General features: G+C 40.8%; 1 protein-coding gene, 1 non-coding gene and 1 pseudogene across 3 annotated transcripts; all 3 read left to right on the top strand.

The window, feature by feature from the left end:
* Positions 1 to 242: 242 nt before the first annotated feature.
* Positions 243 to 345, top strand: LOC135275208 (small nucleolar RNA U13). The gene has a single exon (XR_010342905.1). It is a non-coding gene; the product is annotated as a small nucleolar RNA U13 (small nucleolar RNA).
* Positions 346 to 7,509: 7,164 nt separating this feature from the next.
* Positions 7,510 to 30,141, top strand: DRD1 (dopamine receptor D1). Of its 2 annotated transcripts, XR_001109639.2 has the most exons (3): positions 7,678 to 7,992; positions 8,110 to 10,362; positions 30,115 to 30,141. XR_001109639.2 is itself a non-coding variant. In XM_012466335.2 (2 exons), exon 2 carries the CDS (start codon positions 8,600 to 8,602, stop codon positions 9,938 to 9,940), a length of 1,341 nt encoding a protein of 446 aa, XP_012321758.1. In that variant the 5' UTR covers positions 7,510 to 7,992; positions 8,110 to 8,599; the 3' UTR covers positions 9,941 to 11,909. The 2 variants fall into 2 exon arrangements, 1 of the variants encoding a protein (XP_012321758.1); XM_012466335.2 differs by lacking the exon at positions 30,115 to 30,141 and having other exon boundaries at positions 7,510 to 7,992; positions 8,110 to 11,909.
* Positions 16,375 to 50,423, top strand: LOC105726790 (uncharacterized; annotated as a pseudogene).
* The last annotated feature ends 10,525 nt before the right edge of the window (positions 50,424 to 60,948 follow it).

Genomic DNA, 60,948 nt, shown 5'->3' with positions numbered 1-60,948 from the left:
AGAGAGTCCCCTTTGAGTGTTCAGAAGAGGACTAACCAGTATATAAGTGTGCAGAAGTGCAAGTGTGAAAATTATAAGGAATAATATGTCAGTGTCTGGCACTGACGCAGGGCCATGAACAGTATTTGCCACTATCAGTCAGATACACTGAAAAAGAATCTTGCTTCGGCTACACAAAAGAAATAACCCCAGATTAAATGCTGCTCTGGTTTGACCTAGCAAATCTTACGAGCAAGACCTGAATCCTTTTGTGGTTCATAAGCATGATGATTGGATTTTCATGCTCAAGTGTGAGATACGCTGCCTTAAACCTTGTTATGGTGTCAGCACATCACTCATCTGATGTGAGGGAAAAAAAGAGAAAAAAGGAACGAAAGAAAAAAGAGGGAATAATAGAAGAAAATAAAGAAAAAGGTGTGATCCCAGCACTTTGGGAGGCTGAGGCGGGTGGATCACGAGGTCAAGAGATCGAGACCATCCTGGTCAACATGGGGAAACCCCGTCTCTACTAATACAAAAAATTAGCTGGGCATGGTGGCGCGTGCTTGTAATCCCAGCTACTCAGGAGGCTGAGGCAGGAGAATTGCCTGAACCCAGGAGGCGGAGGTTGCGGTGAGCCGAGATCGCGCCACTGCACTCCAGCCTGGGTAACGAGCGAAACTCCGTCTCAAAAAAAAAAGAAAAAGGAAAAAAAAAAAGCAAGCAAGGAAGGATTAAACTGTTTCCAAATAACTTAAATATGTTCTGGAGCAAAGCTCAAGAATATCTGGAAGAATATAAAAAAGGCTAGAATCAACTAAATAAAATTTACAATGTATAATATCCAAAAACATTAGCAGGCATGAAAAGAATTAGACAAATATGACACATAAGGAAGAGAAAAATCAATTGAATGGACACAGAGGTTAGAATTAGCAAAGAAGGACATTAAGATAGTTATAATCATATTTCATATATTCAGAAAGTTAAGTAGATACACAGGAAATGTAAAAAAGACACAAAATGAATTTTCAGAGAAGAAAACTACAAAATCTGAGATGAAAAATACACAGAATGAGATTTGACAACACATTAGACCTTGCAGAAGAAAAATCTTGGTTGACTCAAAGATGTAACAATAGAAACTATCCAAAATGAAATACAGAGGGAAAAGAGAGTAAAGAGAAGAGAACCTGCATCAGTGAGTTGGAGGCCGACTGTAAGCAGTCCATACATTTAAAGAACCCAAAGAAGAGAAGAAAAGGGGAAAGATAAAAAAATATTTAGGCCAAGTGTGGCGGCTCATGCCTGTAATCCCAGCAATTTGGGAGGCCGAGGTGGGCAGATCACTTAAGGTCAGGAGTTCAAGACCAGCTTGGCCAACATGCCGAAACCCCATCTTTACTAAAAATACAAAAATTAGCTGGGCACGGTGGCAGGTACCTGTAATCCCAGCTACTCAGGAGGCTGAGGCAGGAGAATCACTTGAGCCCGGGAGGCTGAAGTTGTAGTGAGCAAAGATCATGCTGTTGTACTCTAGCCTGGGTGACAGAGTGAGACTCTGTCAAAAAAAAAAAAAAAAAAAAAAAAAAAAATTTGAGGAATAATGGCCACAGTTTTCCAAATTTGACAAAAACTATAAGCCTACAGATGAGAAAAACTCAACAAATCCCAAACGTGCTAAAGATTTGAAGAAAACTACTCTGAGGCTGATCTTGATCAAATTGCTCAAAACCAGTGATGAAGAAAAAAAAAATCTTAATAGCCAGAGGAAAGAAAGACATGTTATGTAGAGAGGGACAAATAGAAGGGTGATAGCAGATATTTTGTTAGAAACAATATAAATAAAAAAGATAGTAGATCAACATCTGAAACCACTAAAATGAAAATTCTGTCTATCTAGATTTCTATACCTAGCCAAAACGTCTTTCAAGAATGAACGCAAAATGGATACTTTTTAGAGATATAAAAGCTGAAGAAAATCAACCACCAGTAGCCCTGCACTTTAAGAAATGTTAAAGGTAGTCCTTTTAGCAGAAAGATGATCCCAGATGGAAATATGGATCTACATAAAAAAGGAAGAACATCAGAAATGGTACATGGCAAACATACAGAATTTATTTCTTATTACTTAAAGTTCTTCAAAAGATAATTGACCGTTTAAGAAGACATAGAAGAATACTACTGTAATGTTCTTAACTATACATAGAATGGTACAAATCACTTGAATGTAGGCTTTGAAAAATATTATATATGTATATTATAAAATATATATGTGCATATTTGTGTGCATGTGTGTGTATATATGTATACATATATATATATACAGAGAGAGAGATGATATAAACTCTAAAGCAACCATGAAAATAACAAAAAAAATAGAAAATTAGCCAATAAAAAAGATAAAATGGAACTATAGAAACTACTCAGTTAAGCCTATAAAAAGTCAGAAAAGAGGGGAAAAAAGAAAAGAGCAGGTGCAACGATAGAAAACACATTATGCCCATTACACTACATTAATTTTTATATTTTAAAGTGTTGATGTTTGAATCACATAACTATAGGAGAAGAAAATATGACATGGGATTAGGAATTTCAGAGAAGTTACATTTATTGTCTGAAGCAAACATTCTAGTTACTTAGCCAAGGTCAGCCAAACTTTTTCTCTTTTCACTAACATCATAAGCAATCATTTTGTGTATAAAGTCAGCTTTAGGCCAGGCGTGATGGCTCATACCTGTAATACCAGCACTTTGGGAGGCCGAGGTGGGTGGATCACAAGGTCAAGAGATGGAGACCATCCTGGCCAACATGGTGAAACCCCATCTCTACTAAAAAAACACAAAAATTAGCTGGATGTGGTGGTGCACACCTGTAGTTACAGCTACTCCGGAGGCTGAGGCAGGAGAATCGCTTGAACCAGGGAGCCAGAGGTTGAAGTGAGCTGAGATTGTGCCACTGCATTCCACCCTGGTGAGAGAATGAGACTCTGTCTCAAAAAAAAAAAAAAAAAAAAAGGGCAGCTTTAACAATCCTAAAGACTCTTAATTACATCATTTGGTATACTTGACAGTTCCGTTGTTTTATTTATTTTTTTATGAGATGAAACTCCCCTTTGATAGTGTGCCTTCTGTATTCCCTGACTTTTATATACTCCAAATAAAAATGTGTTGAAAAGCATCATCTTGACTTCCCCTCTTCACATTGCATAAATCACACACAGCAGAGCTTAAAAGACATGCTAATTTGGGAAACAAAGGTGCTTTTGTGTTCAGGTTTACATTCTCAACATGATCTAAACCTGATTGCATTTATATTTGTGTTCTTGATGTTTGTGGGAGATTTTTATAGAACAAAATGGAAGGCTTGTTTCACCTTAGCTTCAAGTAAGAAAATAGGAAAAACTCCAAACCTGTAGCAAAATTGTAAGTTCCTTTGAAAATCACACTCCGTGCAAAGTCAACACGGAGATTTAAGCTACGTTTTACTCCTTCATGTTTTCTCAGCAAATGATGTTCAAAAGCCAGTGACCTACATCTGTTAGGAAGGGATCTCAGGCATCGAGTCAGAGAATGATAAACTGGTCCAACACTCTGGTTTTCCTGGTGATCTGAAACAAAATCACCCCCTTGGTTATTCTCAGGTTCTCTCCTGCTCTACCTGTTGAGCAGTTTTTGCTTTGCTGGCTGGCTTTCTGTGCCATTTTTTGTATGTTATGATGTCTAGTGTGTTTTCTGCTACTGTAACAGAATACCACCGACTGGGTAAATTATAAACAACGTAAGTTTATTTGACTCAGAGTTCCTGGAGGCTGGGAAGTCCCAGATTGTGGGGTGACATCATAACTTGGCAGAAGAAGTGAGTAAACAAGAGGCAGGGAGGGAATGGAGGCTGAATTTATCCTTTTATCAGGAGCTCGATCCAGCAGTAACTAACCCACTTGGGAGATAACGAGATAACGGCATTAGTCCATTCAGGAGGGCAGAACCCTTTGGCCTAATCACCTCTTAAAGGTCCCAACTTAATCCTGTCACAATAGCAATTAAATTTCAAGGTGAGTTTTGGCAGAGACATTTGAACCATAGCATATAGGTAGGGAGGAGATTTAATATTCGACATTGAAAATGACAGCAATTTACTTGTGGTCAAGAAATAGCTCTCAACTACTACCAAAGTGATATATGTTGATTTGATCACCTGGTTTTGTCAGATAAATGGGTTGAGAGAAAAAGATAAAGGTCAGTATGGGCTAGTTTGAAAGAATTTAGGGGATTTTTCAAGCAAAACAAAAAAGAGTTCTTTCGAGCAGCTGGCAGGCTTGAGAGAAATGAGAATATGAATTATGTTATGAATGTTCCTTTGAACAAAGTTTTGATTAATATGTAAATGTCATGTCAGTATCTTTCCATTGTTAAACTGAAGTTTTCTTGACTGTGGTACCACCTGAAGCCCAGGTGTTTTGTTTTAATTACAAGAGTGGTGGCGTTGTTGTTGGCTCTGGGAAGACATGGGAATTGGGAGCACTTCTTTTTTTTTTTTTGAGTTGGAGTTTCATTTCTGTTGCCCAGGATGGAGTGCAGTGGTTCGATCTCTGCTCACTGCAACCTTTGCCTCCTGGGTCCAAGTGATTCTCCTGCCTCAACCTCCCCAGTGGCTGGGATTACAGCTGTGCGCCACCACGCCCAGCTAATTTTTTGTATTTTTAGTAGAGACGGGGTTTCACCATGTTGGCCAGGCTGGTCTCGAATTCCTGACCTTGTGATCCCCTGCCTCGGCCTCCCAAAGTGCTGGGATTACAGGCGTGAGCCACCTTACCCAGCTGGGGGTATTTTTGAAAGGCAGTCATTAGACAGAAAATTTACTCCTCAAACTGGCCTTATCCTCACCTCCAGGGTCTGCTACCTCGATCTTTGGGTGGCAGGGCTGTTAGTGTATTCTTTTGAGGTTACTGTCTCCAGTGCTGGAGAAGCACTTTCTCTCGCCATATGGAATATTCCTCCAGAGTCCTGCCTCCCCTAGTTCAATCCCACTGGCTCTTTATCCTGCAGGTCAGGATCCCATCCTTTCCTGCTTTCCAAGGTTAATGCTGAATTTCCCCTACCTATTTTATTTCTGGGTAGTTTCAGTGGAAAATTGCAGATGCCAGGGTAGAATGTCAGGAGTTAAGTGCTTAGGCTTCTTACGTGACAGCCTTGAACCAGAAACGTATCCTTTAATTCCTGTTTATTAGTAAAAGAGAAAGAAAGAAAATGAAACAAGGTCAAGAAGCTTGGAGAATGACTGCCTTGGGGGAAAGTGTTACATTAGGCATGACTTAGGGCTCTACAGAAATGCAGTTCTTGGGGAATGTGTGTGGCAACAATTGTGTCTCTGACCCCTAGTCTGTTGGACACTGTGTGTGACGGCAAGGCTATGGGTGGGAGAGGGCTGTGAGCACAGGCACAGTTGGGTCTGTGCCAGCTATATGGTCCTTTCATCTAAAGCCAAGGTGCAAAACCCGGGCACGGTGGCTCACACCTGTAATCCCAGCACTTTGGGAGGCCAAGGCAGGTGGATCACCTGAGGTCAGGAGTTTGAGACCAGCCTGGCCAACATGGTGAAACCCTGTCTCTACCAAAAATACAAAAATTAGCTGGGCGTGGTGGTGGGCACCTGTAATCCCAGCTACTTGGGAGGGTGAGGCAGGAGAAGCACTTGAACCCAGGAGGTGGAGGTTGCAGTAAGCCGAGATAGTGCCATTGCACTCCAGCCTGGGTGACAGACAGAGCGAGACTCTGTCTCTAAATACATAAATAACCAAGGTGCTGTTTGTACTGGCGAATTAGATGGAATTATTACTTTGGTTCAGGGTGTCTTACAGAGAAAATTCTTGCTTCTGATGTGGTGCATGGCTCTTGTGGAGCCTGGACTACTGGTTTTTTAATGAGTCCCAAGGAGGGGGACTGGGCATGGAGGGCTGACTGGGCCCTAGGTTTGGTGCCAAGCCCTCTGCAAACACCGTCTCAGTTAATGCTTTTGACAATCCTGTTATGTCGTCGCTGTTTCAAAGAGGAAGACCCCGAGCTCAGAGAGGAGAGGTGCACATGCAGCCGACGGTGCCATGGCAGGACCAGGAAGTCAGGCAGTGTGTCTCGGGGGCTCCATGCTTATTCTCCTCCCACCTTTCGGAAGGTACAGGAAGGCACCACATGTCGCCATTTATGCACAGTTAGTGCAATTGTGAGCTTGCCTGGGGCCACCGGGAGAGGCTGGGGGCTCCTTTTCCACCAGGCCCCGCTGCCTCTATCTGATTCTTTCTTGTATTTTAGCTCTGTAGGTAATTTTCCAGTTTGTGGGCTCCTGGACCATATGTGGTGAGTTAAAAGAACAGGCAGGCAGCAGCGCGAATCCTGCGTTAGTTGTGCGACTCTGAGCAGGCCCCACCACCTTTCTAAGCCTCGTTGCCACCCAGGGGAAGCGGGATGAGCCGGCCTGGGGGGAAGGATTGTTTTAAGGGAGGAACAATGTAAGGCGTGCACCGGGAACGCGGATGCTGCTGGGTCAATGCCTGCTCTGCCTTTCTCTTTGAGAGTAAGGCTTCCGTCCTGCCTGCTCTAGCGCCCCAGGTTTGGAACGCAGTGGGTGCACGGGAGGAAACGCTGGTTCACGAATGCAAGGCCAGCAAAGTCAAATTTTTCACCCTTGTCCGCTTTTCGTGGTACTTCAAGCGGAGGAGTCCTGAGTGAAGAAGATTCCGCTTCCCAGTTCTCAGGTTCTGTCAGTCAAGGACCAGGAAAAGCGAGTCCGGGCGCGGGTCCCTGGCGGTCTCTGGAACCCTTCTGAGAGGTTGGTACCTGAGACCGCAGCTGGAGCGCGGGAAGCCACAGTTGCCGGCAGAGGGCGCCCCGGGCTCACGGAGAGCGCGGCGCTCGGGCTTGGCGCTCGGGAGGCGCGGGGCACCGGCTGCAGTCCGGCGTTGACCGCAGCCAGGACGCGCCCGCCACCCCGGCGGAGAAGGAGTGAGTGCCCTCGGGACGCAGCGGTGCGCGCTGGCCTGGATCGCCGCTGCCCCGCGCCCTCCCCGCGAGCGGTGAGTACGGGCGCCGGTGGGCACTTCTCACCCTAGTTAGGGGGCACTTGGAGACCGCGCAGGTCGGACGCCGGCCGGCTGTTCTAGGAGTTGGTGTGCCAAGAGTGGAAGGGATCCCCTCGCTTAGGGCTTTGGGTCGGGCTAGGGGTTGACCCCAAGAGGCGCTGGATGTCGGGGCCGAGCTTTGCTTTCGAGAGACTCCAGCTTACTTGAGGCTCTGACAACGGATTTGTCTCGCGGGTCCTGCGCGTGGTGCGCGGGGCTCCGGGGACTGGTGAGGTAACCACGGAGGGCAAGCACTCACCAGGGCGTCCTCCGCCCACTGCGCCCGCAGAACCATCCAGGGGAACCACGTGCGGCTGTCGCCCGCAACTCTGCCTGTCAAGCGGGGACCGCCCCCAGGGCCGGGGAGGGGACGCGCGGGCGGAGTGGGCTGTGCCCCGCGGGAACCCCGCCAGCCGGTGCGCCCGCTGGTGCCAGCTCGGCTCGCTGCCTCGCATTGCCACAGGCTGCTGAGAAGTCGCGGGCAGTGCCTGCGGGCAGGCAGGGCCCTGCCCTGTAGGGCTGAAGGCAGCCCGAGGGGCGCCCAGGCTCTGGGCTCCCGAAAAGAAGCCAAGAAAAGAAGCTGCTCAGGTGACCAGTCCTGCGAGTGCTCTCTCCCAAGGAAGCTCCGAGCGCCCAGAAGCCCTTAGCCTGGGTCCAGTGCTCTTGGAACAATCTCTAGCTGTTCAAGGCAGTGGGGTGGCGCCGCCTCTCTGGGGGCCTGGCCTGGGGTCCTTTTCCCCAAACCCGCCCTGGCGATTTTTGCGCACCGGTAGCCGAACCCCTGCTGTATGTAGCTGGTTGGGCTCAGGCGCGCCTCCTCAACGTTTCGGAGCCGCTGCGCCAGGCGAAGTCCACATTCCAGGCTGCAGGGGCTTTAAGAGAGACGACTCCAAGGCAAGGTAGGTGGACCCTGACGGGCTTGCTCTGGGAATTATTAGGTTGGGCTTGACGTGAGTAAAGATGCGATCTGCTTAAGTCTTGGAGAAAGACCGTACGTTTTTCCTTTGCTTTTTAAGGCGTTTGGAGAGCTGCTGAGGAGCCAGGGGCTTGGAGGAGCGAGAAGACATGTATTTTCAGCTGTGTCTCAGAAGGGGAGAATTTCCCGTCACCACCAGAGAAGCAACAGCCCCGAAATGTGATTGCAACTGACTAGCAGAGCTGAGGCCCAGGAGTGACTGGATTGATGATTTAGAATATGCTAAAAAAAAAAAGCCAATGCTTTCTTTGGGGAATTCACGGGGTGGCTGGTGCCCAAGACAATTGACCTACAGCAAGGGAGTTAGAAGGCAGATGTAGAAATCAAGAGTGACCGTCCACGGGATTGACTTGGATTGCCACTCAAGCGGTCCTCTGATGGAATGTTCGTGAGGTCCTCTGCCAGGGAAGCAATCGGGGTGTGCAAGGGACTGCCTGGTGGGGAGGTCTCCTGGAAGTCTGACTGAGCCCTATTCCCTGCTTAGGAACTCAGGGGGTGGCAGAGCCCCTTATGTGCTTTCTCTCAGGAAGATGAGGACTCTGAACACCTCCACCATGGACGGGACTGGGCTGGTGGTGGAGAGGGACTTCTCTGTTCGCATCCTCACAGCCTGTTTCCTGTCGCTGCTCATCCTGTCCACGCTCCTGGGGAATACGCTGGTCTGTGCTGCTGTGATCAGGTTCCGACACCTGCGGTCCAAGGTGACCAACTTCTTTGTCATCTCCTTGGCTGTGTCAGATCTCTTGGTGGCCGTCTTGGTCATGCCCTGGAAAGCAGTGGCTGAGATTGCTGGCTTCTGGCCCTTCGGGTCCTTCTGTAACATCTGGGTGGCCTTTGACATCATGTGCTCCACCGCGTCCATCCTCAATCTCTGTGTGATCAGCGTGGACAGGTATTGGGCTATCTCCAGCCCTTTCCGGTATGAGAGAAAGATGACCCCCAAGGCAGCCTTCATCCTGATCAGTGTGGCATGGACCTTGTCTGTACTCATCTCCTTCATCCCAGTGCAGCTCAGCTGGCACAAGGCAAAACCCACAAGCCCCTCTGATGGGAATGCCACTTCCCTGGGTGAGACCATAGACAACTGTGATTCCAGCCTGAGCAGGACATATGCCATCTCATCCTCCGTAATAAGCTTTTACATCCCTGTGGCCATCATGATTGTCACCTACACCAGGATCTACAGGATTGCCCAGAAACAAATACGGCGCATTGCGGCCTTGGAGAGGGCAGCAGTCCATGCCAAGAATTGCCAGACCACCGCAGGTAATGGAAAGCCTGTCGAATGTTCTCAACCAGAAAGTTCTTTTAAGATGTCCTTCAAAAGAGAAACTAAAGTCTTGAAGACTCTGTCGGTGATCATGGGTGTGTTTGTGTGCTGTTGGCTACCTTTCTTCATCTTGAACTGCATTTTGCCCTTCTGTGGGTCTGGGGAGACGCAGCCCTTCTGCATTGATTCCATCACCTTTGATGTGTTTGTGTGGTTTGGGTGGGCTAATTCATCCTTGAACCCCATCATTTATGCCTTTAATGCTGATTTTCGGAAGGCATTTTCAACCCTCTTAGGATGCTACAGACTTTGCCCTGCGACGAATAATGCCATAGAGACGGTGAGTATCAATAACAATGGGGCTGCGATGTTTTCCAGCCATCATGAGCCACGAGGCTCCATCTCCAAGGAGTGCAATCTGGTTTACCTGATCCCACATGCTGTGGGCTCCTCTGAGGACCTGAAAAAGGAGGAGGCAGCTGGAATAGCCAGACCCTTGGAGAAGCTGTCCCCAGCCCTATCGGTCATATTGGACTATGACACTGACGTCTCTCTGGAGAAGATCCAACCCATTACACAAAATGGACAGCATCCAACCTGAAGTCTGGGATGAACCCTGCCACACATGCTCATCCCAAAAGCTAGAGGAGATTTCTCTGGGGCTTGCTGTTAAGAAACTAAGGTATGGTGAGACTCTGGCGTGTCAGGAGAGCCCTCTGCTGCTTTCCAACACACAACTAACTATATTTTCAAATACATTCCAGTGTTTTTTCTGTGTTGTTCATAGTCAGTCAAACGGGGACACTATGAACGTGGGGAGCCACAAGGGACATGCCTTTGGCTTCAAAATTGTTTTTTAGAAATTTATTCTTATCTTAGGACTTGCAAAATAGGGCAAAGAATCAACAGTGAACAGCTTCACTTAAAAATCAAATCTTTCCGGGAAGGAAATGAGATAGGTTGAGTTTGCTGTATACAAACAGGTGCTAACACTGTTCCGAGCAAAGGTTTCAGATTGTAAAGGTAGGTGCATGCCTTCATAAATTATTTCTAAAACATTAATTGAGGCTTACAGTAGGAATGAGAATTTTTCTTTCCAGAATCGAGAGATGTTTTGTTGATATTGGTTCTATTTATTTATTGTATTATATGGATATTTTTAATTTATTATATAATAAATCTATATTTATCATATTTAATAGGATAAATTAATGAGTTTTATCCAAGACCTTACAACCACATTTCTGGCCATTGAACTAGCACTTTATAAGCCAATGAAACAAACACACAGACTCTGTGAGATTCTAAATGTTCATGCATAACTTGTAGAAACACAGCAAAAACTGTTAGATAAGGGAATAAAGTTGAAATGATTCCTTCAAGTTCATGGACACAAATAAACGCAGGTGAGAATTGACAAATGCTATAAATGCTTTCTGTTTTTCCGAAAAGATTTTGAAAAATTTATTGTGTTAAAAACATTTTAAATGACAAAAGACTTTCCCAGGGGACTTTGCAGTTCTGTAAATATCTTAAATAAAAGCCAGCTAAAGAAGAACCCAGGATTAAATTTATGATCTTAGGTGTAATGAAAAGCATATGCTGCTTTGTATTTATGTAAAATAATTGGCCCTCTCCATCTTTTCTCATTTCATGTGTTAAGTAGTTTTTCTGAACCAAACAAATGGCTTTCCTGGAGAGAGATGTGTAGCGCAGACGGTGGGTTACAGCAGCCCCACTGGCGGACAAAACTCAACCCCTGCATTTCCATCTTACCAGGTCAAACCAAGCCACTCAGTGGGGCCACTTTTTGTAGTGCTTTAATCTGAACTTAGAGCTGATTTTAAAGGAAGTCTTTAAATGTCAGTGGTATACTAACCAACGAATAGTGCCTCATTCTCATCGTTGAGTCAGATACTTCTGTTGATGGGAGAAACAGAAGGACCTTTTCTCTGGGTGTGTTGAGCCCCCCAAAGCCATCAGCATCTCTTTTGGCAAATGCTAGTCCTTACTCTGTGCTTTGGAATCAAGCTCCTGTGTCATCACCTGGACTGTAAAAAGTATCATAAGCCTCCCTCGCCAGATGCTAACTTGTGGAGCATTTCAACAGAGTTTCTTTGAAATGTTTACAAAGTATTCTTCTTCATAAGCAATTAACTTAACATTTAGATGCAATCAGTGAACAGAAAAAAAATCTGAAAAATATCTCCTGCATCAGGTCTGTGTTATTTATGTATTGTGAATGTTTTCTTAATTTTATTGGCTGTATGCTTTCTTACATATAATAAACATATTTTGTGAACTCAAATCAACCCTGAATGAGCTGTGTTGCATTTGCTAAATGTGTTTTTCAAACTAGAACATTTCATATCTACAAGGAAAGAAACACAGGCATTTTCAAGTATATATTATTTTTTTTCTTTAATGGAATTTTCTTCTATTGCGTATGGCATGTGTTGCCTTTGAGTATTTAAAGTGAAAATGTTTTCTGATTTGGGCTATATACTCTTTTTCTTCTGTCTTAATAATTTTTTTGAGAAGAGGAATTACTTGAGGAATTATTTTACTTTTCATTTCACAGATTTTAAAACTTTCTAAAATCTCTGCTTTCTCTTTCAAAAAGCCTATTTTAAATAAAATAAAAATTTCAGAAAAGACCATGGCTTGCTGTTGGATTGTTGTAACCTCTCAGCTGATAGCAACCATTGTACATGTGATGTTTGTTTTAAAAGTAAAATATAACAATTTTTTTTTCTGGAGAGAATATACAGTTTGTGATGCTGGGCTTACCAAAATGTCTTATGAGGAACATCCATAGGTCCTGCCAAATCTACTTAGTTAATGTGCTAAGCAATTTTTTTTTCCTGTTCTGAGGAAAGAGAACAGCTGAACAGCAGGTGATACAAAAATTAAGGGTTAAGTTTATAATTTGGAACATCACACAACAGATGGTGTCTTTTTCAATTCCGTATTTGCCTTCTCCGGGCTTTGGCATATAATGAACGTATCTAGAATGAGCACCCATAAAGCAGGATGCCTTTCTCTCTGTTTCATAACTTTACGGATATCTTTATTCTTTGAAGTCTAATTTTGTTCTTAAATTAGAAGCTCAGCAGCACAAGCTACAATGCTCAGGCAGAATTGTCAAACCAATGAAACATGAGCCTTTACCATTTATCTCATTGGCAAAAGAGTGAAAATGAATAATATGTTGAGAAATTCTATTAAATAATTATAAAATTCAATACCCCTTCAATGAGACTGTAATTTGGGTTCCTGGCAGATTGGATTGATAAAGGGCATCTTATGAAATTTAATTTTACTCAAAGAATCTTTCAGATAATTTGATTTACAATTATAAAAGGGAAATTACAAGATGACTTTCATTTTATTTTTAGCTATATTGGTGAGCCTTAGTAATGTTAAATACATGTGAAACACTTTACCAAGATTAAAACAACATGAAAGAGGTGCTTTTTTCCCCTCTCTGTCCAAGAAGACATCTTTTCTAATCAACTAGATACACAGCTCTTATGGTAACTGACACAGCAGGAAGACTCGTGGAAGTGGGGACTGAGCACTGGGCTTCAATGGGTAGGGTAGGCTTTATTCAGGAGAGTCACTGGTTTCTCTTGGCATCTGAGCAAGTCACGCTTTCTGAGTCTTAGCTATCCTGATCCATTAAATGGGAGGAGCAAAACCTCTGCATTAACTTTTTCGGAGGGGGTGTTGCCCCCCAAAGAAAATTGATGCGTATTCTACCTCCAGTGACTTTCTGGACTCTGTTCTCTGGGGGCTCCATCATGATTTGTCTCTAAGCCTACACCAGCAGCATTTCAGCCACTCTTTCCCCCAGAGCCAGCCCACGGTTGGGGGCCTGGAATGCAAAAAAGCCTAGGCTTTGTTTCAGACAGAGAAGGGCTGACATTTCAGAGAGGAATTGCAGCTACCTGTGTGAGCATAGCCCTCTGTCTTTGCCTCTCAGCCTGTTTGCCCCTTTGTGAAATGGAAGTAAATATGCCGGTTCTTGGGAGGGTTGAAGTGAAGCTAATGTCTGTGAGAGCTCTGAGCACTGAGATGTTGTGCTCATTAATTCTTGGCAAGATCTCTATTTTGAAGGGGTTAATCACAATACTTGTCGCATTAATAATAATGGATTTGCTATATACTTGACTTGTTGCGTGTTTGCTTAAAGCAAATGGAAATGACTTTCAGAGCACAGGTGGTTTGGGATTTTCCCAGACAGTGTTGTCTTTTGCTGTGGTTATCTGGTATTCCAAAAGCAAGTGGCTTTTTACATCTGCATGGTTAAAAAAAATTGCATTAAGTTACCTCCAGATACTGATTGAATAAATCTGTCCATAACATCTTATTCTTAAAATATCTTTATCTTATAGAATTTGTTTCAGGAGTAATAAATGAGTTGATGGCCTGTCGGATGTTAAATTTAGGACCTACTGCTTTGCACGATTTGGTTACTTTGGTCAGGAGAAGGAATGAGCCCTCTGGGCTATGAGATTTAGTACTATATAGATTAGATGCATCTCTGCGGATATGTTTGAGACTCCCTGGATATAAATGATGACAAATCCACCTGTTTATTTTGCGGAGGATTGAGAGGATGGTGAGCATTCTAGCACAGACAAAACCTCTGAGGTTTTGTTACCAGGCCAATCTACGTTGCCTTCTGTCATGTTAAGTAACTTCTGTCTGATGCACAGAATTTAAAAAGCAGCATTTGGACTTTAGTCTGTTACATCATTCAAGATTTGGGAGTTGTCATTTAAATAGTATTAGAAGCTCAAGAATAATCTCTGATTTAAAAGGGTTTAACTTTCTAATCACTATGACGAAATATACAAAACCAGTTGGAATTTTTCTCGTGCTCATAGAATACAGACTCTACCAGCTTTCAAAATTGATAAATGTTTTCAGCCATTGAAAAGGATCTGTCCTGAGCTGTGTATTCAGAAGTGATACCACTTCTCATACTTCCACTGGGAGAAATGCTGGCAAAATGGCAGTGGTGGTGGGACCTAGGAAGGCTGAATTGTAGGGCAAGATGTTTCATTTCATTAAAAAAAAAATGGACAGGCTGCTTTACATCCCTTGAAAATAAGGTGGGGTGGGGTTGGTCTGTACAATAAGGGGGTTGGATGAGATGCTTTCTAAGATATTTTCTGGCTTGGAAACGTGAGATATGAGATCCATTATAGGCAAAAGATGACTCTGACAGGTTCCCCCTGATGGGTTTCTCAAGTCCCCATTCTCTTTGCTTTCAGAAAGCTAACAGAGGAATATTTATAAAATGCAAATTTGATAGGTATGCCATTGCTTAACATTCTTCGATGGCTCCCAATTACTTTCAGTGAAAAAATCAATTTCATTCAGAGCCTTTCATGATCCTGCCTCTGGTGGCCTCTGCAGCCTCATCTATTGCTGTGGTCTCAGCAGCACCACCTTGAAGGCATTGTGAGCTTCGTCCAGTTTGTGGAGTCCTTTCTTGTTTTTATGCCTCTGTGCGTGCTGTTCCCTGACCTGGGACACCTTTCCCTGTTGCCGCTGTCTGTCCACTCCTACTCAGTCAGGCACCGTTGTCAGAGCTCTTCCTTGGTGCCTCCTTCCCACCTCTACTTCCTTATTTATTCCCAAGGCTTACCAGGTTGTCATGAAGTGATCTTACTTCCTTATTGTTTTCCCTAAATTATGTACATATGAGAGCAAAAGCTATTTTATTTTTTCTCTCCTCTCTTTGTATATTCCTAGCCTCTGACACACTGCATGGCTTATAGGAGTTGCTTATTAAATCTTTGTTAAATGAATGAAAGAATGAACAAGTCAAAATAAGAAATGCTGGAGTCACAATTTCAGTAAAGTTTATTTTTGGGTGCCTGATGTATTTGTGTAAGTCTGCTAGGCTTTCTCTAAAGTCTTTGGGTAAAACTTCCACATGATTTCTGAGGCTTGCAGTTCCCTAGAGTGACATGGTTGTATAGAGGTAATTGTGTGTACATATATATGTGTATATATATGTATATGTACTTAGGCACATATACTTATATGCATACACAGACATATATGCATACACGTACATATGTGTGTATATGGGTACATACATAATTCAATAAAATTTGAAGTTAATATCCTTTTAGGAGCACTTTTATGATTCAGACCCTGTGCTGGATGCTAGGGACACAGAAATGGATTAGACACTATTCTAGTCTTAGAGGAGAAAGACATACACAAATAAACCATCATCGAAAAATGTTTTGGAAGTATGATGTAAGGAGAAGGAGAATTTTTTTTTCCAGGTAATGAAAATAATTCAATTTTATTGAGCCTTGATAACCACACGCCCTGTATTGTGTCAAGCACTATGCAGTCCTTATCTCATTCTATTCTTATACTCATCCTACCAGGTGGGCACAATTATCATCACTGCTATCTTACAGATTGTAATTAATATTGAGAGAGGGCATGTAATGTATTCGAAGTCACATAGCTGGTAAATGATGGGTCCAGGTTTGAATTTAGGCTCTCTGACTTCAAAGCCTATTCTTTTAATGAAGAATCTGTTCTGTTTACCAGGAAATAGCCCTAACCAAACAAGGACTTCCTAAGAGGGTTCCAAATACCTCGAATACTGTGCATTAAAAAATTCTTATTATTGACATTTTTCAGGGATATACAAAAAGTAGAGAGAATGGTTTCATAAACTCCTGTGTACTCATCCCATTACCCGGCTGTGAACATTAGCAACACTGAGGTTGATGGTCTTTGAAAGAGTTAAGTGAGCAATGACAACAGGAGGCTTGTATCTTTGGGTAGAATGTAAGACAACGTTTAAGACATTAAAATTTCAAAAGCGTGACCTGTGGAGTTCAAAGATAACAAAACAGGGAGATGCTTACTCAAGGGCTGAAACCTTCCTGTGTGTGCAGATCAGTTGAATCAGCACACCTTTATTTATTCCAGCAAACATTTACCTACACTTGCCTGGTGCTTTGGGAGAGGGACATGAGACGACAAGGCGGGATGGGGAAGGCAGGAGAGTTGCTGGCAGAGCATGGGAACCGAACACAGGGCTGGGAAGGAAGTGGCACTGGAGGTGGGCTTGAAGGACGGACAGACCTTTGACAGGTGGAAGGAGACAGGGAGTCAGGAGAGCTGGAACTCCAGTGCCTGAAAATGTGGGACTGGGAAGTGGGCGCCAGATCAATTTTCTGGATATAGGTCGTGAAGTGGAGATGAATTTAAATTAGAAGGTTTGGTCCAAATGGGGACTTACAGGCTGCCAAATTAATAGCTGTGGGATGATCTCTACCCTCTACAGAAGCCCCTTCTCGGTCACCTGAATAACTAACCAGATCATCTCCTGATAGCTCCTGGGTGTGAGCATGCCCTTTCCTTCTGCACACCCTCTCCAGCTGTGCTCACCTGCCCACGGCTCTCAAAGGCACGCTGGTGGCACCTCTTTGCTTTTCTTCTAATTGGGATGCCCTTCCTCCTTGTCATCCTCATCTCTTTGAGACTCATCTCAAATGTGGACCTCAGAGCTGGAATCCTTCCCCCCAGACCATAGCCCCCTGCAGGACGTCCATCTTGTCCTGTGTGCTGTTTGGTTCCCGTTTTCTCCAGTGACTGAGGCAGCCCTTGGGGGGCTGTGTGTCCTTTTCAACACTGTATTTCCAGCACCCAGCATGGCCTGGCATGCAAGAAGCACCCAAATTAACATTTTAATTGATTAGATGAATACGTAAATTGATTACTTTATAAAAGCTTTAGGGTAGGTTCTTGTACACATACCTTAATTTTTGTTGTGGGATTGACTCTGCTCAGTTTATAAGGGCTGATCTTTTCTGCTAAACTAGGTTTCTCCATCACTGACACAATCACAGGAAAAATAATTGAAATCGTATTTAAATGGCAAACTAGGGCTCTCTCTCATGTGAATGTGCCTGGATAGCAATCAACCCTTTTACCCAGGAGAGAGAGGAAATGTCAACCAAATGTCACAAATATGCTCCCAGATTATCTAGCCACATGCACGCTGTTTTGAGATTGAGTTTTTAGGACAGATGTATTTAGCATTACAAACATGTTGACCGTAATTAAGATAATGGTCAGTCCCATTTGTAAGATGCTTCTTTAATGTACACTGCTGTTTACTGTTAAATGGGGGGCAGGGGAGATGGGTGCTCCACGCTAATTCTGCCAAAACAGCTGCAGGTTTTTACTTGCTACAAAACAGTATGTTCCTGACTGGCGAAGGAGAGGATTAAAGAGGATATGGTCTGGGGCAATAAAGTGAGGTTCTAGTTTGTTTAAAAAGCCTGGTCATAGTACCTTCAAGGTAAAAGCAAATCGGCATGCCATTTTTAGAAAGCATTCATCGAAACTAATAATATTGCTTGCTCTTAGGGCCATGACATTTAAAATGTCACACTTGGAAGAGGTTCCATTGAATAGCATAACTTCTGGGTTAGGACAAGGGACAGACACTTTCCTGCCCTATTCATAGCAGTATGAATGGATATGGCCAAGTGGAAGGGGGATTTGGCTGGGACAACTAGGCTTTAAGGCATGCACACAACTTGACCCAGCAATCCCACTTCCATAAATCTGCCTTACATGCCTCCTCACCTGTGGGCTCAGAGACGTGTGTGTAAAGGGTGCATGCTGCAGCCTTGCTGTAAAAACCAACTCAAGACAACTTAAGTGTCCAGCAGGAGGGGAATAAATAGCTAAAATGTACAATGTTCCTAGAATGTGGTAGTTTAAAAGAAAGAACTTTCAGAACGTATTACAAAGTGAAAAAACAAGTTGTCAAACAATATAGTTCCTTTTTTGTTGTTGTTGTTTTTTCTATAGAGATGGGGTTTCTCCATGTTAGTCAGACTGGTCTTGAACTCCCAGCCTCAGGTGATCCGCCCACCTTGGTCTCCCAAAGTGCTGGGATTACAGGCATGAGCCCCTGCACCCAGCAAGTTCCTTTTATTTAAAAAAGTGTAAGAAGTACACATTTCTTAATGTAATTACATAGAAAAAGATGTATAAAAGTGCCTACCCGCCTGAATAATTGAAACAAACAAATAAATAAATGTGGGCGCATAGGCAGAGCTCCCAAGCAGAAGAATTCCAAATAACTTAGGTAAGTAAGTCGCAGTCCTCAAGTGTAAGCTGCACCCTGTGACTGTGCACCTCTGTGATACCTCTTGGGAGAAGAGTGAGCTTTGGGGAGAACCAAGGAGGGGAGGCCTTAACATTTTACTTTGTATATTTCTTGCTTTTTACAAGACTCTTGTGTTTATGCATATCATAGGTTTAATCAAAATAAAATTATCAGAGAAGCGTGCTGGACTGGGTGTTAGGCAGGAAGAGCTCCAGCTGTGGTTGCCTTGCTGGCGAGGTTGGGACACGGGCGCTGAGGCACGACCTTGAAGGAAGGTACAGTCTTGAGCACCTTGTGTTTCTGAGCTCACCTGTGCACATCCCTGGCTTGATCATCAGTGCCTGGTTTGGCTGAGTCTGGCTGCGTTGGGGCCTGGCTTGTAGAGGCTCAGCTGACCAGTGCAGATCAGAGGGTCACAGGACCTGCCCTGCCCCCAGTCCTTCCCCTTTCCCCTGGGACATGACTTTCACCACTATGTGGGGGTCTTACACAAAGGGACCCTTTTACTGAGCTTCCTCAGAGCCCATATTTGGAATAACGTTGATGAAATGCATCTCATTTAGAAAATAATGCACTGTGTGGCCCTCTTATAGGTTAAATCATTTTCTCTGTTCAGCTTTTGGGAAATGATGGAACACAGCCACAAGGGAGTTCTTGGGGACTCCAGGTTGGGGGTCATCAGTGAGAGCAGGTCTGAAGTCCTCAAAGTTGTCACAAAGTGGCCCTTCTCAGGGGCTGCCTTGTTTTGGGACTTTCATAGACCTCACCTACTCTTACTTTTGGTGTCCCAGTGCAAATCAGATCAAACATATTAAAATGCTTCCACCTTCCAAATCCTTTTTTGCAGCACATATATACGTGCTGCAAAAAAGGATTTTTTTGGTGAAAAAAGTAGTTTGTGAAATTGTTCTTGATTTTCATTTTGCAGTCATTTTGTCACATTTTGGAGCCAATGCATTTCCCCGCTCAGGTCAGTTTTGGATATTTTATTAATAGTAAAAGCTCAGAGCCCTGGAGACTTCTAGTACCCTGGCTCTGAACAAACCACAGCAAGAATTTTCTCCAAGTTTCGAGAGCAAAGATGTCAGATGCTGTTGGACGTAGAAGGAGTGACCATTGCCATTTTCCTTATTGAGTTGTTTCTGTTTTCTAGCTCTGTTGCTATTGCTCAAATACATAAGAGCCTCTTCTAAAAAGCAGTATACAGTGTGACATAAACAGCTTCTGATTATTTTGAAATTGAAAAACACTCCAGCGTTTGTTCTTAGGTTGAACCTTTTGAGAGGTTTTCAAATTCTATTTTTCTCATCATTGTCATAGATATTAAATGTTTTAGTGATACTTTTATGTTAAATGTTCCCACAGGCTCCTAATTATAGATGCTTCCAGAGAATAGCAATGAAGTTTCAAGTTCTAAATCCTAGGTTTGAGGATAAAATCATTTAGGGCAGTATTGAGGGAAAAGACAGACTCCCTCATCTAATCTTTTATTCTAAAAGGAGGAAGAAATTTAAGTGTGAAGCATCAGATTGTATAACCTGTAAAAGATTAGAAGAATTAGTCAAAGGCAGAGGGGTCTCAGAGGCGAGATACGTAATCAGGAAGCATTGCTAAGATGTAGCCAGTTGTAGACAGAGACTGGTAAATGAGGTTCAGTGATTTCAAACACAAGTTTGTATAGGAGAAGGTCTTTGGGGACCTCTTTTTAGAGCATCAGTTCGTGACTGGCTGACTGCTTTGGCGAGACTAAGATGGCATGTCATGAGACCTTTGCTTATACTCCCTCTACATTCACAGGAATGAGCAGTAAAGAGTCAACAGTCAGCTTGATTTTTCTTGTTTTTCTCCCTGACAGTTATTAAACTACTGATGTGCATTTAAAAGAGATTCCAAATTCAACAGAGGAGGTGGGCATGCGGGGAGGGGGAGAGGGCATGGAGGAGAATAGAGGAACTGGCAGAGGAGACAGCTTGGGGTTTGTCAAGAAATAAGGACTACCAGTTCACGTTTTTTAAAAGCAAGTTTTGGCTGGGTGTGGCAACTCACGTCTGTAATGCCAGCAGTTTGGGAGGCTGAGGCAGGTGGGTCATCTGAGGCCAGGAGTTCAAGACCAGCCTGGCCAACATGGTGAAACCCTGTCTCTACAAAAATACAAAAGAAAAAATTAGCTGGGCGTGATGGCAGGCGCTTGTAATCCCAGCTACTCTAGAGGCTGAGGCAGGAAAATTGCTTGAATCTGGGAGGTGGAGGTTGCACTGGACTCCAGTCCGGGTGACAGAGCAAGACTCTGTCTCTAAATAAATAAATAAATAAATACATGCAAGTTTTTATTATAGAATAGATTCAGATTTACAGAAAAACTTCGAAGATAGTATAGAGAATTCCCGTATACACCACACCCAGTTTCCTTTATTAGTAACACCACACATTAATACTGTCTCAATTAGTGAACTAATGTTGATATATTATTAATTAAAATCCGTATCTTGTTTAATTTCTTTAGTTTTTCCCTGTCTTTTTTTTCCATTCTATGATCCCATTCAGGACAGAACATTACATTTATCATCACACATTCTCAGGATCCTCTTGGCTGTGACAATTTCTCAGATTTTTCTTATTTGAATGACTTTGACAGTTTTGAGGAGTAGTGGTCATTTGTAGATTGTCCGTCAATCAGGATTTGTCTGCTTTTCTCATAATTAGACTGAAGCTATGGGGTTTTGGAAGGAAGATCACAGAGCAAGCCATTTTTATCACATCATATCAAGGATATGTACTATAAACATGACTTATTACCTTGATCACCTTGAAGTAGTATTTATCAGGTTTCTCTACCGTAAAGTTACCCCCTTTTTCCATATGATATTCTTTTGAAGAACGTCATTGCGTGCAGTTTGCACTTAGGGATGGGGTTATCTATGTGAATTATTTGGAATTCTTCTGCATGGGAGATGTGTCTATTCTTCCATGGTTGTTTATGCAGTCAATTATTTATTTATGTTTATGGCTCATGTAACCTATGTTTGACCATTTTATTCTGTTGCTCACATCTTTCCACCTTTGGCCAGGGAGCTCTGTCAGCTGGCTCCTGGATCCTTTTGACATACCCCTATCATTGTGTTTTTTTTTTTTTCTGCACTTCCTTACTTTCTGGCTCTGTAATATGTTCCAGGCTCATTTAGGATATTTCCTGCCCCAGCCCTAGAATCAGTCCTCTCTCCAGGGAGCCCCGGTTCCTTTTATTGAAGAATGGTATTAGAAACCAAGATCTGGGTACTTAGGTGAGCTCATTGCTACTGGAGTGTCATTACTTCCAGGTCTTCTTAGCTTACAGAGAAAATAAAATATATGCATGTACTAGCCCATGTGCATACACATAAATATTTTTATGTGTAAGCATTTGTATCTATAGTAAGCTAAACCTGAGTTTTTGCTGATGTCTCCAACTTGAATCCATTACCACATGGGTCATTCTAGCTTCCTTCCCTTGTTTATCAGTAACTCTCATTCTAACAGTGAGGAATCTGGTTCCTACCACCTTCCATCCATTTCCCAAATTTTATTTTATTATTATTATTTTCTAATTTCAGCTTTTATTTTAGATACAGGGGGCACATGTGCAGGACTGATACTTGGGTATGTTGGACCCAGGTAGTGAGAATAGTACCTAATGGGTAGTTTTTCAACCCATGTTCCTCTCCCTCCCTTCCCTTTCTCGTAGTCTTCAGTGTCAAACGTTTATACACTGTTGATGGGAAGCTATTTGGACATTTCTCAAAGAGCTTAAAACAGAGCTACTATTCAACCCAGCAACCCCACAACTGAATATATGCCCAAATGAATGTAGATCATTGTACAAAAAGGACACATGCACTCATATGTTCCTCACTGCACTATTTGCAATAGCAAAGACATGGGATCAAACAAGGTGCTCATCAGTGGTGGACTGGGTAAAAAAATGTAGCACATATATACCATGAAATACTATGCAGCCATGAAAAAGAATAAAATCATGTCCTTTGCTGCAACATGGATGGAGTTGGAGGCCATAATCCACAGCAAATTGATGCAAGAACAGAAAACCAAATACTGCATATTCTCACTTATAAGTGGGAGCTAAACATTAAGTCCACATGGACATTTACTGAATTTTCATTGTTCAATTCCATTACACATGTATAGTGGCTTCAGAATGTAGCTTATATCTCTGTGGGAATCAGTTTTATCAAGTGAGTAGGTACAATGTTTATGTGCAGTTCCTTGAGGCCTTCAGTCTTACAGACGCCACCATTTCCAAAGTTACTTACGTCAGTCCTTTTTTCCTCTATCTCCTTCAGTGAGGTTGTTTCATACATTTGTAATACAGTTTGATTATTTTGTCATAGTCTACATTCCATCCTGGGATCTCCTGAACTCCCAAATAATTTAAAAAATCCGTACATTAAGGTACACTGTTTATGCTGCAAAGTTCTGTGGTATTAGAGAAATACATAATGCTATGTATCCAGCATTATACTATCACGTAGAGTGGTTTCACTGCCCTAAAATATCTCCTGAGCTTTTTTTTTTTTTACCTATTCAACCTTCCTTCTGTTAAGCCTCTGGCAACTGCTGATATGTTTACCCTTCGTGTAGTTTTGCCTTTTCCAGAATGTCATAAACATGAATTCATAGAATATGTATTGCCTTTAGACTGCTTCTTTCACTTAGCAATGTGCATTTAAAATTCATCCATGTCTCTGTGTAGCTTTCTCTTTCTCATTTCTTTTTATTGCTCAGTATTATTCCATTGTACAGATGGATAGTGAATGGTATTCCATTGCATGATGGACAGTTTATCCATTCACCTATTAAATAAAGTATGCCTTGGTTGCCTCCGGTTATTGGTGATTACTTAAAAAGCTGCTATAAATATTTGCATGCAGGCTTTTGTGTGGACATAACTTTTAAAATCAGTTGGGTAAATATGTAGGACTGCTTGCAGTTTCTGGGTCGTATGGGTCTTCTGTTCAGTTTTGTAAAAATCCACCAAATTATCTTCCAAAATGGCTAACCATTTTGCGTTCCCACTGGCAATGAGTAAGAATTCTTGCTTCTCCACATCCTCACCAGCAAATTGTACTGGCATTTTGAAAATGGCCATTTCAGTAGGTTGTAGTAGTATGTAATTTTTGTTTTAACTTGAAGTTCCTTAATGACAAGTGATGTTGAGCATTTTTTCTTAGGCTTATTGGTCATCTGCCTTTCGTCTCTGGTGAGGTGTCTTTTCATATCTTTTGCTCAACACTGGGTTGTTTTTTTGCTTATTGTTGAGTGTTCTTTGTATATTTTGGATGCAGGCTTTTTTTTTTAAATTAAATATACCTTTTACAAACATTTTTTCCCAATCTGTGGCTTGTTTTTTAATTCTCTTAATAGTGAAAGCAGAAGTTCGAAATTTTAATAAAATACAACATATTAATATTTTTTTCATGGATTGTGCTTTTGCTGTTGTATCTGGAAATATGTCATGAAACCCAATGGTATAGAGATTTTCTCCTAAGTATTTTATTTTATTTTTTGAGATAGGGTCTCTGTACTCCCAACCTGGAGTGCAGTGGCATGATCATAGCTTACTGAGGCCTTAAACTCCTAGGCTTAAGTGATCCTCCTGCCTTAGCCTCCTGAGTATCTGGGACTACAGGTGCACACCACTATGCTCAGTTAATTTTTAAAATTTTATTTTTGGTAGAGATGAGGTCTCATTATGTTGCCCAGGCTGGTCTTGAACTCCTGAGCTCAAGCAATCCTCCTGCCTCAGTCTCCCAAAGTTCTGAGATTACAGGCATGAGCCACCACATCAGGCCCTCTTCTAGATATTTTAAAGCTTTACATGTCACACTACTCTGTGATCAACTTTGAGTTAATTTTTGTGTAAGGTATGAGGTCTGCATCTAGGTTCATTGCTTTAAATCTAGACATCCAATTATTCCAGTATCATTGTTGAAAAGATAAAAAGCAACTTGCTTTAGGTCATTCAAAGATCAGTTGACTACATGTATGTGGGTCTATTTTTGTGCTCTTTATTCGGATCCATTAATTTATGCTCGCCCTTTCACCAATATCACACTGTCTTATTTATTGTATCTTACAGTAAGTCTTGAAATTAGGTAATGTGAGTCTTTGACTTTGCTCTTTTTCAAAATTGTTTTGGCTATCATAGGTCCCTTGTATTTCTATATAAACTTTAGAATCAGTTTGTTGACATCTATAAAATTGCTGGCTGGGATTTTGATTCTAATTGCATTGAATCTATAGATCAAGTTAGAAAGAATTGGCATTTTCACAATATTGAGTCTTTAAGTTCCTGAGCACAGAATCTCCCCATTTATTTATATCTTGCATTTCTTTCATCATTGCTCTGTAGTTTTGTACATACAGGTTCTGTGCATATTTTGTTATATCCATAACTATTTCATTTTATTGTGCTATATGACATTTTTCAAAAAATAAATTGCATTGTTCATTGCTAGTATATGGGAAAGTAATTGACTTTAGTATATTGATCTCGTATCCTACAATCTTGCTATAACCACTTTAGTTGCAGGAGTTTTCTTTTTCTGTAGATTCTTTGAGTTAAAAAAAATTTTTCTTTTTTAGATGAAGTTTTGCTCTTGTTGCTCAGGCTGGAGTACAATGGCACGATCTTGGCTCACTGCAACCTCTGTCCCCCAAGTTCAAGCAATTTTCCTGCCTCAGCTTCTCAAGTAGCTGAGATTACAGGCATGGGCCACCATGACCAGCTAATTTTGTATTTTTAGTAGAGATGGGGTTTCTCCATGTTGGGCAGGCTGGTCTTGAACTCCTGATCTCAGGTGATCCACCCACCTCAGCCTCCCAAAGTGCTGGGATTACAGGTGTGAGCCACTGCGCCTGGCCTCTTTGAGGTTTTTAAAATAGACAATCACATAATCTGTGAAAATAATATTTTTATTTCTTTCCAATCTGTATACTTCGTATTTGCTTTTCTTGTCTTACTGCATTAACTAGGATTTCTATTATGATATTGACTAGGAACGGTTGAAGAAAAAAATCTTTTTCTTGTTCCTTGTCTTAGGAGAAAGCATCTGGTTTGTCAACATTGAATATGACATTAGCTATGGAATTCTGTAAATATTCTTATTTTTATCAAGTTGAGGAGGTTCACCTCTATTCCTAGTTTGCTAAGAGTTTTAAAATCAAGATTGGCTGCTAGATTTTTGTCAAATGTCTTTACTACAGCAACTAATATTATACAATTTTTCTTCTTTAGCCTGTTTATGTGGTGTATTACACTGATTGATTTTTTAAAATTACATCTACTTGGGAGGCTGAGGCAGGAGAATCGCTTGAACCTGGGAGGTGGATGCTGCAGTGAGCCGAGACGGCGCCATTGCACTCCAGCCTAGGTGACAGAGACTCCATCTCAAAAAAACAAAAATATTTATTTTTATTTTAGATTCAGGGGGTACACGTGTAGGTTTGTTACAAGGATATATTGCATGATGCTGAAGTTTGGGCTTCTATTGATCCCATCGCCCAGATAGCAAACATAGTACTCAAAAGAAAGTTTTTCAGCCCTTGCCCTTCTCCTTATCATCCTTTTTTTGGAGTCCTCAGTGTCTGTTGTTTCCGTCTTTATGTTTATGTGAACTCAAGTGGGATTTAGTTTCTATGTATAAGCGAAAACATGTGATATTTGGTTTTCTGTTTCTGCAGTAGTTCCGTAGGATAACAACTTCCAGGTGCATTCATGTTGCTGCAAAGGACATGATTTCATTCTTTTTTATGGTTGTGTAGTATTCCATGGTGTATATGTACCATGTTTTCTTCCTCTAATCCACTGCTGATAGGCATCTAGGTTGATTCCATGCCTTTGCTGTTTTGAACAGTGCTACAGTGAACATATGAGTGTATTAGAATGACTTATTGACTTACCTTCTCAGTAGAATTACTTATTTTTCTTTGGTTATATACACAGTAATGAGATTTCTGGGTCAAATAGTAGTTCTACTTTTAGTTCTTTGAGAAATCTCCAAACTGCTTTTCACAGGGGCTGAGCTAATTTACATTTCCCCCAACAGAGTGTAAGTATTCTCGTTTCTCCACAACCTCGCCAACATCTATTATTTTTTGGATTTTTATAACAGCCATTCTGACTGGTGTGAGAGAGTATCTCATTGAGGTTTTGATTTGCATCTCTGATGATTAGTGATGTTGAGCATTTTTTCATATGTTTTTTGGCTGCTTGTATGTCTTCTTTTGAGAAGTGTCCGTTCATGTCCTTTGCCCACTTTTAATGGGGTTGTTATTTTCTTGTTGATTCATTTAAGTTCTTTACAGATTTTGAATATTAGTTCTTTGTTGAATGCGTAGTTTGCAAAAATTTTCTCCCATTCTGTAGGCTTTCTGTTTGCTCTGTTGAGGGTTTCTTTTGCTGTGCAGAAGTTCTTCAGTTTAAACTTTTGATTGTGTTGCATTTACTCTTGGGGTCTTTATCATAAATTCTTTGAAAAATAAACAATGAAGAAAGGACACCCTACCAATAAACGGTGCTGGGAAAACTGGCTAACCATATGCAGAAGAATAAAACTGAAATCCTATTTCTCACCATATACCAAAAGTAACTCAAGATGGATTAAAGACGTAAATATGACTTCAGATCTTTGATTGATTTTTGAATGTTGAAATAGTCTTGCATATCTGGAATAAATCCAATATGGTCATCATATAAAATTCTTTCTAAATGCTGCTGGATTTGATTTGATAATGTTTTGTTGAGGATTCTTGTGCATGTGTTCATGAGAGACTTTGGTCTACAGTGTTTCTTTTTTTTGAAATGTCTTGTTCTGGTTTTGGTACTGGACTTTGGTACATATTAATAGAATGAGTTGGAAATTGTTCCCTCTGCTTCTATTTCCTAGACGAGACCATTGGGAGTTGATATTATTTCTTCCTTAAATCCTTAAATGTTTGGTAGAATTCACTGTGAAACTCTCTAAACCTGGTGTTTTCTTTTTTTGGAAGGTTGACAGCAACATTATTGATCTGATTTTTAAATAGATATAGGGATATTCAGGTCATCTTTTTTTGCGTGAGTTTGGTAGTTTGTATCTTTTAAGGGGCTGCCTTTCATTTCATCTAGGTTATCAAAACTTTGGTCACAGAGTTGCTCATAGTGTTCTTTTCTTATCCTCTTAATGTCCATGGAATCAGTTGTAAAGTCCGTTTGCCCTCTCATTTCTGATATTTTAATTTGTGTCTTCTCTCCTTTTTTCTTAATTTGTCAAATTTTCAATCAATTTTATTGACCCTTTCAAAGAACCAGCTTGTTGATTTTATTGTTTTTTCTGTTTTCAGTTTCATTGATTTACGCTCTAGCTTTTAAAATTATTACTTTTCTTTCGTTTGCTTTAGGCTTAGGTTACGCTTGCTTTTGTGGTTTCCTAAGGTGGACGCTGAGCTTATTGATTTGGGATCTTTTTCTTATATACATTTAATGTTATAAATTTACCTTGAAGAACAGTTTTTATTGTATCACACATATTTTGACAATCATATTTTTATTTAGTTTGAAACATTTGTTAACTTTGAGATGTCTTCTTTGACCCATGTGACATTCAGAAATGTGTTGTTTAACTTACAAATAGGGGTTATCTTTCTGTTACAGATTTTTAGTTTAATTTTGTTGTGGTCTGAGAACATACTTTGCATGCTTTTATCTGTTTAAATGTGTTAAGGTGTATCCTACGGCCCAGAATGTGGTCTATCTTGGTGAACGTTCTGTGTGAGCTTAAAAAGAATGTATATTCTTGTTTGATAAAATATTCTGTACATTTTATACACAAAAATAGGCTAAGTGGCATAAACATACTCAGAACCAAATCTGTCTCAGTGCAGTGTTTCATGTTACCTTGCACCAGTAAATCAGGCTTTGCCCAGGAAACTTCTCTTAGGTTATTTGTAAACGTCTCACCAATCTTATGACTTAGGGTACTATCAACAAATTCAGGCTTACAGGAGTAAAATTACCTGTCCAAGGTCTTTCTGCCAGTAAATGCCACCTCTCAGGACTGACAGCAACATTCCTGCTCTTTCCACAAATACCATTACAAGAAGTACCTCAAGTTCTAAAATGATTGATTAATTGGAGTTTTATGGAGGAAGCACTAGTCTTCCTTTTCAATCTAGCTAAATTAATCAGCGTAGGAGGCAGCAAGACTTATACAGGTGAATAGAAAAGTCATCTTTAACATGAACAATAGGAATGTAGGAGGAACTAGGCAAGAATGGATTAGTAATGAAGTATGGGCTAAAGAATGTGAAGTCAAGGGCAATTAGGAAAGAAGTGTTAGTTTCACAGAAAATTAAGTAGTTTGAAGAGCGGGGAAGACAGCTGAAGTTTATTGGTGGTTTTATGTGTCAGGCACTGTGCTGGGCACTTTTGCATTCATTTCCTCATTTAATGCCCAGAACAAGCCTATGAAAATGTCCCCACAGCTCATGGATTCTCCCTCCCATCCCCAGCCCACAATGTAGTGATGCTTCTCAGGGAAGAAGAGGAGGATCCCAGAAAATAAAATGGTGGGAAATTTGGAAAGAAATAACTGAGGATCTTGAACTGAGGGAAACTTGCTGATACCAGTCTTTAGGGAAATATGAGGCAAGAGAATGGGCATTCGGCCGCCAACCATCATGGGTCAGGGAGTCAGTGGGCCCTGGGATGGGGAGGGTAGGACTTCCCCTAGACTGGACTGCAGTGCATGGAGGCCAAGCTGAGGTTCTGATGGTGGGATGATCTCTTTGGCTTGTTAGACACCATTGGACCCAACACTCTGACCAACCCTCCTCTTTGTATAAGCTCTCCAAAATGTAGGGGAGGACTAGTTCTAAGCAGAACTAGTGAGAACTAAATTTGTTCTAATATAGACTCTTTGGATTATAAATGATGCATAGAACTATGTGTGTGTGTGGCATGTGTTGAGAGAGTTGGGTCCCTGGAGAGCTCCACTATGGAGGTAGAGGTTTGGTGCAGCAACCACAACTAAGCAAAACACTTGAGAAGAGGAGATTGTGTATACCCTATTCCCCTTGCCCTCTTCCTCATGCATCTGGAGAAAATAGTACCTATATCATTTGGCCATGGGGATGTATGTCCCAGGTAGACATGGCCTTTATGTTGTGCATCCCTAGAGATACAGTGGTGTGTCCCTATCAGTCACAAAAACTCATTAGCCCAAGTTGCCTAAGGCAACAGTTGAGCCAAGCAGCGCTTTTTGTATTCTGATCTTTTGATAGTGGCTATACGACCTGCTTCCTTAGACTGAATAGACACCCAGCAGGTACTTGGGATGACCTATACCTCGAGTACAGATGGGAAGACAGACCTGCTCCTCCTGATAGGTAGTGTCTTGGTCAGTTTGGGCTGCTGCAATAAAATATCATAGACTGTGTATCTCATAAACAGTAGAAACTTATTTCTCACAGTTCTGGAGGCTAGGAAGCCCAAGATCAAGCAGACTCAGTGTCTGTTGAGGGCCCATTTCCTGGTTCATAGATGGTGTTTTCTCCCTGTTTCCTCACAGCTGTGTCCTCATGCCTGAAGGAGAAAGCAGCTCTCTGGAACTTCTTTTATAAGGGCACTAATCTCATGGACTCTCATAATCTAATCACCCCAAATATCCCACCACCTGATGCCATCACATTGGTGATTAGGTTTAAACATGCAAGTTTTTGGAGAAGACAAAATATTCAGACCATAGCAGGTAAGATGGGATATTGAAATTGTTTCACTTGAATATTTAGAAAATATGTATCTTAAGCTACCAAAGTTGGATATATCAGCTGTCCAAATAACAAGGCCCTTTGCCTTGGATGCAAATCAGGAAACGTCTCATGAGTAATTCTTTTCCTGTTGGAGGGTGGTGGTGGGCACAGAGGGTAAATGCTAAATATATTCTGGGTGCCAGCGTTGAAGGATGTACATTTGTGGCTGAGACCCGTCAGATAGTCTTTTTATGTTGCTATAGCACCTAGCACATAATTCAGTCAGCAGTTCAGCTTGGAATTATTTTAAAGATTTTTGGCAGTTTTTTTCCAGGAAGGACAAGGAGTATAATCTCTGTAAGTATGTGATGATATGTGGATGAATGGGAGAATAGGTAGAGAGATGGATGGGCATGTGGGTGGATGGAAGGATGGGTATGTGGGGATTTGAAGGTGGATGAAGGGATGGATGGGTGACGGTGTGGGTGGATGGGAGGTTGGGTATGTGGGTGAATGGAAGGATGAAGGGATGGATTTGTGAATGTATGGAAGGATGGATGGATGGGTGGGTGGGTGAATGAAGAGATGGATGTGTGGGTGTCTGGGTGAATGGAAGGATGGTTGGATGGGTGTGTGGGTGGATGGAAGGGTGAATGGATAGATGGGTGGGTGGATGAAGGGATGGTCATGGGTGGGTGTGTGGGTGGATGAAAGGATAGATGGATAGAAGATAGTGTCATTAATATTTCTGAGACTGAGTGTAAGTAGCAGAACAAGACACAACCAGACTATTGTGTGTGTCTGGTTGCCAGAAACCTGTTTATATTGTCCTGTGTTGGTATCACTTCTATCTTGTGGGTTTATCCTTGTGGGGTATTACTTGCTTGGATTATGAAACTTGAAAATATTAGTATAGCACCTATCAGCTGGAGGTGAGGGAGTACAGACCACAGGCCTGCGCTTTGCCTGACCAGGGCTAAATTCAGCTCTTCCAGTCACTTTTCCAGCTACTGTTGCCTTGTTGCTCTGAGCTGCAGTTTCCTCATCTACCAGAAGAGAATGAGACCCACTATCTCAAAGAGTGGGTGTAAGAATTGAAAAAGACAGTAGTAATAATTATGGTTAATATTTAAAGAGAGAGGACTCTTCCTGTGTACCAGGAATTAGTTTATGCTCTCTGTATATCCCAACTCACAACAAAACAATGAGGAAGCTACTGTTACAGCCCTCATTGTTCAGAGGAGAAACTGAGGCATGGAGAGGTTAGGAGAGTTGACTAAGGCCTCCAGTCAATAGCACATATCTGGGCTTCAAACCCAGACAGGCTGTTTCCAGGGTGTGTGAATTTAGCCCTTTAGCTATGCATCTCTTGACTGTATAGAGTGCTTGGCATGTGGTGGGCCTTCAGTAAAGGGGCAGTTCCTTTCCTCTAGGTTCATTTGTTGTCCTGATCTGGCAATGGTGGCCTGTCCCCTGTGGCCAGAGCTGATAGGAGACTGGAGAGATAGCTGGTGAATTCACTCTTGGCCAGTCACACAAAGTCCTTCAACAAAGACTTTTCTTTTGATGCTTTAATCCTAGTTGTTTTATTTATTTTATTTAATTTTATTTGTTTTTTAAATTGTACTTTAGGTTCTGGGGTACATGTGCAGATCATGCAGGATTGTTGCATAGGTACACACATGGCAATGTGGTTTGCTGTCTCCATCCCCCCATCACCTACATCTGGGATTTCTCCCCATGTTATCCCTCCCTCACCTCCCCACTCCCCTGCTGTCCCTCCCTTGGCCCCCCTAACAGACCCCAGTGTGTGATGCTCCCCTCCCTGTGTCCATGTGTTCTCACTGTTCAACACCTGCCTATGAATGAGAACAGGTGGTGTTTGATTTTCTGTTCTTGTGTCAGTTGGTGAGAATCATGGTTTCCAGATTCATCCATGTCCCTACAAAGGACGTGAACTCATAGTTTTTTATGGCTGTATAGTATTCCATAGTATATATGTGCCACATTTTCCTTGTCCAGTCTATCATCGATGGGCATTTGGGTTGGTTCCAGGTCTTTGCTATTGTAAACTGTGCTGCTATGAACATACGTGTGCATGTGTCTTTATAAAAGAATGATTTATAATCCTTTGGGCATATACCCAGTAATGGGATTGCTGGGTCAAATGGAATTTCTATTTCTAGGTCCTTGAGGAAACGCCACACTGTCTTCCACAATGGTTGAACTAGTTTACACTCCCACCAACAGTGTAAAAGTGTTCCTATTTCTCCACATCCTCTCCAGCATCTGTTGTCTCCAGATTTTTTAATGATCACTATTCTAACTGGCATGAGGTGGTATCTCAATGTAGTTTTGATTTGCATTTCTCTAATAATCAGTGATGATGAGCATTTTTTCATATGTTTGTTGGCCTCATATATGTCTTCTTTTGAAAAATGTCTGTTTATATCCTTCTCCCACTTTTGGATGGATTTGTTTGTTTTCTTCTTGTAAATCTGTTTTAGTTCTTTGTAGATTCTGGATATTAGCCCTTTGTCAGATGCTGGATTGCAAACATTTTTTCCCATTCTGTTGGTTGCCAATTCACTCTAATGATTGTTTCTGTTGCTGTACAGAAACTGTGGAGTTTAAGTAGGTCCCATTTGTCTATTTTGGCTTTTGTTGCCAATGCGTTTGGTGTTTTAGTCATGAAGTCCTTGCCTACGCCTATGTCCTGAATGGTATTACTTAGGTTTTCTTTTAGAGTTTTTATGGTGTTAGATCTTATGTTTAAGTCTTTAATCCATCTGGAGTTAATTTTAGAGTAAGGTGTCAGGAAGGGGTCCAGTTTCATCTTTCTGCACATGGCTGGCCAGTTTTCCCTAAACCATTTATTAAACAGGGAATCCTTTCCCCATTGCTTGTGGTTGTGAGGTTTGCCAAAGATCAGATGGTTGTAGATGTGTGGCATTGCCTTCAAGGCCTCTGTTCTGTTCTATTGGTCTATATATTTTTTGGTACCAGTACCATGCTGTTTTGAATACTGTAGCTTTGTAGTATAGTTTGAAATCAGGTAGCGTGATGCCTCTGGCTTTGTTCTTTTTGCTTAGGATTGTCTTGGCTATGCAGGCTCTCTTTTGGTTCCATATGAAGCTTAAGGTGTTTTTTTCCAGTTCGGTGAAGAAGCTCATTGGTAGCTTGATGAGGATAGTGTTGAATCTATAAATTACTTTGGGCAGTATGGCCATTTTCATGATATTGATTCTTCCTAACCATGAACATGGAATGTTTCTCCATTTGTTTGTGTCCTCTCTTATCTCCTTGAGCAGTGGTTTTTAGTTCTCCTTGAAGAGATCTTTTACATTCTTTGTTAGTTGTATTCCAAAGTATTTTATTCTCTTTGTAGCAATTGTGAATGGCAGTTCACTCATGATTTTGCTCTCTGTTAGTCTGTTATTGGTGTATAGAAATGCTTGTGATTTCTGCACATCGATTTTGTATCCTGAGACTTTGCCGAAGTTGCTTATCAGTTTAAGGAGATTTTGGGCTGAGACGATGGGGTCTTCTAAATATAACATGTCGTCTGCAAATAGAGACAATTTGAATTCCTCCTTTCCTAATTGAATACCTTTTTTTTTCTCGCCTAATTGCTCTGGCTAGAACTTCCAATACTATATTGAATAGGAGTGGTGAGAGAGGACATCCTTGTCTAGTGCTGGATTTCAAAGGGAATGCTTCCAGTTTTTGCCCATTCAGTATGATATAGGCAGTACATTTGTCATAAATTGCTTTTATTATTTTGAGATACATTCCATCGATACCTGGTTTATTGAGAGTTTTTAGCATAAAGGGCTGTTGAATTTTGTTGAAGACCTTCTCTGCATCTATTGAGACAATCATGTAGTTTTTGTATTTGGTTCTGTTTAATGTGGTGGATTATGTCTACAGACTTGCGTTATGTTGAATCAGTCTTGCATCCCCGGGATAAAGCCTACTTGATTGTAATGGATAAGCTTTTAATGTGCTGTTGCAGTCGGTTTGCTAGTATTTTATTGAAGATTTTTGCATCTATGTTCATCATGGATATTGGCCTGAAGTTTTCTTTTTTTGTTGAGTCTCTGCTGGGTTTTGGTATCAGGATGATGTTGGTCTCATAAAATGATTTGGGAAGGATTCCCTCTTTATGTATTGTTTAGAATAGTTTCAAACTATTCCAAAGAGGTACCATCTCCTCTTTGTACATCTGGTAGAATTCAGCTGTGAATCCATCTGGATCTGGACTTTTTTTGGTTGGTAGGCTATTAATTGCTGCCTCAAAAGTGAAAGACATGGATTTCAAGACCCTTAAGAATAAAATGAAAGTTGTTTACCTCAGCCCAGGGTTTGTTAAAGAACAAGAAGCAAATCTATTCCCAAATGTGTTTTAAGATAGTTCTTTGAACTCCTTTGCAATTTTGGTGCATAGATATTTTAGAATACAATAATAAGAAAAGTGTTTTTTCAAAAGAACGCCAAGGGCTACATTCCCTACTATTCTTCTTATTTGTTCTATGCAAAAGGGTGAGATAATGAGGTAGTGGTCAACTTGAGATTCTTTTCTGCTGTAATTTAGGTTGATGTATTAACATGAGCAGATTACTCAGCCATTTGGAGTCAAAAATAGAAGGTGCATATCAACCCAGACAGGTGCAAAGCTCCCACAGTGAAGTGAGCAGTGTATCCCTATGATTAGAACCATTGTTTCAGGAGGCTGGGTACAAATCTTGCTCCTACTCCTTGCTGTGTGAACCCAGGTTAGTTATTTCCCCTCTCTAAGCCTCAGCTCATGCACCTGAAAAATGTCAATGGTTTTGTAGAGAGTGGCTGTGATGATTAAATAACATAACATTACATTACTGTAAATCTGAAGTGCTGGACAAATGTGAAGGATAGTACTCATTTTTGGAGCATGGGGTCCCAGCCACACAGACTGGATTCGAGTCTCAGCTCAGGTACTTCCTTGCTGAGCCTTGGTTTTCTCTTCTTCAAAATTAGGATAGTAATACTGACATAATAGGATTTTTTTTTGATTCAATGAGATGAATACATTAATGTATTCCCTAATGCACATTAATGTGCATTCTCACTAAATTTTAGCAATTATGATCTGATGATGACCTCTGGCTCAGAAGCAATGCCACAAAGGTTAGGACACAGATAGAAATAAAGAAATGGCTTAAGCCATTGACTAATTGCAGTTAAGTGTTCTTTTCATTTCCTCTTGTGTGCATGTGGATGTGTTTACATTTTCTGTGTGTGTGTATGTGTGTGCTATAGCATGGTTAAGGACAGATTTCCATGGTGAGGACTGGGATGAGTCACAGAATCAAAATCTGTTTAGTCTTTACAACAGTTGAAAGCGTGATGGAGCACATTATCCTTCTGGAGGCCACACCCCACCCCTGGCTGACTCTGGCCTAATTCTCTGCAATACAATTATCATAAGCACTTACTGGGCGCTTCAGCCGGTCACCTAGAAAGAGTGGCGTTCATTGTTGGTTGGAGGGATATAGTTTTCATGTAATGGGGCACTTCCCTAATGTAGGATGTGCTGTCCACACCTGCAGTTCCCACTGGGCAAAATGTTGGCTTGCAGAAGAATGTGGAAGTGCTTTATGCTCCCTTTCTTTCTTCCATTCAAGAGGAAGTCATTTGAATATTCTTTCATGGGCCATGTGCACATCGCATCTCTCCTGGAATATTGTACACCTTCCTCACATGTTGGCTAAACCCTAGTCTCATTCCATTCATTTGTCTTTCACATTACAGTCACATTTGTAGTTTACAGAACCCATCTGATCATGTCACTCCCCGGCCAAAAACCTTTCCCTGGGTCCCCATCACCCTCAGGATAGAGTCCTGGCTGCTTTACATGTTTAAGGGACTTTTTCCTGAATTGGCCTCCACTTGTCTCTTCAGGCCATGTTCCTGCATTCCCTGCTGTACTTCAACCAGGCAGAAAATTAAAAAGGAAATTAACTAAACTATACTTTAGACAAAATGGTCCTAACAAATACATATAGAACATTTCATCCAATATCAGCATGCCTGTAATCCCAGCACTTTGGGAGGCCAAGGTGGGCGAATCACATGAAGTCAAGAGTTCAAGACCATCATGGCTTTTTATTTTTTTTAAATGGAGTCTCACTCTGTCACACGGGCTGGAGTGCAGCGGTACAATCTTGGTAATTATCTGTGTACAAATTTGCTTATCCCATTAGCTCATGTGCAACTCATGAGGAAAACTGATTTCTCTCTGGTGCACAGATGGTGCCCAATACATATTTTTTAGACACAGTTCAGTTTAGTGTTTAAGAATTCAACTTTGGAGTCAGTTTGACTCTTGGATACCACTTTATTGATCTATAACTTAGGTCGAGTAACCAAGATGACAAAGTCTTAGTTTCTCTCTCTGTAGGAAGAGGCAATGGTGCTTAACTCATAGGAATGTTATAAGAATTAGATGAAAGAACGCAGCAAAGGGCTTGGTAGAGAGACTGACATGTATTAAGAACTTAACAGATGTTAGCTTCGATTATTGATAAATGTTTGTTGGACCCATGCAATAGCATAGTCTATGAAAAATAGAATCATAAAAGGGACACTGAGTAATGGTTTTTGATTCTGGAAACCACCTGAGACACAGGATTAAAGATGGTCTTTAGCTGAGAATGTGTTAATGATGGTGATGGGAATTGTTGGGAAACTTTGTTGTCTGATAATATGATAGAGTACATTTAGCTGCAAGTAAGAGACACCCGAACCCAAATGGGCATAACCAATTTGAGGAAGGTTAATTGGCTTATTTGCCGTACAGTGAAGAGGTTGTATGGGCTTCAGCATTGGTTTGATTCAGATGTGCAACAGTATCATCAAGGATCTGGGTCTTCTCTGTGTGTTTCCTCTCTGCCATGCTAGCCTCATCTCAAGACCCTTTCCTGTTGCAGTTTTAAGAGGGCACTCAAAATCTTCTGGTATTTGATGACCATGGCAAGGGGGAGGGACAAGGTTGCTCCTAGAAACTCCCTCAGAAGAGCGAAACCTTGCTTTTCTAAAATCATTGGCTAACATCTTTTACAATCTCATTGGCTCTGAACTAATCACATACCATCAATGCACAAATGGATTATGGTCTGGGAATGAGGTTATGCAAGTTGGCTTGGCCCGAGCCATTGGCCCCATCCCCAGAACCAAGACATGTTTTCTGTAGAGGTGGGGAAAGAAAACCCAAGTATTGAGAGGAGGAACAGGATGCAAGGAATTAAAAACTATTTTCTGAGTTTCTGGAAGAATTGGCAACTCTCACTGTTCCTGTGAATATTTCACAGAATGGAAGACATATCTCTGTACTTTTATTTCCTTTTCATCTAGGTGTTTTAAAAACTGCATTCTTACATCTTTTATTCTCTAGTCACCAATGAAAGAATTATAATAATTATGTTTTCAGGCTGGATGCAGTGTCTCACACTTGTAATCCCAGCAGTTTGGGAGGCTGAGGTGGACAGATCACCTGAAGTCAGGAGTTTGAGACCAGCCTGGCCAACATGGTAAAACCCTGTCTCTACTAAAAATACAAAAAAATTAGCTGGTTGTGGTCACATATGCTTGTAATTGCAGCTACTCAGGAGGCTGAGGCAGGAGACTCACTTGAACCTGGGAGGCGGAGGTTGTAATGAGCCAAGATTTTGCCATTGCAAAATCTGTTGCCTGGGCAATAGATTAAGACTCTGTCTAAAAAAAAATTATATTTTCATTTTTTGGTGTGACTACTATTTGCACTGCTAGATGTTGTCCATATTTTAGCTTTCATTCTCTGAAGATATTCTTTTTAATAACTCTGAGATAAGTGTTACTAAATCCTCTTTATAGATTGGAGAAGCAAACAGGAGCTCAGAGAGGTCAGTGAAGGTTTTTCAAATTCACACAGAAATTAGTCGCAGACCCAGGATTTGATTCAGGTCTGTCTGATTCTAAAGCCCACATTTGATCCAAGACTCCATGCTGCCTTCTTATTCTAGAAGCAAGGCAGACTTCCATTTGAAAATGGATGTCCACACTTCATAATCTCTTCTTTTCTTCCTGGAAATCACCCAAAGCAATAAGGAAAACAGAAAACAAAAATTCAAACTCCTTTTTTTAGTGAAGCTGGGAGACAGACTGAAAAAAAATCTGGTAAGAGCTGCCAAGAGCACCCAGGATCTGTGCAAGAGAAAAGAGCCAACAGCAGAGGAGAGAGCTCAGTAAAGCATTGGACTAAAATAATTATTAAAATTTCTTGAAGCTGGGGGAACCACTATGAAGGGGAAAAGCCATATGATTTAATTTAAAAAGAGAGTGAAGAAGTAGAGTACACTGAGAGGTGGAAGAAGTCCCCCTGAGCATGGTTAGGTTCAGAGAAGTGAGGAGGCTGGATGTATCAGTCAGCTTCTACCATATAACAAACACACCCAAACTCAAACATTTGTTCTTGCTCATGTGTCTTCAAGGTGGCTGGGGCTAATGTATCTAGGCTGTTCTAAGTTAGGTTTGACCCCAGTTTGATGGTTGAGTGCTAGTCTTTTCCATATGTATCTCAACCTCCTTAAATCAATGGCTACCTGAGGCATGTTCTTCTCATAATGAAAGGCAAGAGTCAAGAGGATAAACTCAAATGCATGAACACATTTCATGCTTTTGATCACGGCATACTCCCTAATGGTTCCTTAGCCAAGTGTCATGCCTTTGATCATGGAATACTCACTAATAGCTCATTAGCCAAAGCAAGTTGCATGGTCAAGTCCAAAATCAAGGGATAGACAAGTACAATTCATCCACCAGAAGGGGTGGCAAAGATGTAGATATATGATGTCACTACAGGGAGAAAAGAAGGGAGAATAGGAATTTAATCCTCCATACCAGGTTACTTGTAGAAGCATGTTAGACAATCCGTGTTTAAGAGAAGCAGCTTAACTTTGTAAGTGAGGAGAAGAGAGCCTCTGAGTTGTGAAAGCTGACTTGATTATAATTCCATCCTGGCCTCTCTCCATCTACAGCAAATACATGGCTTGTGAAATTCTGATGCACTTAACAATAAGTGATAAAAAATAAACTAGTGGCGCATTTTAAAGAAGATACTATGAAAGGAGGAAGGGAACAGCAGAATTTATGAATTAAAATGTTCAGTAGTAAAATGGCCTTGGAACAGATTAGAATTGTCAACAAACACTCTACTATGAATTAAACATCATAATGGAGCAATAATCCCTAAAAATAACCGTTATGCAATACCTCAGAGATGAGATTGCAGGGCAGCAGAAGATAAAATGTGATCTGGCAAAACTCAGAGAAGAAGGGGAGGAGAAAAGAGAACCATGATAAAAATCAAGACAAAATTTAAAAGAGCGTTAAGTGTTAATAAACACTACAAAAAGACAATAAATGACACAGAAAATAGAAATGAGAAGCATGAACAAAACAAAATGTAAATAGAAAGAGTTAAAGGGGAATAGATTGTGATAAATTTAGGGCACAGGCAAAGGACATTAAATATATGCATTCCCAAAGAAGAAAACAAAACACAAAAAAGAACAAATATTAAAGGTATAAATCAAGATAACATTCCTAAAATAAAATCACACTTGAATCTACGCACTGCCAAGGACACATTGTGTGCCAAGAAAGGTGACTCTGAATGGCCAATGCTGAGACATTTCCTGGAAAAATTAGTGGACTGTGAATATAAAGATTCCTAGTATTAGACCTTATATAGGACTTTATTTCCTTTGTTCCCAGCTGACTTCAGATTTCTCCAGAACAACATTCAACTCCAGACTACAGTACAACAACACTTAATATTTAGGAAAGAGAGCATGAATCAATGATTTTGTACCCAGTCACAAAGTTCTTTAAATAGAAAGCCTAAAAAAATACAATTTTAAAAACACAAGAGCTCAGAGAATGTGTTCTCATGAACCTTCCTTGAGGAAAATAAAAATGACAAACTTTAACCAACGAACCATTTTTTTGAGAAATGGTATACAAGGACTGGCAGTGAGCATTATACATATCTGATAGAAGAACGAAGACTACTATTAATGTGAGTGTTCAATTGGCAGGATGGAAGGTGAATGTTATATATTGCAAAACATTATAGAAATGATAGACGTTACTCAAACTGGGGGAAGAAAAGGTATAAAGAAATAGATGGAGAAGAAAATATATTGAAGATTTCACATAATGGGTCAGAGTAAAAAATATTTAAAATTGACTAAGCAGTAGCAATACTAATAATCATAGCCAGGTTTTGCTATATACCCACCAACCTCAGAAAGTTAGTGGTTTACAAGAACATCACAACATCATTGTTGATGTGTCCTTTGATTGAAGTTTGGGCTGATCAGAAATGATATTGTCAGGTAGCCCTGCCTGAGGCTGTGGGCCATCTGGGCTTGGCTCCAGGCCATGGTCTGGGTTTAGATATCCACCTGTATTAGCTCTGGACCCAAGTGAAAGCACAGCAGATACCCAGAGGGAATCTTCTCATAGCACACCACAAGCCAACCAGTAAAGCACATTTCATGCCTCTGCTCATGCTGCATCTGCAAAAATTCCACTGGCTGAAGCAAGTCACATGTCTAAGCCCATCACCAATGGGGTGGAAATAATATATTGCTCTAAAGTGAGGAATTTAAGACAATAATCCAATCTACCATGATATACTTAAAGTACAAATATAAATATTACAAAATATAATATTAAAGAAAATTTGCTAATAAAGAACTAATAAATATGTAAAAACATAGAGGACCAAGAAAATAGAGGACTGTTCCCTGGTAGCTGTGAATTTGTTATGTTACATGCTGAGGGTTGCAGATGGAATTGAGGTTGCTAATCTGTCAATCTTAAGTAGGAGGTTACCCTGGATTATCTGTGGGCCTGATGCCATCACAAAAGTTTCTTAAAGAGGCAGAGGGAAGATTTGACTCTAGAAGAGGTCAGAGTGACGCAATCCGAGGAGGACTCAACCCACCATTGCTGCCTTTGAAGAAGGAAAAAGGGACTATAAGTGAAGAAATGTAGACAGCCTCTGGAAGCTGGAAAAAAACAAGAAAACAGATTCTGCCCTAGAAGCTCCAGAAGGAATACAGCCATGTCAGCATTTTGGTTTTAGCCTAGTGAGACACATTTCAGACTTCTGATCTCTGGAAAAGTAAGATAGTACGTGTTGTTTTAAGCCATTAAATCTGTGATAATTCGTTACAGAAGCAATAGGACATTTATACACTTACCTATGAATGAAATTCAACATAAATTCAGGATGGATCACCAATGTAAACTAATACTATGATACTTAAAAGACACACGTATGAAATTCAGGGATTCAGTAAGATGAGATGGACAGAGTGTAATTCTCAATGAAGAACTAAATAAAGGTATCAGCTCTGATTAAAGTAAAAACTACAAGAATTACCGAAAGAAAAAAGATACATAACAGATATATAGTAATATTAAGAACTTTAATTCAACTTTCTTAATCAATTACAAACCAAGTAGATCTAAACAGGATAATCAATCAGTAATGTAGATATAGTTAGCATAAAGGAAACTTTTTACCTTGGAAATAAAGAATAAGTTTCTTTTTAAAACATGTACCTATGAAAGAAGTGCAAAATTTGACCACATATTAGTTCACAAAGAAAGTCCCAATACATTTCCAAAGGTAGATATGGTACAGGAAAATTTCCTAATTTTAATGTAGTAAAATTAGGAATTAAAGATAAAATCAGAAAAAACCTTCATATCTTCGAAGTAAACAAAGAAACAAAACTCTTTTAAGTCAGGGCAAAGAAAAAATTTCAACCAAAATTAGATCATATGAAGGAATTGATAAATAATTTCTATATATCAGAACTTATAAATCATGTTAAGGGGGAAATTCACGGCTTAAAAGACTTATATTAACAAGGAAGAAGGGCTAAACACAAATGAAGCAACCCTCCTAAGACGTTACAACAGAAATTTTTAAAAAAGAAAATGGAGCAAAATTAAGATCACAAAAGTCGGGGGAGGCAAGATATTACTATAGATTCCATAGAGATTAAAAGGTAGTAAAAGAATACTAGGAACAATTGTATGTACATACATTTGGCAATTTATATAAAAGAAATTTGTTGAAAGACACAAACTACCAAAAGTCACCAAAGAAGAAGTAGGTAAACTGAACTGACCTACATCTATTTTAAAAATTGAATTTGTAGTTTCAATCCTTTCAAGAAAGAAATTTTCAGGTCCAGATGATCTCACTGGCGAGTCCTACAAAGCATTTACAAAAGAAATAATGCCAATTTTATGTAACTTCTTCCAGAAAAGAAAAGAGGAAGGAACACTTCCCAACCCGCTTTATGAGTTTTACATCATCCATATTCCAAAACCAGACAAAAATAATACAGGGAAAGAAAACTATGGGCCAATATCATTTATAAGCATTGATGTAAAAGTTCTCAAGAAAACATCAAAAATGGAACTCAGCAACATATGAAATGAATAATATACCATGAGTAAGTGGGGTTTATTGCTGTGATGAAAGACTGGGTCAATAGTTCAACCCGATCAATGGAATTCACCATATCAACTGAGTAACAACAACAACAGCGACAAAAAACATGATTATTCAATTAACGCGGAAAAACCATTTGACAAAATTCAGCATTGTTTGTGATAAAAACTCTTAGTGAGGTAGGAATAGAAGGGAACTTCCTTATCCTGATAATGGGAAGCTAACATCATACTTAATGACTGAATACTTTCCTCTAAGATTAGGAATAAGGTAAGAATGTCCATTCTCCTTCTCTCCTTTAATAGTGGATTAAAGTAAGATAGAGAAATAAAAACATACAGATTAGAAAAGAAGAAATAAAACCTGCTGGAATTATGTAAGTGAACTTAGCAAATTTGCAGTTCAAAGTCAGTGCAAAAACATTTATATTTTTATATACTAGCAATGAGCAATGATAATGCAAAATTCAAAAAGACAGAAAAAAATGGAGAGACATGTCCTGCTCATGGATTGGAACCTTTAATAGAGTTAATTATGACAGATCTGTATATTGATCTGTGAATTTAACGCTAGTTCAATCAATATTGCAACAGGATTTTTTATAGATATAAAAATGCTTATTATAAAATGTATATGACAAGAAAAAGAATCTAGAATAGCCAGAAGAACAATTCTGACAAAGAAGAATGAAGTTGCATTTTAAGATTAACTGTAAAACTATAATAAATAGTATAGTATTGGTGAAAGCATACTTGCACAGATCAATGGAACAGAGTAGAACTTTCAGAAACAGTGTTCAGAATAGAGATTTAAAAACCAATCAATATGGCCAATTAATATTTGATAAAAATGCAAAAGCAATTCAATGGTGGATAGTTATTCAGCAAATGGCATCAGAACCATTGAGTATTCATTTGCAGTAAAATGAAGCTTGATCTAAACCTCATACCTTATTCACAAATTATCTCAAAATATATTACAGATATAAATATAAAATATAAAACTTTAACAACTTTCAAAGAAAACATAGGAGAAAATCTATATGACCTTAGGTTGAGCAAATAATTTTTAGATATGACATCAAAAGCATGATCTATGAAACAAAATAATAAGTTGATCTTAATCAAAATTTAAAATGTTTTGAAATACACTGTTATGAGAATAAGAAAATAAGCCATAGACTGGGGGAAAACATTTTCAAGACATATATTTGACAAACAACTTGTATCCAGAATATACAAAGGACATTCTAAACTTAATGGAAGGAAACAAATAACTCCATAAAAACATGGACAAAACATTTGAAACACACTTTTTTTTAACACACATATAGACATGGCAATAAGCACATGAAAAGATGTTCAACATCATTAGCCATTAAGAAAATGTAAATTAAAACTGTAACGAGATACACTGACATGCCCACTGGAGTTACTAAAGTTAAAAACAGAAAAAATCTGACAATACCAAACACTGGCAAGTATGTGGAGTAACTGGTTCTCTCCTGCATTCCTGGTGGGATAAAATGGTACAGCCACAGAAAAATAGTTTGTCAGTTTCTTATAAAGTAAAACATACACTATCAATAAAACCAAGCAATTCACTCCCAGGGTATTTACCCTAGATAGAAATACTGTGTTCACACAAAACTCTTTACACAGATGTTTATAGCGGCTCTACTCATAATCACCTCAAACTGGAAACCACTCAAATGATCTTTAACAGGTGAATAGATAAACAAATTGGTACAGCTATCAAATAGAATATTATTCCACCATTAAAAGGGACAGACTATTGATTCAGGCAACAACATAGACAAATCTCAAAGGCATTAGACTGAGTAAAAGCAGCCAGTCTCAAAATGTTACATAACTTATTATTTCCATTTATATGGCATTCTGAAGAAGCAAAACCGTAGGAACAGAGAATAGATCAGTGGTTGTCAGGGGTTAGGAATTGGGAAATGGAATGATTACAAAGAACTTACAATGGGACAAACGTATGTGCCTCCTGATATAATGCACTGAGAAGGACAGAACATTGCTTCTATGGTATTTCTGACCAAAAATGCATGGCGTGAATCTAGTCATGGCCAAATACAATTGAGGGATGTTACACAAAATGAATAGCCTATATAATTCAAAAATATCAGGGTTAAGAAAGAAAAAGACTAATAAATTGCTCCAGATTAAAAGAGACTAGAGGAACTTGACAACTAAATGTATGTGTGATGCTGTATTGGATTCTGAACCAGAAAAAATATTTTTCTAGAAAAGATATTATTGGGAAAACTAATAAAATTGGATAAGGTCTATGGATAAGATGGTAGTGTTGTATCTGTTAATTTCCTGATTTTGATCATTGTATTGTGGTTATATAAGGTGATGTCCTTGTTTTTAGGAAATACATACTAACGAATTCAGGGTTAAAAAATATTTCTACAATTTACTCTCAAGCACTTCAGAAAAAAATATGTATACCTCCAGGGAATCTAAGTATATAGCAATTTGTGTACTTTTAAAATATTTTTTTTTTGAAAATCTGTAATTCTTCAAAACAAAATGTTAAGTAATAAACAACTGATAATTCCAATTTTGTTTAAATTTATCTGGAGCAAAAGAAAAGGAACATATTTTTACAATTTCTTTTATATAGTGAGAATAATTTTAATAAAACCTGATAAAGATAGAGATGAACAAAAAAGTACAGACCACTATCACTTATGAATATCAACAGAAAATTCTAAAAATCACATCTGTAATCCCAGCACTTTGGGAGGCCAAGGCAGGTGGATCAGTTGAGGTCAGGAGTTTGAGACCAGCCTGGCCAACATGCTGAAACACCGTCTCTACTAAAAATACAAAAATTAGCCAGGCATTGTGGCGTGTGCCTGTAGTCCCAGCTACTCAGGAGGCTGAGACAGGAGAATAGCTTGAACCTGGGAGGCAGAAGTTTCAGTGAGCCAAGATCATGCCACTTCACTCCAGCTGGGTGACAGAGTGAGACTCCATCTCAAAAGAAAAAGAAAGAAAGAAAAAGTGCAGCACAGCAAAAGAAACCATAAACAAAGTAAACAGACTACCTATAGAATGGGAGAAAGTTTCTGCAAACTTTGCATCCGACAAAGGTCTAATATTCAGCACCTATAATAAGCTTAAACAAATGTACAAGAAAAAAAACAACTCCATAAAAAAGTGGGCAAAGGACATGAACAGACACTTTTCAAAAGAAGACATATGTGCAGCCAACAAATATGAGGAAAAAAAAGCTCCTGAGGCAGGTGGATCACTTGAGGACAAAAGTTTGAGACCAGCCTGGCTCACATAGCAAAACACTATCTCTACTAACAATACAAAAAATTAGCTGGGCATAGTGGTGTGCACCTGTAATTCCAGCTACTTGTGAGGCTGAGGCATGAGAATCCCTCCAACCCAGGAGGCAAAAGTTGCAGTCAGTTGAGATCATTCCACTGCACTCTGGCCTGGGTGACACAGTGAGACTATCAAAAAACAAAAAACAAAACAAAACAAAAAGCAACAACAACAAAAAACAACTCAACATCACTGCTTACAAGAAATATATGTCAAAACCACAATGATGAGATACCGTCTCACACCATTCAGAATGGCTGTTACTGAAAAGTCATAAATAATATGCTGGCAAGGTTGTGGAGAAAAAGGAACGCTGATACAGTGTTGGTGGGAGTGTAAATTGTTCAACCACTGTGGGAGACAGTGTGGTGATTTCTCAAGGACCTAAAGACAGAAATACCATTTGACTTAGCAATCCCAAATCATTGTATTAAAATGCGCATGTATGTTCATTGCAACACTATTCACAATAGCAAAGACATGGAATCAACCTAAATGTCTATCAATGATAGTCTGGATATAGAAAATGTGGTACATATACAACATGGAATACTATGCAGCCATAAAAAGAATGAGATAATGTCCTTTTCAGGGACATAGATGGAGCTGGAGGCCATCATCCTTAGCAAACTAACACAGGAACAGAAAACCAAATAACACATGTTCTCACTTATAAGTGGGAGCTAAATGATGAGAACACACGGACACATAGATGGGAACAACACACACTGGGGCCTGTCGGAGGGTGGAGGGTGGGAGGAGGGAAGGATAAGGAAAAATAACTAATGGGTACTAGGTGATGAAATAATTTGTAGGACAAATCCCCATGACACAAGTTTACCTATGTAATAAACCTCCACATGTATGTCTAAAGTTAAAATAAAAGTTAAAGTAACACATTTCCTTGTAAGCCCAGTTTTAGCTGTGACTCATCACCACCTAATACTTTCATTACCATTCAGTCCAAGATAATTTATAATGTTTATTTTTGATTTATTACTCGACCAATGGGTTTTTTAGAAGCATGTTGCTTAATGTCCAAACATTATGGTAAAAATTCTTGTCGTTGTTGATAGCTAGCTTAATTTCACTGTGGTTAGAGAATATACTCAGAATAATTTTAGTTGTTTGGAATTGGCGGAGATTTACTTTATGGCCCAGTTTATGCCTAGTCTTGGTAAATAATACATGTATACTTAAAAAGCATGTATTTTCCATGATGGGGTGTAGTGTTCTATATATGTCAACTGGGTCGAATTTGTTAATTGTGTTGTTTAGATAGTCTATACCTTCATGACAGATGATTTTATGTGCCGATTTGACTGGGCTAGGGGATGCCCAGATAGCTGGCAAAACACTATTTCTGATGTGCCTATGATAGGGTTCATGGAAGAGATTAGCATTTGACTCCATATACACAGTAAAGAAGGTCACCCTCACCAATGCAGGTAGGCATCTTCCAATATGCTGAGAGCCAAAATAAAACAAAAAGGTGGACAGAGAGTGAATTTTCTCTCTCTGTCAGAACTGGGACATCCATCTCCTCCTGCCTTTGAATATCAGCATTCCTGATTCTCGGGCCTTTGGACTTGGACCTGACAGATCATGAGCCTTATAATTGCATGAGCCAATCTCCCTTAATATATAAATATATTAAATGTAAATATACAAAAGGACATTGGCTCATGCAATTATCTCCTATCATATATCTATTATATGGTTCTATTTCCTGAAGAACTCTAATACAATCTTTATGCCTTTTTTGTGCATTTTTTTGTTCTATTAGTTACTGAGAGGTATATATCTAAGTTTCCTTCCTTATTCAAGGTAGTACCTATATAAATGTATCTTCTTCTTGCTGTTGTTTGAAATGGAGTCTTGCTCTGTCACCCAGGGCAGGGTGCACTGGCATGATCTTGGCTCACTGCAACCTCTGCTTCCCTGGTTCAAGAGATTCTCCTGCATCAACCTCCTGAGTAGCTGGGACTACATATGTGCACCACCACCCCTGGCTCATTTTTTTGTAGTTTTGGTAGAGGCAGGATTTTACCATGTTGCTCAGGCTGGCCTTGAACTCCTAAGCTCATGTGATCCACCTGCCTTGGCCTCCCAGCATGCTAGGATTATAGGTGTGAGCTAGCACACCCAGCCCTACAAATGTATCTGAAGCATTTCATTTTATTTAATACCATGTCAATATATATTTAGTTGCTAATCTTTGGACATGGGGCCAGTGTCCTTCCTTTGAGTATGGGTGCTCTCAAGATGGCTTCCACCCAGGTATTCTCATGAGTCCACTTAACCCAAGAAGAATAGATTCATTCTTTTCTTGCCAAGCAATGAGAGTGTGGGCTTCACTCGGGCTCCTCTTCATGCTGCCAGCTCTCTCCAGTTCACTGCTGTCATGCATTGGTAGCCACATTCAGGACAGGCAAACCAGCAGGTGCTTCCTATGCTGCCATCCTCTGCAGCTCAGATGTCTTGGTTCATTTGTGTTGCTATAAAGTAATACCTAAGAGGCTAGGTAATTTATGAAGAAAAGAGGTTTATTTGACTCACAGTTCTGCAGCTTGTACAAGAAGCATGGCTCCAGCATCTGCTTCTGGTGAGGGCTTCAGGGAGATTTCATTCATGGTGAAAGTTGAAGGAGAGCCAAGGTGTGCAGAGATCACATGGTGAGAGAGGAACAAAGGAGAATGGGAAGGTGTCAGGTCTTTTAAACAATCAGCTCTTGGGGAAACTAAGAGAGTAAGAATTGAGAATTCACCCATAACCATGAGCATGGGACCAAGACATTCCTGAGGGCTCCATCCTTATGAGCCAAACATCTTCCACAAGGCCCCACCTCCAACATTGGAAATAAAATTCCAACGTGAGATTTGGAGGGACACGCATCCAAACCATAGCACCAGAAATGCATGTTTGTTACTCTAAGCTATTTAGCTGGTTCTAAACTTCTGGTTCATTGGAATCATCTGGAGGGCCCATTAAACCATAGACTGCAGGGCCCTACCCTCAGAGTCTCTGACTTTATTGGTCTGGATGGAGTGCAATAATTTGCATTTCTAAGAATTTCCAGGTGGTGCTGATGTTGCTGATCCAGGGACCACACTTTGAGCATCGCTGGTTTAGCCAGTTATCTTAATATCATTATTTTGGCCTCGGGTTGCTGTGAGCAAGGACCTGTGATAGATCCCTCACTGCTGAGCAGTATGCTGGGGGCCGATGGGTTGGGGTGGGATTCTAGGGAAGTTTTCCTCACTCTTAAAAAGTTTTATAGAATAGTGATTCACTACTTTTTTTTAGAATAGTGATTCACCACTGTGGCTGTAAATGTGGCAGCCACTGGGGACCATGTGGGGAGACATGGCCCATGTGCCGAGGAGGGCGGGAGTGGGGGAAGATGGATGGCACTGGAGCCTTAGAGGATAAAGGGCATTCAGCTGGTGAATGAACTAATCCTAAGATGTCCCACCTCTGGGCCTTGTATTCTTGAGTGAATACCTCCTGGTTGTCTAACTTCTTGCTGGGTCTTCCTTGGCTTGCATTCTCATGGGAGCAGATAGAGAAAGCAAATCCCGGCCATCTTCCTGGGCCTCCAAGGACCTTGAGACTTGGATGGGATTGTCTCCTTCTCCCTGCAGTGTTGCCTGGGATAAATGATGTCTCTTAAGCTTCTCTGTTCCTAGACTCACCTGCCTGGGTTCCACCTGCTGCTCCTTTATGTATTCACCTTCCTTTGCTCCCCACCCCCGTGCAAATCTCAGCCCCTTCACTTTTTTCTCACCAGAAATACATGCCTGTGGAACACCTTGGGTGTGTGTGTGTTGCATTTCTTGATGATTTGCAGGTTGATGGGCAGTCTCAGTGTGTCCTGTGTGGACTCCTGTCCCGCTGAATCTTTTCCACTCCTCTCCAGGAACACCCACGCCAAGGGTCTCACCTTCTACCCAAAGCACTTCTTATTTTTCCCATGCAATGATCTTCCTTTTCCTAAAAGGAGGTGGGGTGATAAAGGATGTGAATATCTTTATCACCTGTGACTGTGGATCTCAGACCATGTGAACATTTGGGGCAAAGTCATCCCAGAAGCCTTGGGAGGTGCAAAATGCCCCCAAGAAGAGGAAGGTTGGTGTTGCCATGCTGTGTTCTAATATAGTCTTTCTTTGGAGGTTTAAGGGTTCCCCCAAAAGCCCAGTGATTCCACCTATCATGACTGAGGAAGAGGCGGTGCCCAGACAAGAGGCTTGAAATAGGTAGAGATGGAGACACCTCTCCTAGAGCTAGACCACACTTTCTCACTGGGGTGATAGCACTCCTAAGGGAGCAGATACTGGTTTTTGGGCAGGGGAGGGCAAAAGCCCCCTCACTTTCTTTATGCATAAAGCACAGAAAAGCATCCGTGCATAAACAGATACATCACATCTGTGGTATTACAATTGTATGGGCGCACGATTAAGAAAATAATGACTGAAAAGGCTCCTAGTTGGAAGCTGATACTTTTTTTTAAAGGCCGAGAAGCATTCGTGCAGATGAGCTTCTGCCCTGGTGCAGCCTCAGCAGGTGGCACCATCCAGTTGCTTGGGTCAGACATCTAGGAGTTATCATCCATTGCTCTTTTCCTCCAATAGGTCTCAAAGGCTCCAAAAATATATCCCCAATTATTCGAGGACCTGCTGTACTGGCAACAGAAATGTTATTACCTGTAAAGCCTAAACTATTTACCATTTGGCCGTTCATTGTAACAGTTTGTGAACCCTGGCTGTAAATTATGAGCTGCTTAGGGAAAAGGATGGGGTTTAGGTCAGGTGTGGTGGCTCACACCTATGATCCCCATACTTTGGGAGACCAAAGTAGGAGAATTGCTTGAGCCTAAGAATTTGAGACCAGCCTGGGCAACACAGTGACACTCTATCTCTATAAAAAAGAAGACAGGTCTTACTGAACTCTGTCTCTGGGTCTCAGCCCAGAGCCTGGTGAATAGAAGTCAGCCAGTGCTGAAAGAAGAGGAGCTGCGTGGATGAGTAACGAATGCAGTGCAAGCTCACGTGGTCGAAGGTGCATCTGTACAGTGTGAGAACCGGAAAGCCACAGAGTTTTCTTCTAAAAGCAGAGGCCACCGTTCAAGTTTAAATCCAGCAAAACTGCCTTTCCCTCGGCTCCTGCCCTCTTTTCTGTTACGCCATATTTGAATAAGACAGAACTCTTTCTTGTGTGGCTCAGATGATTAAAAATAAATTCTCTAAGCGCTACTCTCCTTTGGGAATCTTGAGCACAGTCTAATGGCGGTGAGGAAAAAAAATCCCTGGTTTACTGCTGAGCCTCAGAAAGGGGAAGTGTTTGCTTCATAATGAAAAATTCCACGTGCTGCACACTTATCTGGGGCCTGTCTGGCTGGATTTAATTATGACTTTGCTATGGTGAACTCATTACTGCGCTTTCTTAGGCCTATAAAACTTTACAGCACCAAAAATGACAGTCATAGCTGCTAACAGGAGTTGAGCGCTTGCTGTATTCAGGTTCCTGGACAGTGGCTCACATGCATTACAAAAATCCTGAGGCTGAGAGGGAAGTGACCTGCTCAGGTTAACACGACTGCCAAGTAGTGGGGCAGGGATTTGATAAGATCTGATGGACCACAAATTCTCTGTTCTTTCTACTCAATGAGGAGATTAATCATAGTAATAAAATAATACTAGTTGGCTGTTAGGAGATGGATTCTATCGACCAGGCTCTTTTAGAATAAACAAAGAGAATAAGGAAGTTTCCTTAATTTAGGGGATGTGATTCTAGGATTTTAATGAAGTAAAAAGGAAACAAATTGGCTTTTAGGGTGTGCCTCATGCATGAGAGTCACACTCAAAAGCTGCTCTTCACGTCACCTGTCCCGTCTCTATGGCAATTAGCCATCTTGCTTGCCTCCTCCTGTATCCTTCCTCCTTACTGCTCATAGCCTGACCACTGCTCTGTTTCTCCCAGGTCTCTCCCGGTTACTTTCCGACTCTCTCCCTTCCTTCAATTCTCACTGCTCCTGAGCAACCTCAGGCTGGAAACCTGGCCTCTCTCCACCAGCACCTCAAGTGCTTTGAAAGTTCTGGCTCACAGAAAGCCATCAATTCTACTCTTGGCTCTATCACCACTTTGCTTTGATCACATACTGCTCTGCCACCATTCCCTGCTCTGGTGACAGCACGGTGTGTGCTTTGGAGAGCTGTAGCTCTCTGGTGCTTATCCAGGGTGTCTGGGTGGCTCTGATGCTGTCTCAAACTCCAGGGCTCAGTCCAGGCCTGTCGGGTCAGCCTCTGTCTATAATGAGTGGTTCATGGATGGAGGCATGACCTAAGACAGCCACAGGGACTCAGTTATGGGACTTTTGTTGAAGCTGTTGGAAAACTTCTCTTTTGTCCATTGGAACTTCTAGAAGCATCAGTAACAAAAACCTGAATCTGAATAAAGCCAGCCTAGAGGAAAATAGAGCTGAGAAGTAGAGAGAGATACCTAGATCCAGCTATTCCTGAGGCTTAGATACTCCCTGCACTTCCAAATACCAGAACCAATAAATCCCATCACGTAGGTTAAACTCGGTTTCTATTTATTAGTTGTGACTAATGAGGAAATGGAATGGAATGGCATTCCCTCTCTTTATTTCAGGTTCTTCAACAAGAACAGAAAAATTACGGTTCTTTGTCCAATGAATTAGTAGGCTGAAACCGTAAGATTAAAACTGAAAGAATTTTTCAAAATTATTTTATCAAAATTCATGTTCTCTATAACTGCTATATAAATATAATATCTATTCTCATGTACGAATCCAGTTATATATGTATTTATAGGTTAACATATACAAATGTTAGACCCCGGAATGATAATAGATAGAGGAGTAAGCTCTTTCTGATCACAAAGAGCACCTTCTCCAAAGTGGCAACACAGACAGGGAAATCAGCAAGTACTTTCCAGTGTGATGGGTGCTGTGATCAGGGGGCGGGGTGTCTGAACTAAACTGGGGTGATGGTGGAGAAAGGGGATGGCAGGCTATCTATCTGAAAAAGAGGGATGGAAGGCTATCTGAAGGATGAGGAAAAGAAGATGAGAAATCCATTCAAGTGGAAACAGCATGCATACTGCACTGCATGGCTGAAACCTGGCAGCCCATCAGTGTAGCTGGAGCCTATAGTGGTTCCAGCAGGTACCAGGCAGCCCCCTGACAGAGGTGTTCCCCGGCCTACTGCCTGAGCTACAGAGAGACTGAAGGATACACTTTAACAGCTCTCCGTTGTCAAGATGATGCTCTCTTGCAACATTGGATTTTGAGAATATCCACCCCCAACAGTGGAAATTCACCAAAAGCCCAGCCTGAGAATGTATGTCTGACACATCCAAGCTTCACAAATATTTGTTAAGTGATGAACGCTAAGAATATGTTCCAAAAATTGTTCTAAAATTAAACCTCATCTAAATTCATATCTAGTAGCTAATAGCTCCTTTATAGTCATCCTACTTTTTTTTTTAACCTGAAATGTACATATCCATGAGATTTTAAAAGGAGCATGGATATTCAGGTATTAAACTCCCCCTCCCAAAATATGTTACCTTTATAACAGATGAAGAAGGTTGGATAAAATAAGGAGGAAAAGGAAGACATTTTACACTTACTAAGCATTAGTGTATGAATCTGTGGATGTTATTATATTTAATTCTCATTATCACCCTGGAAGTAGAAAGTGTTCTCCTGGATTTATAGACAAAAAAAAAAGGGTGGCCGGGGTCACAGGTGGTAAGAGGAGGGCTTGTATTAAAACTCTGACTCAGTCAGGCCTGGTGGCTCACTTTGGGAGGCCAAGGAGGGCAGATCAGGAGATCGAGACCATCTTGGCTAACATGGTGAAACTTCGTCTCTACTAAATATACAAAAAGTTAGCCAGGCATGGTGGCACATGCCTGTAGTCCCAGCTACTCGGGAGGCTGAGACAGGAGAATTGCTTGAACCCAAGAGGCAGAGGTTTCTGTGAGCCGAGATCGTGCCACTGCACTCCAGCCTGGGTGACAGAGTGAGACTCCATCTCAAAACAAAACAAAACAAAAAAACCAAAAAACTCTGACTCATCTAACTCCAGCCTTCTTTTTTCTGACTGCTGAGAATTACAATTTCACCCCAAATTCTCCTAATAGGCACGTACAAATAGAATTGGCGTTCAACTCTGATCACCTTAACTCGCCATTTCAACTATTTTTACTCACTCTCTGAAGTTGCTGTGCATATTGAGATAGGAAGTTGAGCTTTCTCTGATGCCCTACCTCCCTCTTTCTCTCTGGGTTGACCCCTCACCTGTGTCGGGTCACCTCTCTACTTGTGGTTTTGGATGAGACACTGCGCCACTGGGTGTGGGACCTTGGGACCTGGCTTCCTGGGAAGCCACCAAGGGGCTGCGTGATGCAACCGGAAGTGTAGAATTATCTCCTTGTGGAGGAGACCTTGACCACCTGGGAACTTGAGAAGGGGGTGAGCCAGACAGATGTCTCCTTTTCTTCTCTTCCCACACATGATTGTGAGGTCCAGTCTCTCTTTTCTCAACCCTTCTGTGTAATGGCTGAGCCATCCTTCTGAGCATTCTTGGCTCTCTGTGAAGTAGTAACCAAAGGTAACTCACCAAACCACAGAACACTGTGTTGTCTCTCCCTTCACTCTCCTTTTTCCTTTATCAACAGTGTCCCAGGCATCCCTTCCTATATAAGTTGTAAGCATCTAAATCTTGCCTCAAGCTCTGCATTCTAGAAGACCTAGTCAAATAAAATGGAAAAACTAGCCCATTGTGGTGGCTCATGCCTGTAATCCTAGTACTTTGGGAAGCTGAGGGGTGGATCATCTGAGGTCAGGAGTTTGAGACCAGCCAGCACAACATGGCAAAACCCTGTCTCTACTGAAAATACAAAAATTACTCAGATGTGGCGGCGCATGTCTGTAATCCCAGCTACTTGAGAGGCCAAGGCAGGAGAATTGCTTGAACCCAGGAGGCAGAGGTGGCAGTGAGTTGAGATTTTGTCATTGCACTCCAGCCTGGGAGACAGAGAAAAACTCCGTCTCAAAAAAAAAAAAAAAAAAAAAAAAGTTAGGGGTAAACATCTTCAGCTCATGTGGGACAATATGTTAAAAAGCCTTCTTAACTTCCCTTAGTCCAGCAGTGCTGAGGACAGGCAAGTTTTCCCCCATAATGTCATGTATTCTTGAATATGAGGTGACTCTTCCCCTGCTGTGATGGTTAATTTTATGTGTCAACATGACTAGGCTGTGGTGCCCAGTTTTTTGGTGAAATGCCAGCCTAAATGTTGTTGTGAAGGTATTTTTTGCATATGATTAACATTTAAATCAGTGGACTTTGAGTGAAGCCAATTAGGTTTTGTAATGTAGGTGGGTCTCATCCAATAGGTTGGAGGCCTTATGAGAAAAAGACAGATTTTCTGGATGAAGAATATATTGTCCATAAGAGGGCAAAGGTTTCCAGATGGCTGCTCTGTGGAATTCAGACTCAATAGTGCAGGATTAACTCTCACCTAAGTCTGCAGCCTGCTGACCTGTCCTATAGATATTAGACTTTCTGGCCCCTATAATATCATTAACCATATTTTAAAACCTCTCCATAAATATATTTCTGTTTCTCTGGAGAACCTGACTAATATGCCCCCTAAAGATATCAGAGAAGATAATACAAAATATTTATTGGAGTCCTCATGAAATTATTTATTTATTTATTTATTTTTGTGGAGATGAAGTGTTACTGTGTTGTCCAGGCTGGTCTCAGACTCTTGGGCTCAAGTGATTCTCCCACCTCAGACCCTCAAAAATACTGGGTATGCAGGTGTGGGCCACTGTGCCAGTCCCCAAATTATTTTACACAGCAGCAAAATACTATTTGGGAAAAGTGTATTGACCTGAAACCATCTCATTCAATACTATTTTGGATACTTATAGAGGTCACTGCCAGAATCTGTATATAAAGAAAGCAGACAAATTATTCCCCAATTACTTCACATGATATGAGAGATTCAAGTAAATTATTGATGATATCAGATGAGTGGTCTTCTTGGCTCATTTACCATTTCTTTGGGTAGCATGATTGATGGAAAGGGAATTTGCCCAGCTCTGACTCTGTACCAGGCATTGCACTGGGTGTTTGGAATGTAGCGGTGACAAAATAAAGGCCCTGTCCTAGAGCTCATGTTGTCTTGCTGGTCAGTGGACATCCACAGATAAAACAAAGGTGTTGAGCAAATGCGGCTCAGGCCATAATAAAACATGGCTTAAAACAATTCTGCCTCCCCTTTAAAATTTTCTCCAATGAGAGTTATTCCCCCTGTTTCTGCATAAAAATCCTAGCAGGTACCATGGCTTTTCTCCTCACTCTAAGGTTGGAGACAGTTCAACAGTCCCTTCAAGTTGGAAATACTGCCTTAATGCAGTAACTGGAAAGCTTAGTGCAATATAGTAATCCGAGTTTGAACTGATTAGGCTTTAAATCTTTTCTGCCTGATGCAATCTAGAAGCCCGCTGTGGGGAGGAAGTCTCTCCTGGAACCTTGTCTCTCTTCCACTTTGTCCTTTTCTCGTAAATCCCCCAGCTTGCTCCCCATGTCTGACCCCTCAGGGTGAGAAGGGGACAGAAGATTCCCAAGGGGGAAGGGGGCTCTTTCTCGGGTTGCTTCTGTCCTCTGTATGAAACGTGGATTCCTTGGCGAGGCAGGTGCCTATGGATGCTCCTTCTCTTGTGGGCTGCTTCTGTGTACTTTTTGCAAGTTCCCTGATGGGCTCCTCTCCCTGTAGGTCCTTTGTGCCATCTTTATTTTGGGTGGTTAGTTTCCACTCCTTTCTCCAACCTGTAGGAGTTCAATCCAGCTATTTGCTGCTGGGATATCTTGGTCCCTCTCAGCTGCCCTGATAGAGATGGGGTCTGACAGACTCTATGAGAAGCCCACTCAGGACTGCTCTCCTACATGACCTCATTCAGTCCCTAGGAAGCACTCAGGCCTCCTTGGCCTTGACAGCCCAGAGTGGAAGTTCAGTTGCCAGCCCATCACACCTTTATTTCCCTGGCAGGAGTCAAACTCCAGCCCATGTGTGTCGCTCCCAGTGTGTGGGTCATATCTGCCTTGCAGAAGGAACCCACTTACCAGGTGGGGGTCATGTCTGAGTTGAGTAGCCCTGGAAAAGGATCCCTCTTACTAAGCAGATGAGAGGATGGGCCTTCTAGCACAGATGTCTCCATAATGAGCCAACTCACAAAATTCTCTCTCCTCCATTTTTTTTTTAACCTTTTTTATATTCTGGAAATGGTTCTCAAGAATTTCTTTGAACATCTGCAGTGGTTCCTCCTTTGGAAATGTCACGTCTATTGTATCTTGGTGTCTGGATGAAAATTCAACTTTAATGCTTTTTTACATACATAAATAAAATTATGCAACCCAACACACAATATGTAACACATGTCCTTTGAGTTCAGTCTTCACCACTCATCACACAGCCTTCAGCTGTGACTTAAAACTCTTGGCTTAATTTTCTTCTCTGAAAATTGGGAATAATATTGGCTTCACAGGATTGTTGTAAAGACCTGAGGTGATGGAAAGTTCCAGTACTGTGTCTAGCCTCTCCTAGGCACTCAATAATTTGAGCTGTGATTATCTATTGTATGGTAATGGATAGGTAAGAAGTAACCCACTGGGAGGAATCATGCCTCATTATGAAGGCAGACAAAAACAAAAAAGGACTGAAATATTGCTCCTGGTTTCATTTTCCTATTTAAAATACCCACAAACAAAAAATTACCTTCTCCATTGGAATAAAAGTTTAATCAGTAAAATTTTTTAAATATAAAAAACAACAAAACCACATAATCTCAACATGATTATTATTTTGAAATTCTTCTATGCATCTTTTTACATCGTCATAATCATACTGCATATATAATTTTGTACCCTATTTGTTCCCCATAGATATTATATTGTAGACATTTTCTATTTTATTATATATCCTAATAACTATAATTTTTAATGACAGCATAATGTTTCTTTGAGGAGATAAATGATAATTTACTTTGCTGTCTTCCAATTCTATGACATTTAGGTGGTTTCTATTTTCTTCTACTTTTGTAAATGAAGTCAGTTAGAGTTCTTTTTTGGCAAGTAACAGAAGCTTAGGTGGGAAAGGGATTTGCTTGAAGGATGCCAATGAACTCACAGAATTTGCAAGGGAATTGAGGAACCAGGTGAATAAAAAGACGAGGATTTGGGGAAGTTCTGGGGGTCTGAGCATCAGGAGCTGCTTGATAGCATGGTGATGGCTCTGCTGTTAGAGTGAATGCATACTGGCTGTGGTTTCCTGTCCTTGTCAGATCCAGACACAAAGTCCCTTGAGAGAAGGTGATGGAACTAGCCTGGGGCTTGTACTTAGCCCTAGGAGCAGTGAAATCTGAATGCCTAGATTCACAGCAGGACCAAAACTACGTGGTGGGGGCAGGGGTATAAACTCCTCAAAGAAAATAAGGGCATTGTAGTAGGTGACCAATAAACCAAGTCTGCACTACATAAATACTCCATCTTTACAGAAAGAGCATCTGTTATAGCTCTTTCTAGATTTTGGAATTATTTTCTTAGATGAAATTTTCCAAAGTGGAATGACTGGGTCAGAGGGTAGAATTTTGGGGGTGGTTCTTGATGTACATTATTGAACAATACAGTACAGGAATAATCCTATTAGAAGTATTTGAGAGAAGTAGCCAGTTAAAATGAGGGAATCAAGAATTATACAAACATACTTTAAGCATTTTATTTTACCTATGTCTGTATCTAAACCTGTTATGCTGCTCATTTTTTGATGCAGGGCCAAGGTCTTGATGTGTGCCCTCTGTTTGGAGTTGTGGGTTGTCTTTCCTGCACGTGCATGAACACATTACACAACACATTGTCTGAAATCTCCAGTCTAGGATTCTGCAAAAGGGAGTGGTGACTTAGAGATCCTTGTGAAGCCATCTGAATGCAGCATCCCTCTGGATGTTTAAGATTCCTACCCCCTTCAAACCCATTGGCTCGCCCACACCTAACTCCACGTCCATAATTTCGCATGAGTGACTTGCTTTTTTTGCGCCTTTCCAAAGCCTTTAATTTAGTTCTCATTGAAACAGTAACTCCCTTATTTATCCTATTCTTATTTAATTGGTTTCTATAATGTTTGTTTTAATTACATAATTTACAAAATGGCTCAAGAGGCCTTAACAGGCTTGAGAGCAAATACAACTCACTCCTGGTAAGCAGAAGCTCAGCTGGTGAAAGCATCAGGACACAGAGCACAAGGGAGCAGCCCCCAGTGGGGAGTGATAATGACCCAGTGGGTCTCTCTCTGCCTGCTTCGCAGACGGAATGGTGGGTTGGCTAAGTGAAGTCGTTTAGAAAACTTCTGTGCCAGTTTAAATGAGCCCTCTTCATACCTTATATAATAATAATGCATTAGCAAAGCCATGAATTTGACCGGAGAACAGTGTGTGTGTTGAGTTCTGTGTCCTGTGTATTTGTGTAGCTATGACAACAATCAAGATGCAGAATGATTTCATTTCCATAAGCATCTCCTCAATGCTATCCTTTGTACTCACGCCCATCTCTTCCTCCCCTCGCAAACTAATCCATTCTCTGTCTCTATAATTTTGTCATTTGAGAGTGTTATTTGAATGGAATCACAGTGTTTGCCCCTTGGAGATTGACTGTTATCAGTCAGCTTAATATCCTTGAGATGTACCCAAGTTGGTGCATGTGTCAATAATTCATTCCTTTTTACTGCTGAGTAGTATTCCATGGTATGAATGTATCACAGTTTGTTTTAACCATTCACCTACTGAAGAACATGTTTGTTATTTCCAGTCTGGGCTATTACCAACAAAGTTGCTATGAGCAATCACCTACAGGTTTTTGTGTGGACATATGCTTTATTTCTCTGGGATAAATGCCCAGGAGTGCAATTGTTGGGTTGACTGGTAAGTGTGTGTTCAGTTTCTAAAGAAATTAACAAACTATTTTGCAGCATGGCTGCACATTTTACGTTGCCACCAGCAATATATGAGATATCTAGTTTTTCTATATCCTCACCAGCATTTGATATTGTCAATATTTGCTATTTTAGCTGTTCTAACCGGTGTATAGTCATATCTCATCATGGCTTTAATTTGCATTTCCCTAAATGGCTGGTGATACAGAACATCTTTTCATTTGTATTTGTGTTGTGGGTTTGAGGAATTTTGGGCTGATTCAGGAATTTAGTATGACCAGAGGAAGCAGTAACAACCACAAGTGTTTGCAGGGTGGAACTCGGACAAGGTTGTGTGAAAGGGGAAGTTCCCTCATAGCAGGAGTCTGTCTAGAAGCTATGGTGTGGGGCACAATTTCCCTACTCAGAAGGGGAGGAGGGCTTGGAAGCTCTCATGAGAGAGATAACAGGCAGGGCTTACGTGTCTAGGTGATATCATTCGGCTGCATAGCATGAAGTCTCTGCATCACAGAACTCTAAAGGGTCATGGAAGTTTGGGGTCTTATAACTGCAAGCCTCTGGCTTATCAGTAGTCAGCTGATATGGGGTGAAATTTTGCCAGGTATTTAAGGCAGAGAAGGTTTAAAGATCTAAAATTCTGCTTTTTTGTTAGATTTTCTTTCCTCCCTCCCTGCTTCCCTCCCTCCTTCCCTCCTTTCCTTCCT

This window comes from Aotus nancymaae, unplaced genomic scaffold, assembly GCF_030222135.1.
Source record: "Aotus nancymaae isolate 86718 unplaced genomic scaffold, 86718_ANA_hifiasm-v0.15.2.pri h1tg000015l_1, whole genome shotgun sequence".
In the NCBI taxonomy this organism is placed as follows: domain Eukaryota; kingdom Metazoa; phylum Chordata; class Mammalia; order Primates; family Aotidae; genus Aotus; species Aotus nancymaae.
The sequence above is the reverse complement of the archived record's forward strand: the minus strand, read 5'-3'. Positions and strand labels throughout refer to the sequence as shown.

Excerpts from the sequence above, each read along its gene's own strand:
- DRD1 (XM_012466335.2), top strand. The coding sequence starts at position 8,600 with ATGAGGACTCTGAACACCTCCACCATGGACGGGACTGGGCTGGTGGTG.